The sequence below is a fragment of the Elaeis guineensis genome, chromosome 5 (assembly GCF_000442705.2).
Source record: "Elaeis guineensis isolate ETL-2024a chromosome 5, EG11, whole genome shotgun sequence".
NCBI classification, from domain to species: domain Eukaryota; kingdom Viridiplantae; phylum Streptophyta; class Magnoliopsida; order Arecales; family Arecaceae; genus Elaeis; species Elaeis guineensis.
In genome coordinates, this window is record NC_025997.2 from 13,315,330 (window position 1) to 13,387,418 (window position 72,089).

At 37.6% G+C, this 72,089-nt stretch overlaps 3 protein-coding genes and 1 pseudogene across 4 annotated transcripts; all 4 read left to right on the forward strand.

Moving 5' to 3' along the window:
- Nucleotides 1-11,905: 11,905 nt before the first annotated feature.
- Nucleotides 11,906-23,986, forward strand: LOC105044917 (phospholipid-transporting ATPase 1-like; annotated as a pseudogene).
- Nucleotides 23,987-25,727: 1,741 nt separating this feature from the next.
- Nucleotides 25,728-29,036, forward strand: LOC140857935 (phospholipid-transporting ATPase 1-like; the record flags this gene model as incomplete). Its single annotated transcript, XM_073257347.1, is given in 4 exon segments — nucleotides 25,728-26,937; nucleotides 26,940-27,143; nucleotides 28,177-28,483; nucleotides 28,716-29,036. Coding segments are annotated over 4 exon segments (1,839 nt in total), but the record flags the coding sequence as incomplete, so codon positions are not given.
- Nucleotides 29,037-35,306: 6,270 nt separating this feature from the next.
- On the forward strand, nucleotides 35,307-45,116 carry LOC105045104 (phospholipid-transporting ATPase 1). The gene is made up of 7 exons (XM_019850778.3): nucleotides 35,307-37,350; nucleotides 37,484-37,790; nucleotides 38,598-39,306; nucleotides 39,418-39,541; nucleotides 39,671-39,890; nucleotides 43,932-44,390; nucleotides 44,718-45,116. The coding sequence occupies exons 1-7, from the start codon at nucleotides 35,871-35,873 to the stop codon at nucleotides 44,941-44,943; spliced, it is 3,525 nt and encodes a 1,174-aa protein (XP_019706337.2). The 5' UTR covers nucleotides 35,307-35,870; the 3' UTR covers nucleotides 44,944-45,116.
- A 20,384-nt stretch (nucleotides 45,117-65,500) lies between these two features.
- Nucleotides 65,501-68,054, forward strand: LOC105044918 (WUSCHEL-related homeobox 6). Of its 2 annotated transcripts, XM_010923014.4 has the most exons (3): nucleotides 65,506-66,248; nucleotides 67,383-67,558; nucleotides 67,741-68,054. In XM_010923014.4, exons 1-3 carry the CDS (start codon nucleotides 65,663-65,665, stop codon nucleotides 67,756-67,758), a joined length of 780 nt encoding a protein of 259 aa, XP_010921316.1. In that variant the 5' UTR covers nucleotides 65,506-65,662; the 3' UTR covers nucleotides 67,759-68,054. The 2 variants fall into 2 exon arrangements, with proteins under 2 accessions (XP_073113676.1, XP_010921316.1); XM_073257575.1 differs by lacking the exons at nucleotides 67,383-67,558; nucleotides 67,741-68,054 and adding an exon at nucleotides 66,323-66,452 and having other exon boundaries at nucleotides 65,501-66,248.
- Nucleotides 68,055-72,089: the final 4,035 nt, after the last annotated feature.

The window sequence follows — 72,089 nt, forward strand, 5'->3', positions numbered from 1 at the left end:
AAAGGATAGTGGATTAAAATTCCCAAGTGGGATCTTGGGGAGTGGACGTAGGTGCAAGGTTAGCACCGAACCACTATAAATCCTTGTGTTTGTGGTGTGCTTTATCGCTTTATCTTATTTATATCCTTGCAATACTGCTTTAGTTAATATTGATTTAAAGCCATTATTTTGTTCTTCATAAGTTATCTGTTGGGCTTAAAATTTTTAGAAACCCAATTCACCCCCCCTCTTGGGTTGCATAGCTGGGCAACAAGTGGTATCAGAGCCAGTGCTCTAGCCCTTCTTTGATCTAACAATCAAAGAGCCAAAGATCTATGGCAACCCATGTTGGAACTTCTCTAGCCGAGGGGCAATCAACAAACCGACCTCCACTTTTCAATGGGTCTAATTACACCTATTGGAAAGCTCGGATAAAGATTTTCATACAAGCACTCGACTATGATATGTGGAGTATCATAGTGAATGGTCCTCACACACCCACCAAGATTATAGATGGTGAGGAGTCAACCAAACCCGAGAAAGAATGGGATGAGGTTGACAAGAAATTAGCACAATTAAATGCCAAAGCTATGAATGTTCTTTATTGTGCACTAGATGCTAGTGAATTTAATCGCATTTCTACTTGTGCATCTGCTAAAGAAATATGGAATAGGTTAGAAGTCACCCATGAGGGAACAAATCAAGTAAAAGAGTCTAAAATAAACATGCTTGTACATAAATATGAATTGTTCAAAATAGAGCATGATGAGTCCATAACTGCTATGTTTACTCGTTTTACTGATATAATCAATGGTTTAAAGAGTCTTGGCAAATCTTATACTAACAGTGAACTTGTAAGGAAGATTCTCAGGTCACTGCCAAGAACTTGGGAAGCCAAGGTGACTGCCATCCAAGAAGCAAAGGACTTGAACACTCTACCTCTAGAAGAGCTTCTTGGATCCTTGATGACTCATGAACTTAGCATGATGCAACATCAAGAGGATGAAATCAAAAAGAAAAGAACCATTGCCCTCAAATCCACAACTTCACCTGATTATGAAACAGATGACTCTGAAGATGAAGATCAGGATGAGGAGATGGCTCTCATCACCCGGAAATTCAAGAAGTTTCTAAGAAAAAGGAAACAGGGGATGAGAAAGAAATTTACAAAAGGGGATCAAAGCATAGAAAAGGAGAAAGATCAAACCCCTATATGCTACGAGTGCAAGAAGCCAGGACATTTCAGATCCGAATGTCCTCAATTGAAGAAAGGTCCAAAGAAATTCAAAAAGAAGGCAATGATGGCGACCTGGAGTGCGAGTGATGACTCAAGCTCCGACGAGGAAACCTCAACCGAACAAGCCAATCTGTGCCTGATGGCACATGAAAATGAGGTAACTTCTGAATCCACTAGTGAATTTACTTTTGAAGAATTGCATGAAGCTTTCTATGATTCAATTGATGAATTAAAGAAACTAGGGAAGAAAAACAAAGAGCTGAAATTGGAAAATCAGTCCTTAGTGAAACAAGCTGAAATTCTTTCAATTGAAAAATTCACATTGATTCAAGAAAATCAAAACTTTAAGGATGAAATTAACAAACTAAAATCTATAGTAGATAAGTTCACCTTAAGTTCAAACAAGCTAAATATGATCCTTGATAATCAGAAAGCTATATATGATAAGGCTGGACTTGGTTATAAACCCCTGAAGAAACAAAAATTTTTGAAGGATATTTATGCAAATTATTCAAGCAAAAAGCCTACAAATATTACTTGTTTTAAATGTGGAAGAATAGGACATAAATCATACACATGTCTTATTAACAAATATGCAAACACAAAGAAAATATGGGTTCCAAAAGGAACCATTCTGACTAACCTGAAAGGACCCAAGAAAGCTTGGGTACCTAAGACAGAAACTTGATCTGTGCTTGCAGGTGTGTCTAGCATCCCAAGAAGGAAACAGGAAATGGTATCTTGACAGCGGATGCTCGAGACACATGACTGGTGATGAATCACAATTCATCACGCTTGATGCTAAGGATGGAGGGATGGTCACCTTTGGAGATAATGGCAAAGGAAAGATCATCGGGATAGGTAACATTGGTATCACTCCCTCCAAATACATTGAGAATGTTTTACTTGTTAAAGGTTTAAAGCATAACTTACTTAGCATTAGTCAATTCTGTGATAAAGGGTATAAAGTAAGTTTTGAATCATCTGTATGCATTGTGACGAGTCCTATTAACGATGGCATTAAATTTATAGGACATAGGCATGGCAATGTTTATATGGTAGACTTGAATGATTTAACTAAATTAGACATGCAATGCCTAGTTTCCTTAAATGCTAAAATAAATGAGACTAGTTGGCTGTGGCATCGTAGACTTGCACATATTAGCATGCATTCTCTTTCAAAATTAATCAAAAAGAATTTAGTTCTCGGTTTGCCAAAATTAAATTTTGAAAAGGATAGAATTTGTGATGCATGCCAATTAGGTAAACAAACTAGAATATCATTTAAATCCAAAAACACTATTTCAACTTCTAGACCTTTAGAGCTCTTACATATGGATTTATTTGGACCAACTAAAACCACTAGTCTAGGAGGAAAACGATATGGATTTGTAATAATTGATGATTACTCTCGTTTTACTTGGGTTTTCTTTTTAGCTCTCAAAAATGAAACTTTTCAAATTTTCACGAAATTTCATCGAAAAGTCACTAATGAAAAAGGGTTTTCAATTCAAAATATTAGAAGTGATCATGGAACAGAATTTGAAAATCATGACTTTGAAAATTTTTGTGATGAAAATGGAATTGGCCACAACTTCTCTGCTCCTAGGACACCCCAACAAAATGGGGTAGTTGAAAGGAAAAATAGAACCTTAGAAGAAATGGCCCGTACCATGCTCTGTGAAAGCAACCTTCCAAAATATTTTTGGGCGGAAGCTATTAACACAGCATGTTACATTTTAAATCGTGCTTTAATAAGACAATTTTTAAAGAAAACCCCCTATGAACTTTGGAAAGGAAGAAAACCAAATATTGCCTATCTTCATGTTTTTGGTTGCCGATGTTTTGTATTAAATAATGGCAAAGAAAAACTTGGTAAATTTGATGCAAAATCAGATGAAGCAATCCTTCTAGGCTACTCCTCCACTAGTAAAGCATTTAGAGTGTTCAACAAAAGAACCTTAGTAGTTGAGGAGTCCATACATGTTGTCTTTGATGAATCTAACGATCTTCCTTCAAGGAAGAATAAGGGTGTTGATGATGCAGATCCACTAATAGAAGGTATGAAGGAGATCACTCTAAAAGATTCAGCAACTCCAGAAGACAAGGATCAAGAAGATGAACAAAATGAGAAAGGTGAAGAAATTCAAGAACAACCTCAAGGTACAAATGACTTACCCAAGGAATGGAGGTATGTTCACAACCACCCTAAGGAATTAATTATCGGAGATCCTATGCATGGGGTAAAAACACGTTCTTCACTTAGAGATGAACTTAATCATTGTGCTTTTGTATCTCAACTTGAACCTAAAACTTTTGAAGAAGCTGAAAATGATCATAACTGGATTAATGCTATGCAAGAAGAACTCAGTCAATTTGAAAGAAATAATGTTTGGACCTTAGTGAAAAGACCTAAAGATTATTCAATAATTGGCACAAAATGGGTCTTTAGAAACAAATTAGATGAGCATGGAAATGTAATTAGAAATAAAGCAAGACTGGTTGCTAAGGGATATAATCAAGAAATTGATTTTGATGAAACCTTTGCACCTGTTGCTAGATTAGAAGCCATTAGACTTCTACTTGCTTATGCTTGCTTTATGAAATTCAAACTATTTCAAATGGATGTTAAAAGTGCATTTTTAAATGGATATATTTCTGAAGAAGTATATGTAGAACAACCCCCTGGATTTGAAAATCATGCTTTTCCCAATCATGTCTTTAGATTAAATAAAGCTTTATATGGTCTAAAACAAGCACCTAGAGCATGGTATGAAAGGCTAAGCAAATTTCTACTAAATAATGGTTTCTCAAGAGGCAATGTGGATACAACTCTATTTATTAAAAGAAACCAAAATGATATGCTAATTATACAAATCTATGTTGATGACATAATTTTTGGGTCTACTAATGAATCCCTTTGTCAAGACTTTGCTAAGCTTATGCAGGGAGAGTTCGAGATGAGCATGATGGGAGAACTCACCTTCTTCCTCGGACTCCAAATCAAACAATCAAAAGAGGTAATCTCCATCACCCAAAGCAAGTACACCAAGGAACTACTCAAAAGATTTGGAATGGAGAACTGCAAACCAATTGGCACACCAATGAGTCCCTCATGTAAGCTTGACAAGGATGATGAAGGTAAAAGCGTAGACTTAAAATACTATAGAGGTATGATTGGCTCATTATTATATTTAACTGCAAGTAGGCCTGATATCATGTTTAGTGTTTGCTTATGTGCAAGATATCAATCTAATCCTAAGGAATCTCATTTGAATGCTGTTAAAAGAATCCTTAGATACTTAAATGGTACACAAACTATAGGGTTATGGTACTCTAAGGACTCACAAATTAATTTGTTAGGATATTCTGATGCTGATTTTGCTGGATGTAAATTAGATAGAAAAAGCACAAGTGGAACTTGCCAATTTCTTGGAGTTAACCTAATCTCATGGTTTAGCAAGAAACAAAATTCGGTAGCACTGTCTACGGCTGAGGCCGAATACATTGCAGCCGGAAGTTGTTGTGCTCAAATCTTGTGGATTAAGCAACAACTCGAAGATTTTGGAATCAAACTTAATGAAACACCAATAAAATGTGATAATACAAGTGCTATAAATCTATCTAAAAATCCAATACAACACTCAAGATCTAAACATATTGAGATAAGACATCATTTTATAAGAGAACATGTTCAAAACAAAAATATAATTCTTGAATATGTTTGCACTGAAAATCAATTAGCTGATATCTTTACAAAGGCCCTTAGTGAGGAAAGATTCTGTGAAATTAGGAGAAATCTAGGAATTCTAGATCCATTTGTCTGAAATTTCTCAATTTCCAAAGAATAGATGTCAAAATCTCTTAGAGCTCAATTTTCAACATCTATCCTGATTCCAAAAGCTCAGTTTTATCACTCTAAAAACTTATCATTGAGCAAAATTATTTCTCCCAAAATTTTGAATTTTTCTGGAATTTATTTGCATTTTTCCTGATTTTCTGAACTTCATGAGTCGACCCCCATGAGTCGACTCAATGGCAAACTTGTAAATCCCACCAACTTCCATCGGGTTCATTGTTTTTAAAACGGGAAACCTGTTTATGAGACGACTCATCTTCTCGTCGTCTTCCTTCCGAAAGCCGTCCTCTCCAAACTTCTGTTTTGCTCCAAATTCAAAGATTAATTTCGAGGCAATTCTCCCTCATTCTCTCCACCAAAAATCGCCTCCTTGAAAAGGATTTTTCTGTGCATTCTCGCAGTGTTTGGCGCGGGTGGAACGTGCCCTAGAACTTCACCGTTCATTCAAAATCCACTTCTTTTTTCCACCAAAATTCTTCTTTACTCTTTAGTGATCCCTCCTCCACTGAATTCAAGTCTTCTTGTCTGCTACCTTATTGGATATGGCTCCAAAGATGAAACTTCCCCAAAGAAGGAAATCAATCCGAGAGCCTGAGGAAATTGTCCGAAAGAAAAGGCATGCTCAGTCTTCCACTGTTCCCAATCCAGTTTCAGTACCTGCTCAAGGTCCCTCTCAACCCTCCATAAGCCCCAATGTAAATCTTCTTTCTGATAGAAAAGTAGAAACCGGGAAAAATATAGATTTTCGGTTCTTTGAGAAAGAAGGCTTTACTTTTGCTACCAAGATCAAAAATCAAGGATGGGAACTTTATTGCTCTCTTAAGGAAGTCACCTATGTTGATCTAGTCAGAGAGTTCTACCAGAACCTAAATTATGGAAACGGATCTGTGACTTCAACTGTAAAGGGGATTGACATCTGTTTGGATTCTAGGATATTGGGAGAGATACTTCAGTTGCCTAGTGAAGGATACTCATATATGGAACTCCCAATTAAAGAAGAAGGGATCAGAATTATCTTAGGAGAAGATTTTTCAGGAAGTTTAAACAGATTGGAAGCAAAGCTACTGTCCATTGAGATGAGGGTCCTGCATCAGATTGTGACAAAACTATTCTTTCCTAGGAGTGGTAGACATGACTTACTATCTGGCAGAGATGTATGTGTCATGTTTCATATCATCACTCAGACCCCCTAAACCTCCCTACACTTATGATAGAGGCCATGAGAGAAACTTTGAACAGATCCAAGGCACACTTGCCTTATGGTATGGCCCTTACTAGAGTTTTTAGGAGGTTTGGAGTTAGCTGTGAAGGGGAGACACCTACCAAGCTCTCACATGTGGACACTTTCAACCAACACAGCCTGCACCGAATGGGAATTACAAAGACTGTTGGTGGTTGGATCAAGGGCTCTGAAGAAAGAGCTGAGGAGAGAGCTGAGGAAAGAGCTGAAGACAGAACTGAAGGCAGAGTAGAAGAAGAAGGTCCAACTTCTCCTGTACATGATTTCAGGGCAGCTTCACCAGATACCCAGTTCATTCATGATACTGAGGCTGGCCCTTCTGAGTTTACTAGGATGCCCACACCAGTGTATCAGCCAGAGAGCAGAGCACCTCATTCAGAGTTCAGACTGGCTGACGATCAGATCGAGCATATATCTCAGCGTGTGGCTTCTTTGTTGTCTAGCCAGTGGAGTAGTACTTCTTTTGCACCTGGAGCTACTTCTTCTGATCAGACCATTACTCCCCACATCTCCACTATATTTCAGATGATTTCAGATCAGTCCGTCAGGATACAGCAGCTTGAGGATACTGTCTGGAGACTTACTGGCAGAGTTCTTGACTTGCAGGGGCAAGTCCTTGCATTGGCCCATCCCCAGCCACAGGAGTCTACTATTGAGGTCACAGACCTCACTGCAGAGGCTGGAAGGCTCAGAGGAGCATTAGAAAGTGGATATGAGCTACTGAGGAAAGAGATCAGAGGATCGAGTGAGCATGCTACCACCCAGTTCACTGCTCTACTTCAATCTGTTTCCAGAGCACTGAACGTCCTTGATTCTATTAGACTCACCATTTCTGTTCAGTCCCTAGCATCTCAGCGTTCTCAGCCACCCAGTTCATCTCGTTCTCCTGCTCGTGGCAGAGGCAGACGGGGTAGAGGACGCACTTCTGATCCATCATCTCCTCATCCTATATCTGATGACTCCGATCCATGATTTGTCTTGATCATTGACTTATCTTGATCTTTACTAGGTTCTAGGAGTTAGTATCTTGTTCTAGGATCTATACCTTGGGGCCATGTATTGACATTTAGCTGATTGAATTTTATGTATTGAAACAATTATGATATAAATGGAATCATCTTTTACCTATATTTCTACCTCTTTGTAATGATTATATTTTGGTTATATTTCAATCTCCGATACATCTGTTGAAATATTATCTTCTCCTTATTGTTGTTTGCTATTGATAATTGCTATATTAAGGGGGAGCAAACATCTGTAAAAAAACTCTAAAGAGGAAGAAATTAAAGAATATTTTTCAGAAAAGGAAAAGAAAGAGTTAACTATGTTTGATGATGTCAAAAAGGGGGAGAAATTAAAATTAAACAAAAATTGAAATTAGACAAAAAGCAAAACCCTAAATTATGAGAAAAAGGGGGAGAAATTAAATTAAAACAAATATTAAAAAATTAAATAAATATTGGAGAAATTAGACAAAAACAAGGATTGAAAGATTAAACAAAACTTTGAGAAATTTTGGTATCGAAATTTGGTATCAGACAGAGAAATTTGGTATCAGACAGAACTTTAATCCATCAAAAGCAAAATCATGAGTACAATGCAAATAAGTATTTTTTATATATATGCTCTGATATTCAAACTTGCTTTTGAAATTTTACTCACCTTGAGACATCAATAAGAAATTTGTTTTACTCTGATTCATCCTACAATTTCTTTCAACTTGATCTGATACATGATAACATTTGATCCGATACAGTGTGAAGGTTTCTCTAAAATATTATAACATTTGCTCTAATACTGTATGAAATTTTCTCTGATACATTAAAATTTTCTTGCTCTGATACATTATAAAATCTTTTCTGATATCATTGTAAAAATTATTTTTGCTCTGATACATAGAAAAAGTTATTTATCTTCTCTTGCTCTGAAATATCTTGAACTCAAAATGATCTAATACCCTTTTCAAATCTTTAAGAAAATGGACAAACTATTTTTGCATTTATATTACATGCCAAAAGAATCATACTCTTTTCAAGCATATACACCCATAATGGATTCTTTTGAAATTAATGCTTTAACATAAATATTTTTGTTCATATGTTTTGTCATCATCAAAAAGGGGGAGATTGTTGCTCCTAGATTGATTTTGATGATTACAAAGCAGATTAAAGGGATACAAACAATTGAAAAAGTCCTTATGCTCTTCAAGGGCAAAATCGTAATTTTGCTAAAATCCTGATTTGATAATATCATTTGGTAGAACAAATGATTTGAAATCTATTGGTGAAAATTTCATTGTGTTTGGACTAATATTTCTGAAGTTATGAAGGTTTGAAGTGCATGAGTCGACTCATGAGTCAACTCATGGCACTATGAGCTGAATGGCACGAAAAAAATTCCCATGGCACGCTGGATTTTTTGGCTTGGCACGACCTGTGAGTCGACTCATGAGTCGACCCACAAGGCATGAGTCGACTCATGAGTCGACCCCTGCTGATTTGAACCGAAAAATTCAGAAATCAGATCTTCTGGTCTGTTGCAACAGAAGTCGACTCATGAGTCGACTCCTGAAGCATGAGTCGACTCATGAGTCGACCCCTGCGACGGGAAATGTCAGCAACGGCTATTTTTTTGCCCGTTTTAATTGCCATTTATGCTTCCTAAAAATCCTCTAACGGCTCTTTATCTGCCTAAATTGTTTTCTCTTGCTTCTAATGCTACAAAATGCTTTAAATGATGAAAGAAATTGCAGATTAAATAGCGGATCAAACGTGAAATCAAATGTAGAGAAGAAAAGAGAGGAAAAAGAGAAGAACAGAAGAGAGGATCCGAAATTTGCAAGAAAAAGCCTGAGATCAAAGAAATATCCATAGAGAAAAAGAGAGAGGATCCACAATATACCAGAGAGATTGTGAAAGAGAAAAGGAAGATCTTTCAAGGAGAGAATTCTTCACGCCTATCGTTTCAACCTTGATCTAGAGATCGTTCAAAGCTTTCAAGAGATCTTCAATCAACAATCAACCTCTTCTCAAGCGTTCAACCGTTCATTCATCTTGAGAAAATCTGAAAAAGGGGTTCTTCATTTGAGTAAAGCTTTTATTGTTATATTTGCTCATTTAAGGAGCTGTTTTTGTATTCATCTGTGCTCTAAATATTCTTACTCTTTGTGAGTTTTTGCTCTTATTTTTGGAGGATTTCCAAAACAAGGAAAGGTTGATCCGAACCTGAAATCGGAGTGTTGTGGGTTGGCTTGTACCCGGGAAACAAGTGTTCTAGCTTGGGATAGCTAGGGTCGGAGTTTCCGACGTCCTGTATTCTAGCTTGGGATAGCTAGTGTCGGAGTTTCCGACGTTTTGTATTCGGGTTGAATACAAAGGATAGTGGATTAAAATTCCCAAGTGGGATCTTGGGGAGTGGACGTAGGTGCAAGGTTAGCACCGAACCACTATAAATCCTTGTGTTTGTGGTGTGCTTTATCGCTTTATCTTATTTATATCCTTGCAATACTGCTTTAGTTAATATTGATTTAAAGCCATTATTTTGTTCTTCATAAGTTATCTGTTGGGCTTAAAATTTTTAGAAACCCAATTCACCCCCCCTCTTGGGTTGCATAGCTGGGCAACACATAGAATCAGTCTATAAAATAAAAATAAAACAGTCAATATACTGTAAAATTTAAAATAAAAATATAATACAAACAACATAAACTAATTTTCGTAGTTTACCAAAAGACGCACAGCAAACTCTCACCCGTATCCAAGAATGCATACCAGGCTGTCCAATGACTCACACTATAATGCAAAAAATCAAGCCATGTAGTCATCGGTATATGAACGGCTCTTAAAATGGGATCACCATGAACAATGTGATTCGACATGCATCCAAATATCGATGTACTCTGCATATCTGATACGCCAGTCAATATGAGCTCTCCCTTTGCATTTTTTTTATTTTTTTATATTTTTTTTATAATTTTTTAGTTATTTTTATTATTTTTTAATAAATAAAATTATTTAAAATAAATAGTAATTTGAAATGATAATTTTTTATTTGAATTAAAGTTAAATTTTTTAAAATTTTTAATTATAATTTTTATTTTTTTACCATTTTTTATTTAATTATAATTAAATTTTTATTTTTTAAATTTAAAATTATAATTTTTATTTTTGAATTAAAATTAAAATTTCTATTTTTTTTCAATTCAATTCTTTTCTTCTTTTTTTATGATATTTTTTTTAATTTTTTTCTTTTTTTAGATATTTTTTTAAAAAATAATTTAAATGGAGAAAGTAATTTGAAATGATATTTTTTATTTGAATTAAAGTTAAAATTTTTATTTTTTTAAAATTTTAATTTACAATTTTTATTTTTTCACTTTTTTTTCCTTTTTTCACTTTTTATGGATTTTTTCTTTTATTTTTCTTAATTTAAATTTAAATTTTATTTTTTTTATAATTTAAAATTATAATTTTAATTTTTTCTCATTTTTACCTTTTTTTTTTTCTGTTTTTATGAATTTTTTTAGATATTTTTTCATTTGTTTGGAATATTTTTTAAATAAATTAATTTGAAATGAAAAAAATAATTTGAAATGATGTCTTTTATTTTAATTAAAATTAAAAATTTTATTATTTTTAAATTTAAAATTATAATTTTTATTTTTTTATTTTTTTAAATTTTTAACTTTTATGACACTTTTTATTTTTTTATTTTTTTGAATATTTTTTTTTAAAATTAATTTGAAATAGGAAAGTAATTTGAAATATATTTTTATTTAAATTAAAATTAAAATTTTTTTTTTAAATTTAAAATTATTTTTATTTTTTCTCATTTCTTTCTATTTTTTATTGTATTTTTTATTTTTAATTTTTTAAAGATTTTTTTAGATATTTTTTTAAATAAATTAATTTTAAATGTAGAAAATAATTTAAAATTATTTTTTTATTTGAATTAAAATTGAATTTTTATTTTTTAAAATTCATTCAAAATTATAATTTTTATTTTTTTTATTTTTTTTATAATTTTTTTAAAAAAATTAATTTGAAAAGAGATTGTAATTTGAATGATGATTTTTATTTGAATTAAAATTAAAATTTTTATTTTCTTAAAATTTAGAATTATATTTTTATTTCTTTTCAATTTTTTATGGTATTTTTAATTTTTTTATAATAATTTTTTTAATATTTTTTTAAAAAAATAATTTGAAATGGGATAGTAATTTGAAATGATAATTTTTATTTTTATCAAAATTATAATTTTTATTTTTTTATAAATTTAAATTATAATTTTTTTTTATTTTTTTTTTTTATTTAAAAAATTAAAATTATAAAATAATATTTTTTAAAAATTTATTTGAAATGATTTTTTAAAAACATTTTAAATGATATTTTTTAATTTTTTTAATTTTTTAACATCATTATGAGATGATGTGGTGATGAACATCGTTAAAATAATTTTTTTTTTTTATCATCCGATAAATAAATTAAATATTAAATTATTTTTATAAATAATTTTTTTTAAAAATTAATTAGATAAAACACTCCACTAACATCCCGCCGCCGTTACTCCATGGTCCAGTGCCTTCTTTCTTTCACACGACACACTCTCCTCCAGCCGACCTGCCCTCTTTCAATCTGTTTCACTTCTCCCGGTACGGCTCGTAAAACATAAAATAAAGCAGACAACATCTCCTTCACATCCACTTCCCATCCCGTCTACCATTATCTTTATTTCACGTCCTTCCCTGCTTCTCCTCCTACCATTCCTCTCACATGGTCACCGACTCCTCTTCCAAACCTCACCACGAACCCAACCCCATTCTCCCACTATCTCACCCTCTCCTTCCCGCCCCAATTCTTCCGCTCCCATGGACCCGCAACCCGACCTCGCCGGGTCTACCGCAGCCCAGCCCGAGTCCCCCGACGCCCGACTCGTCTTCGTCTCCCATCCGGACCGGACGGCCACCCAGCACCGCCGCCCAGCCTAAGTCCCCCTACCCTCGACTCGTCTTCGTCTTCCATCCGGCCCGGACGGCCACCCGGCACCGCCGCCCGCCGGCAACGCCATCCGCACCACCAAATATAATCTTCTAACATTCATTCCGCGAAATCTCTTCGAGCAGTTCCGCCGTGTCGCCTACATTTACTTCTTCGTCCTCGCTTGCATGAACCAGATCCCTAGCTCACCGTCTTCGGCCGCGAAACCGCCTTCGTCCCCCTCGGCGTCGTCCTCTTCCTCACCGCCGTCAAGGACGGCTACGAGGACTGGCAGCGCCACCAGTCCGACATCCGCGAGAACAAACCGCTCCGCCGCCGTCCTCCTCCCCTCTGGCGGACAATTCGCCGCCAAGAAGTGGAAGGACATGCGGGTCGGCGACGTGGTCTGGTGCGAGGCCAACGAGACCCTCCCCTGCTGCGACGTGGTCCTCCTCTCCACCAGCGACCCCACGGCCTGGCCTACGTCCAGACGATCAACCTCGACGGCGAGTCCAACCTCATGACCCGCTACGCCTGGCTCGAGACCGCCGTCCTCCCCCCGGAGTCCTGGTCCACCGCCGTGATCCGATGCGAGCCCCCCAACCTCAACATCTACGGCTTCCAGGCCACCATCGAGCTCGACGGCTGGCAGATCGCCCTCGGCCCGGCCAACATCATCCTCCGGGGTTGCGAGATCAAGAACACGGCGTGGGTAATCAGCGTGGCGGTGTACACCGGCATGGAGACCAAGGTGATGCTCAACAATTCCGGCGTGCCCTCGAAGCGGAGCCGCCTGGAGACCAGATGAACCGAGAGATCATTATTCTAGCTGTGAAAATGCTGCTTTGCTGCATCTTCATCGCCACGGCCACCGGCATTTGGCTCCATGCCAAGCGGGACAAGCTCGACACTCTGCCCTACTACCGGAAGGCGGACTTCTCCCATGGCGGGGAGAGGAATTATTTGTACAGTGACTTGGCGTTGGAGATCCTCTTCGCCTTCCTCAAGTCCATCTTTAGCTACCAGAATTTCATTCCTATCTCGCTCTATATATCCATGGAGCTCTCGAGGCTCACGCAGTCGTCGTTTATGATGACCCATGTACTAGGAAGCGACCGACACCAAGTTCCAGTGCCGGGCTCTCAACATCAATGAGGATCTTGGGCAGATCAAGTATGTGTTCTCGGACAAAACTGACACCTTCACAGAGAACAAGATGGTGTTTCGGTGTGCGAGTGTTTGTGGGGTCGATTACAGCAATAGGGAATCTCCGGTGCCGGGCGAGGTCGCCCCTCATCCCACAGTGGGTAGGACCAATTGCTATATTTATCTCTTAGTGTAACTTCTACTTTAGTGCTCTGTGATACAGCATTTTCTTTGAATTTTTCGGGGTATTGGTAGAGATATTGCATGGTCCACTAGGTGAATTCTGGATAAAAAAGCTCAGTTTTAACACCATGGATAGTTGTCCAATCTGGTTATCGATCGCAATCCTTTTTCTGCATGGGCTTAGATTGCAATTTAGTCATGATTTATTTGAAAGTACAAAATTACTCTGGATTTTAGGTTAAAACAGAATGTTTCTAAAAACTGCTGTCTAATAACCTTATCCTTAATTTGGGACAAAAGCTTGCAAATGATCCACAAAAAAAAAAAAAAAAAGTACTCATGCGGTACTCTGTCCACCAATTATCCTTATTTATATTCTTGTATTCACATGCAATTGGTTCAAAGTTCAACTGTACTTATACGGTTTTACCTTTTAAACTTCTTATAATGTTCTTTACGTAGTTAAGTTGATGGATAGTTTTGTTCTCTTCGGAACAGTTGATGGTCAGATTAGGAGGCCAAGGAGGATGTTCCATACTGATCCTGAGCTGTTGCGTCTGTTGGAAAATGGAAAAGTGACAGAGGAAGTAATTAATGCTCACAACTTCTTCCTTGCTATGGTGACATGCAATACTGTTGTGCCACAGATTTTGGAGACATCTGACCCAGCGGTGAAGTTGATAGATTATCAGGGTGAGTCCCCTGATGAGCAGGCACTGGTTTATGCAGCTGCTTCCTATGGATTTGTACTTATAGAGTGAACATCTGGGCACATTATTGTTGATGTCCTTGGAGAGAGGCAGAGGTACTCTTTTCTTTCTTCCCATTGATATTTTCCATGGTCTTATGCCAATATGCTCCCTTCATCATCTGGTGATTGCTGTAGTACCAGCAGCAAGATTTCTATAGAACTGATAATTCTGGGTATGATTTTCCTGTGATTGTAGCATGTTACCTTATTGCTTTGGATGATGCTATGTTTATTGACTTCAAGCAAAGTTACAAGCACACCAGTCATGGTTTGATTGAGTGAGGGTGGTATGACACATGGAATGGGATATCAGTAGTCTTATGAGTTCAAATTATGATTATGGAACGTTGAATGAAAATCAAATCCATTCTCAAAAAGAGTAATAGGTTAAAAAGATGAAACAAAATCAGGAACAATGGGTGATCCCGAAAAGGGGAACACATCAAAGAGGTGCCATGGAGAATAGGTTTGGTCATCAAGTTCTTCTAGCAATCCAAAGTCATCACCACTGCTGACATGCTTTAAAGTTCAGCTTTTACCTGGTAGAAAACTTGTCCTAATTTGGATCTTTATGTTACTTTGTCTACCTCAGAATAAACATCTTCACAGGCAGATTATTATCCATATTTTCTAGCAGCTTTTAGAGGCACTCACTTAAGCAATCTTGTTCTTTTCCCCCTCCTTCATCTATTTGGTTTCCATATAAATAACATTGGTTGGTTGAGTTGTCTAGGTTTTGCCTTTTCAACTAGGAAGATCAGATCCCTTGTACCTTTTGAAAATTTACTAGCAAATGGCCAAATGTCTGCTATTTTGAGAACCAGTGTCTATTGACAGAATTCAAGATTTTTTTTTTTTTTTTGGGAGTTAGAATTCTTTCACACATCATGATCCAAACAACACCCTATGGTAATCCTGCCATTCAGAGCTTTCCTGCATTGTAGTACATTTATCCTTGATTTAAAAATCTCTATTCAATTAAGATTTAATTCCAAACTAATTGGGGTTAGCTACATGAATCCTTTCCTTCATCTCACTTAGTTTTGGGCCATATTTTCAATAAATGTTAGGATATCAAGGTCTTCTTTACTATTGTAATCCATGTGATTCTTGATCCACCTTTACTCCTCTTTCCTTCTACGTGTATTAGGCCACTTCTTTGTATTAATGCATAACCATCTAAATTGTCATTCTCTCATTTTGTCCTTGATTCGTGCTACTTTATTCTGTTATGAATGACTGCATTTTTTATTCTCTCTTTTCTTATATTGCAATACATCCATCTTAACATTCTCATTTCGGTCATACTCATCTTGTATACATGTTTTTTTAATTGCCCAACATTATGTACCATGGAGTATAATTGGTTGTATGAGTTATCCTATAAAATTTTTCATTCAACTTGACAAATATTCTACAATCCTATAATACCCTAGTTGCACTTTTCACATAACAATTGACCCTAAATTTTTGAAAGTGATCACTTTTAGAAGCTTCATAATCCTTAATTTTTACATCACCTTCATCTTTATTTTTAAATTCACTAAAATTATATTCCATATATTTCATCTTGGTCCTACTTACCTAAAATTCTTGGATTCTAATGCACTTTATAATTCCAACTTACGATTATTCTCCTCAACTCTAATTTCATCCATTAAGACTATATCATCCGCAAATAGCATGCCGTGGAATAGATCTATATGTAGCATAAAAGGGCAAGGACCTAGAGCAAATCTTTGATGTAAACCTATTGTGATTGGATATTCATGAGCATTACCTCCATTAGTTCTCAAACTAGTAATCGCTCCATCATATATATCCTAAATCACATTGGTATATCTGAAAAAACTTCTATCTTTTCAAAAATCTATTATAAGACTTCTCTGGGGACTTTATCATATGCTTTCTCAAAATCTAAGAATCATATAAAATTTTATCTTTTTCTCTTTTCTTTTCGATTAATTTTGAAAGAAGAAAAATAATTCCTTATAAAAAATAAGAAGAAAAATAATTTCCATCATCTACCTTTCTAGCATAAAATCAAATTAGTGCTCCAATATTTTTGTGCCACTCCTTGGTTTGTGCTATTCACTCTCTTACAAAGTTTCATACTATGGCTTATTTATTCCTAGTGTCGCAATTAACAGGCAAAAAGAAACTTACTGCAGATGTGGTTTCAGTATTATGATCTCTACAATTTGTTATCATCTCTAAAAGAACTCCCATATTCTCATTTAAGTCTGCATTATTTGAAATAATTTTAGACAAGATTTTCTGAGCCAGTTTAGTACCGTACCGAATCGAGGCGAATCGATGCAGGCAAGCAGACCCGAATCGAAAGAAGAAAAAGAGAGAAAAAGAGAGAAATAGAGAGAGAGGAGGAAGAAAGAAAAAGAGGGAGGGGAAGGAGCCGGCGAGGCTGCCGGACGGCCTCCGGCTAGCTGTTGTGGCTGCTAGAGGGCACAGTCCACGGGTGCGGCGTCGTGGACGTGAAATAGGGACGACCGCCCTTAGGCCGTCGGCATCGGCTCGCCGACCGCCGGAGGCCTCGCGACGGAGGTGCCGTTCGTCCGATATGTCACCCCTCCCTCGAGCACTCTCTCTCTCTTTCTCGCTCTCTTGAAAGCCCTATCGGGCGATACAAGGCTCGAAAGCCCTCCTCCGGTGGCTCCTACCTCCCTCTCCTCCTCTCTCTCTCTTTCTCATTTTTCTTCTCTTTTCCTTCCATATCACCGGTGTACCGAATTTACTGGCTGAACCGTACTGGTTTCTCGTCGGTCCGATATGATACGGGGTGTATCGGTCAGTTCGGCACGGTACAGAAAACCCTGAGAGTTGTATGCTTGAAGTTTGTCATAAATCCTAGTCGCTAGCTATGCACTGTATTACTATTATGCAGATAATCCAATGCTCATGGCTGTTTGTATATGGCAAGACAGTATGTGCTCAAACAGACAAGGAAAGAAAATTTCTGTGTAATGTAAATATATTGAGAAACTAAATTCTATTTCCCCACCTTGCATATGTAGGCTCTCTATCTTTTGGCAATTTTTTTCACTTAATGCTGATAGATCACTCTGAATGTTTTGTCAACTGTTGCTAATTCAGCCGACCATATTTGAAGATACTTGTGTTCATCCTGTCGAGCATTATGAGCCTATGCATGCCCTATCTGATTTGCACATTCAACTCAAAAATGTCAGGTGCATTGCCTATGTAATCCATCTTTCACCCTGTACCTACCACAACAGCCATCAATATTCATCTTGATTCCTTTTTGCACAGGCCAAGGATTGAGAAATTTGAGTAGTAACAGAAATATTGGAAGATTTGATAAAACACAATTAATTATGAGTTTCTTGACCTTTCATGGTCAATTATTTTCCTATTAAGTTCTATTCCTTTTCTTAAAACTTTGATAATAGCATTCCCAATCTTGCAATGTAGGTCACCATATGGATAACAGTAGACCTAGACACATCAAGGTGAACTCCTCCTGCACGGATGCCCCTTTTTCAAACCAGTTTCCCTCCATCAGCCTCACCATTGTGGGTTGCCGCTAGCGCAGATTTTGCTTGCTGGAAGAAGCTGATAGCACGTTAGAATCATCTTAAATTTTAGGATTAGGTTATACCCTCAACATAGGGGGGTTTAGAGAATTTCTTAAATCCATTTTGAGTTAAGTATTTATTTGCTCTGGTTGGAGTCTTTTAATTGGCTGACAACACTCATTCTTGATTTTAATGTTCTCTATCTCCTTGAGCATCAAACAGGGGGGATAAGATGGTGTCCCTCTGCATGGGCCTCTTTGCTTTCCAAGAAAGCCACTTAACATTCATTTGAAGTAACTGAAAAATCTATTCACATAATAATTCTCTTAGTCCATAAAATGACAGCTGTGAAAAGCCTAAGCTATGTAATGCATTGGCGGGAAGGTCTGAGCTCAATTATATGCCATCTCAAGTCTGATTTGCATCAACATTTTGTTGAGAAATGCATGGCCACGCTAAAATCATCTAAAACCTGTGTATCTTTAAATAAGCACTTTGATAGTAGATAATGATCTTTTCCCATGGCATTTTATGGTATTGCAACCATTATCCTGGTACTAGCCATGCGTCAGTAGCACCATGTAAGAAAGTTTGGTGGTTGGCATGGCAGTAGCAATCTCAGTAGTCGCATTCTTCCGGTAGTGGTACTGGTGATACTTCAGCAGCAACATTTACATCTATAGCTTAGAATATCTTACTAGCTTTTCCTTTCACAAAACCATCTTTCACTTACAGAATGTGATTTATGTTACTGGCATTGCAGGTTCTAGGTATTGGGCCTTCATGAGTTTGACAGTGACCGCAAGAGGATGTCAGTTATAGTTGGCTGCCCTGATAAGACAATTAAGTTATTTGTGAAAGGTGCAGACAGTGCAATGTTCAGTGTTCTAGAAAAATCCCATGAGGTGGACATACTGCGTGAAACTGAGAAACATCTTCATAGCTACTCATCCTTGGGTCTGAGAACCTTGGTTATTGGTATGAGGGAATTAAGTAGCAAAGAGTTTGAGAACTGGCAGTTTACTTACGAGAAAGCAAGTACCGCATTATCTGGAAGGACAGATTTACTCCACAATGTTGCACTCAAGGTAGAATGCAATCTCCAGATATTGGGAGCCACAGGAATTGAAGATAAACTACAACAGGGCGTGCCTGAAGCCATAGAATCTCTCAGGCAAGCAGGAATTAATGTTTGGGTTTTGACGGAACAAACAGGAAACTGCCATTTCCATCGCTATTCATGTAAGCTCCTAACGGACACCATGACCCAGATCATTCTAAAAGGTCATTCTAAGGAATCATCTAGAAGAATCTTGAAGAGGCAATTTCCATGTGTAAGAGACTAACATCAGTATCTTCCAGAACACATAATACTCAGGGGGGCAAGAATCCAGATGGAATTCTTCTTGCATTGATTATTGATGGGCCAACATTGGTCCATATTCTTGAAACTGAACTGGAAGAAGAGGTAAACATACATCACAGCATGGTTAGCGTTGAAGCTGTCCTTTACTCTTTTCCTCACTTCTTTTTGATTGTTTTTTTGCTTCACTTAATTGGATGGTGCAGTTGTTCAAAGTAGCCACGACATGTGACGTGGTGTTGTGTTGCCGAGTGGCTCCATTGCAAAAGGCTGGAATTGTTGCACTTATGAAAAAGAGAACAAATGATATGACTTTCTATTGGAGATGGTAAGCATTCTCTGATTGCATGTGTTCTTTCTATATTTTTCAGAAAATTAAATTGTTTGTGAGTGAATCTTGCATTATGAACTAGTTGCATTATTTTTTTTTATTTTTTCCCCACTAAATCCAGGTGCAAATGATGTTTCAATGATTCAAATGGCTGATGTTGGGATTGGGATCAGTGGCCAGGAGGGACGACAAGCTGTTATGGCTTCAGATTTTGCAATGGTGCAGTTCAGATTTTTAGTCCCTCTTTTACTGGTCCATGGCCATTGGAATTACCACCGTATGAGCTATATGATCCTGTACAACTTTTACAGGAATGCAGTCTGTGTTCATGACTTTCTGGTAAGCCTTTTTTTATGATACTTAGTTTTCATACAAACTTATTCCTCATTATGTGTCTGTAAGATATCACTTATAAGGATAAGTGTTGTTGTTTTGGAGGGATTTTGAGTCCCCAAGATCTCGTGAAGGTCATGGTTCCTTGAAAAGGAGATCACAAACCAGAAATGGAAGAGAAAGATAACTTGTAATGCAGAGTTGCTAGAGTAAAACTATAACTCTCTATTTGGTACGAAAAATGGATTGAAGGAAGGATGGATAGAAAATGAATGAAGGATGGATGGATGAAATTCATCCATCTTCTCATATGTTTGGTAAAACATGGAAGGATGGATGGAAATGATTATCTTCTCTATTTGGTATAGGAGGAATGAAAGGAAGGATGGATAATATTTATATAATATTTTACTAAACTACCATTTGATAAAAATATTATATTATCAATTTAAAATCTATAATTATATAAAAATATAAAATATTTAATTTAATACATGATTTTATAAATTAGTTATTAATAAATTAACTATATGAATAACTAATTAATTTATAATTTAGTTTAAATAGTTAATTAAAAAAGTAAATATAAATAGAGAAATAGAAGATAATCTAATTATTTAATTATAATTATGAAAATTATATACTAAAATTAAAATAATAATTAATAAAATTTAATAGTATATATAAAAATATATGTAAATAATATGAATATAAAAGTGAAGAAGCATTATATTTTTATCAAAAAAAGCTTAATGAAGGATAATTTTGTCAATTTTAAAGTCCACTCTTAAATGCTCTATCCATCCTTCATCCTCCCAATTTGGGAGGATGCAAAATGTGGGCCAGAGTGCATAGGCAATCTCTTCTTTTTCATCTATCCTCCTCTAACTTTTTGAACCAACGGTGGATGGCCATTTATCCTTCCAATCCCATCTATCCATCCTCTCATAACCCCAACTGAACATAGGGTAAATCATTAAATTCTTTTACTACATCGACACATGTTAAAGAACACAATGACACTTTGAAGTTCGAAAGGGGGCAAAAAGGTTGATGATGGGATAGGGTTGTATCTTTTGCATGAAAGAAGGATTCACCTTCCTTCACATGAATCCACAGTTGGATCATGCAATGGTTGCTTTGAGAGCTATGCAAGTGGATAAATGAAAAGGTTTGGAGTGCTTTGAGATCTATGTGGAGCATGATCCGATGGATGACATTGCGAAAGAAGATCAATCATTCTTTCATGCGAAAGATACAACCTCAACTGGTTGATGATTGAGTAGCTTGTTCAACTTGTCTTTTTTCCTCTTTCTATTAAGTGAAGAGCTTGTTTCCTTGAGTTGTTACCATCTTGTTTAGTCCTTAATAGATTCTCCAAACCTCTTAAGCAAATGCTTGATGTGGCAAAGTGGGCACATGTGGACTGCAATTTTTTATAAAATTTCCTCTTCACGCAAAGGCTGCCCCTTCAATCATTGCTTATAGTTTTCCATCTAAATTGATTTTTCATAGGCTCATCATATGGGTCTCTTGTAGAATGTAGTTTGAGGAAAATTATCCCCCTTAGAAATTAATAATCTATGCAAATCTTGAGCCCACTAAATTTTGACGTTCAACATTTTATATGAAAACTATATTCTTCTGAACATGTGCCTGTATATATGTGTATATACTATTGTAGAAATGCAGCACCTCATCAAAAAAGGCTAGCTAGAAGGTGTTCTTTAGGTTCCTTGGCCCTGTATGTGTATCCAAGATCTATCCGGTGTATAATTGATGTAGGACCAAATGCACACCCGCATCGGTTCTTTATACTCCTCTTGTTTAAGTGTTGACATCCTAGTTAGACGAAGGCTCTAAATCCAGTAAAATCCAACTACACATCACAATTGGCCTGTAGTCAATTCCAATAGGACTTGTGCTATAGTGTCCCCTAGGCCATGTAGGCAATAGGTTGGGTCCGCTCTAATATCATTTGTAAGATCTCAGAACTTCACCTTAAAAGGCTAGGAAGGTGTTATTTGGATTTTTTGGCTTTGTATAAGTACCCAAGATCTACTCGGAGTGTGGGGCTAGCCAGAATATTGTTAACAATGGAAATAATTTATCTTATTTTGAAATAGCTATCATACATTATATATTTCCTAATATCGTGGAGACTTTGTAATATATTCAAAACCTTGCATATTCTCCAAGGCTATGCTTGCAGAATGTTCAGCTGTGTCATATGCCCAACTCGAGTGGGAAGGGTTAGGGGTGTGACAACTGTGAATATTTTATATCAAAAGATTTGCAGATAAGGTGCACAGGGCCTTAAATTGGGAAAGCATGTTTCCTAAGACTAAAAATACTTAAGGCTTCCTAAGACTAGTTTCTCCACGTCTTGGCCCAAAATAAGTTACAAATATCCTAGTCATGTAATTAGCCCTTGTGTAAAACATTGGTTTTTAGTGGTTTCAGTGTTCCTGGTTATTTTCCTCATTAATAGGTATTTTTAAATATTTATGAAATCATAGTTATGGTTAGAATTTCCTCTACACATGTCCATGATACATATCGGTGTGATAAAGACATTAGATAATATTTGCAGGATTAATTTACTTAACATGAGCTATATTTGTCAGTGATGTCACATAGGGGTGAAAGACCATATTACCCTCTTCAGTGACAGTTTAGTTCAGCCAATACATTGTGTTATATATAAGATGTTACAAAGTCATGCATACAGCATTATCATGTCAATTTATTCATCTATATGAGTAGCTTAGTGTGGTCCTATGTACACTTATATTGGTTTATAGCCATTCTCAGGATGGATGGCACATTTTACTCAAACTAGTAAAGACCAAAAGGAGGAATGTTTCTGCTATGCTGTTCCTAAATCATTGAGCTAGTTTTATATGCGATCCGATATGAAATAACTGACCCATAAGCTGTTTACTGCAGGTATAATTTTTATTCAGCATTCAGTTTGTCAAATACAATCACTGATGCGAGTGGGTTGTTGTATTCTGCAGTCTATACTGCTCTTCCTACAGTTATGGTCGGAACTTACGACTAGGACTTGAATAGGAGGACTCTTTTGAAGTACCCCCAGCTCTATGGACCTGGGCTTAGAGATGAACATTATAACCTGAAGTTGTTTGTGTTGATCATGTTGGACTCCCTCTGGCAAAGCTGTCTCGTTTTATGTTCCTTTCTTTGCCTATAGCAATAGTAGCTTAGATAATTCCAGCTTAGGAGACTTGTGGATTCTTTCAGTGGTCCTGTTAGTTAATGTTCACATAGCCATGGATGTGTTTCGGTGGAACTGGATTCTGCATGTAACCATATGGGGTCGCACAGCTGTATCTTTCGCTTGTGTCGTTGCAATAGATGCCTCGCCTCCAATGCCCGGTTACTGGTAATTCTCTATCTGACTGTTGGCTTATCTGCATAGAATTCTTTTTCTCATAGTATAAGATGTTTAGATTGGTATCTTATATGTATGTCTTCATGAAGTTTGCTGCTTGCATGATGATGTTTGCTTAGGCTAATGTTGCAACAGATGAAAACCATGCATCCTAGCCAGCATTTCTAGATGTATGTATGTGAAACAAATTTTGTTGTCCTTGATTAAAATTTTTATCTTGTTTTTGTGTCAGGGCTGTCAATCATCTAATGGCTACCAAGACATTTTGGCTCTGCTTGCTCTGCATCTTGGTATTAGCCATGCTTCCACGATTTGTGATTAGGGTATTTAGTGCATACTTGCAACCTAATGATATTCAGATAGCTAGAGAATTCGAGAAGTTTGAGAAGCAAAATGACGTCAGTGCTGTAGATATTTCCGCGAACCCATCTGCAAATTCTCAGCAGGAGATTACCCTATAATTTTTGTTCTTTTTGAAGGCATCCCCCCCTCTTTTTTGTACAGGGGATCCTTGCTGAGGTTATTTTAAATGGCATAGGCCCCCCAGGTCATGTATCAATCTAACAATTTATTTTTTGAATCAGATACTGATCAGCATCAACATGAATGACTTTTATTTAGTCTTAGTCTCACACTGTCAACACCATAGTGTGAGAGATGGATGCTATGAGTTGATGAGGTGGTAGATGGCTCGTGCTGCACGTTTGTCTGAATAAATGCTGTCTGGTAAGCAAAACTGACCAAGGAAATTAGAGTGCGAACAGCCGAACACTTTTTCACCAAGTGTCAAATTAAAAGTACCTATTTGCCTGGAAGTTTTAGGAATGTGTATTTTGTGCATATTTTCATGAATGCCACATCTTGCGTATGGTAGCAATCCACCGCAGCTGCTAAAGATTTATCTAATGTTTGATGATCAGCCATTATAAATTTGAAAAACATAGCTTGCCAGACTAAAATTACTTCTCTCATATGTTATAAACTTACAATATAAAATAAATATCATAAATTTACCATGGCTATCACATTACACATATATTATAATCTGCAGACATCATTAATATCATCACATATGGACCATTATTACTGTCACACGAAGTAGTTATAACATTCAGAATGGATAATGAATAATTGCTATCTCTCAGCACCCAAGAAGTAGTTTGACATGCTAGTTGGTAAAGCCTTAATGGCTCCATCCAACTGCTTCATTCTTGTGGCACAGCCTGGTTAGCCGTTCGGGGAAATCCTGGCCAAAATCTTGGTTAAGTACGGAACTAAAACCCAGACTCCTGCTCCTACCCGCTATACTAAATGACAGTTTACGTGCTCAACCCCCTGGGCCTATCAGTTCCGTTTGTATTGATGAAGCCTCACATCCATCTCACATTAAATCAACAGCTATGGATTTCAATGAACTGATATCTTTTCCAGGATGAAGTAATAAATACTAGTAGTCCAAGTGGATTGACAATAAATTTTGGGTGAAAATACCAGAGAGTGCCGTCTTCCGAATGGAAGGAGATAAGAATCCTCTCCCATCGTCCAGCACGTGCTTGCATGTGCAAGGTTTATAAAATTTTGCAAACTTCTCCATAGCCTGCATTTAAAGCACTGGAAACATCTGAGTGGAATTTTATCTAATTCTAGAACAAATAAAAGATGCGATCGATCATTTATTGAATTCTGAGAAAAGTCTGGTATTTGTAAGCTCTTCAACGGCAAATTTAGCTGACCCTCTAGAAGACCACCAGGAAAAACAGCGTATTATTTTGAAACTTGAGAATGGAGGATTCTTCATGACCGAAGACATTAGCTAAGATTAGCCAAGCTTCAGCCAATGACCAGGAACCAACCTCCCATTCCATCCGTTACTTCTACGATGCCCCTCTAGAAACCCATGTGAAGACTTTCCGGTCCATCTCTCCTATCCTCTCTCTCTCTCATATGACTTCTTGCTTCTCCTCTCAAACTTCCATCCTTTCACACAAACATTTTTTTTTTTTTTTGGCCGCCATTTCCTTAGCGAAGACTCGTCATCTTGGAAACCAAGCTTCCATATTTCCACCAACCCAACCTCTCCAAATCCTCCCTCCCAAAACCATCCAAATCTCTTCCATCCAATCGCATGGTGAACACCTCAATTATCCATGAATTCATAGATTCCCAGCTCCTGAATCCTCCCTTAGCTTTCCCATCATGGCCTCCGATCGGCCCCTGCTGATTCCCTCGCCGCCGCCGTCGGCAAATCCCGCAGCTCCCACCGAAACCACTCCCCCGGTCCGATTCCTCCCCCCTCGCAAAATCCTCCTCTCGCGGCTCCTCTCGATCCCAGAACGCGGACAGGACTCCATCCAGCAGTGAATTCTCCTTCGCGGCAGAGCTGAAGGCCAGTCGAAAGCAACGTTCTCCATCGAGAACTTCGTCCACTCGGGCTCGAAGCCGGCCCGCCGGGATCCCTCCAAGCGCTCCGACTCCGGGCGGCTCGGCTCGCAGAGGGAGATCAGCGACGAGGAGGCCCGGTTCGTGTACATCAACGACGCCGACCGGACGAACAATCCGATCAAATTCCCGAACAATTCGATAAGAACCACCAAGTACAACATTCTCACCTTCATCCCTCGCAACCTCTTCGAACAGTTCCACCGCGTCGCCTACGTATACTTCCTCATCCTCGCCGCCCTGAACCAAGTCCCTCAGCTCGGTGTGTTCAGCCCCGTCGCCTCCATCCTGCCTCTGGCTTTCGTCCTCGGTGTCACCGCCATCAAGGATGCCTACGAGGACTGGCGGCGCCACCGCTCCGACCGCAACGAGAACAACCGGACCGTCTCCGTGCTGGTCGAAGGCGAATTCCGGCCGACGCGGTGGAAGGACATTCGGGTTGGCGAATTGATCAGAGTCTCCTCCAATGAGACCATCCCTTGTGACATGGTCCTCCTCTCCACCAGCGATCCCACCGGCGTCGCCTACGTCCAGACCATCAATCTCGACGGCGAGTCCAACCTCAAGACCCGTTATGCGAAGCAGGAGACGCTCTCGACGCCGCCTCAAGCCATGTCAGGCCTAATTCGCTGCGAGAAGCCGAACCGCAACATATATGGATTCCATGCAACCATCGAGGTCGGCGGCAAGAGACACTCGCTCGGCCCGTCGAACATAATTCTCCGAGGCTGCGAGGTCAAGAACACCGGTTGGGCCACCGGTGTCGCGGTGTACACCGGCAAGGACACCAAGGTGATGCTCAACAGCTCCGGAGCGCCGTCGAAGCGAAGCCGGCTCGAGACTCATATGAACAGGGAGACAATATTGCTAGCTATAACCTTGCTGCATTGTGCTCTATTGTTACATTCTCGCCGGCCTATGGCTGCACCGCCACCGCGACGAGCTGGATTACTGCCTTACTACCGGAAGAAGAATTATTCGGATGGTGACAATTATGATTACTATGGTATTGGATGGGAGATAGTGTTTACTTTCATGATGGCAGTGATTCAGTTCCAAGTTATGATTCCAATAGCCTTGTATATATCCATGGAGTTGGTGAGATTGGGGCAGGCCTTCTTCATGGTTCAAGATAAGGAATGTTTGATGAGAACACCAATTCCAAGTTTCAGTGCAGGGCATTGAATATAAATGAGGATTTGGGGCAGATCAAGTATGTGTTCTCGGATAAAACCGGCACTTTGACACAGAACAAGATGGAGTTCCGGTGTGCCAGTGTCTATGGGATGGATTACAGTGGAGGCCAGGATGCTGAGGAGATTGGGCTTTCCATCTCAGGTAGGTGGCGACATTAATCTCATTTAGTTATGGACTCGTTTTTCTATGATCTATTTTTCTAAACCACGAGCATTAACTGAAAGGATGGGGTCTTCCTACATGCCATTCATAGCTCCAACACCTATGCATTTTATTGTCCTGATGTGATGTGTGCTTTGATTTTTTTTGTACCTGCACATGTCATGATGTGTCTTATCTAGACGCATGTTTAAGATTTGGCTGCTACTCGGATTGCCGCCTAACCAAACTTCTCTAATTAGAATCACTGGCACTCTTTGGCACATGAGTCTTCTCATGCTGTCTTGGTCCCACATGTCATCAAGAGGATGTGGATTAAGGTGTTGTTAGAAGTAGACATATTAGGCATATTTGAAGTACATTGGAAACTTGAGATAATCGATTGAGTCCCAGCTAGGTATGTTAGGTTATGATTAATATCGCACCCACACGTAGTTGTCGGAGTTTGTCGAAGGATGGATAGCACAATGAGATCCAAAATTGTCTTGAATCGTGCTCATATCCATCCATTCTCTGTCTGCAGTTAATTGAGACCTAAACCATTTCCTTCCATGTATGTTAATTCACATAATTGGTGAGACACTAAGACCTAAGATGCATGGAAGGTTGGCCTGCTGCCAAGAATGCAGCTCCAGCCGGCACATTGTCATTTTGCATCTAACCACATGATATGGAATTAATATATGGCATCATCGTTAGAAACGAGAAATACTCTCAGCAAAAGCCATCAAGGCATCTTCAGTATAGTTTGTCTTTATATGGATAATTGGGTACACCATCCTCCCAGAAGCACATAAAGTGTATGGTCCAGATTGGCGATGGTAGTTGGACCCCCACATGATGCATGAGTTTGATGGCACATTTTCATTCAACAGGTTGCACGAGAATTACATGTATTGCATGTAACAATAATTTGTAAAGAGTCATGACAAATAGATGATATAAACAACCATTTTTTACTTAACAATGTCATAAAGGCTGAGTAATTTATGTTTTTTCTTAATATTTTGAACAGTGAATGATCAGATTTGGAGACCAAAGATGAGTGTTAAGCCTGATCCAGAGCTGCTGGATGTTCTGAGTGGTGGCAAGGGAGCAGAGAAGGCAAATTGTGCTCGTGATTTCTTCCTCGCCTTAGCAACCTGTAACACCATTGTGCCGATAGTGATCGGGACACCGGACCCGGCAACCAAGCTCGTCGACTACCAGGGCGAATCCCCTGACGAGCAGGCATTGGTCTATGCTGCTGCGGCTTATGGATTCATGTTAATAGAACGGACTTCAGGGCATATAATCATCGATGTCCTTGGTGAAAGGCAAAGGTACACTCTTCTCTCTCTTGTTTTTAGTTACATCTATATTAATCTGCTTCTGCGCCGTAGAACTTTTATTTTGCATTAATTTGTTATCATCGGAGTAGTGATAGTTACTTCAGATTTTATATCTTGAACGCTTTTGTCTTCTACTATTGTCTTTGCTAGGAGAGGTTGGTTAGCGGTTATAGTTGCGCACTCTAATTCTTTATTGGTCTTTCTTATTGTTTGTTTGTATCAGTTATGATCCAATGATGGTGAAAAAAATAAGAAAGAGTATTACTATTATACTAATAATCGCCGCTCACTTTACGTGGAATCAAAGATTGGTGTCATGTGTGATAGGTGTTGCAGTGTAGGACGGAGGATACGTTGGTTCCATATTGATTATGAGTCAAGAAGAACTCTAGTTTATATAGAAAGGAACCATTCATTCACGTGATGTATTTTTTGGATTGGAATCCAGAGAGATAAAATCGTAAAGCTCATGGATCAGAATGGACAATATCTCATGTATCAAGCTATGAGTACTTTTTGACTGTAATAATGGCATCCTAAATAGAGGATCATCTCTGCGACTCTGAGACTCTTGAGCCTATGGGTTAGAGCAGATAATATCTCATGTGTCGAGTCGAATTCTTGATTACAAATTTAGGTTGATGATGTCTTTACTTGTGCTTAGCTAATCGCCAACTCCTGCATCTTTGGGGGAGACGCAAGTGATCTTTAGCTTATTCCAATAGGAAATAGTTGAGTACAAGTGGTAGGTTAGGATACAAGTGGTGGTTTGCAATTGAACTGGACCCTTCAATTATTGAAGGGGATCTAATGTCTAGTTTGTGTCCACAGATGGTGGCTTGCAATTGAACTGGACCATTCAATTATTGCAGGGGATCTAATGTCTAGTTTTTTCCAGTGTTCTCCTTAGAGGTCGGGTTGGACCATCTTTTATGATAACCACATACGTTTCTTTGCCACCATATTTTTTTCATGATAAATTTCCTAGTTGTTCAAGGTCAAACTTTTCTGGCCAAAGAAAAAAGAAAAAGTTAAACTTTGCTAAGAGAAGGTGGTGAGTGGCGTGGACCACGCACCTTCGCTTAATGTGGTACGCTTTACATACACGAGGTAGGGTTGTAGAGTAGCCTGAAAAACAGAAAAGGCGGGGCGGGGGTGCGTGTGGAGGGGGCAGTTTTTTTGGAAAAAAAGGATCCCATACGATTTTGAGTGGAGAGAAGGTTTGAACGGAAAAATTTTGGCTCGGTTTGGATTTAAGTTTTTGAAACACAGTTCGAACCAACCAAACCCAATCTCTTATATTTTAATATTTTATACTTTCTCTTTATACAATTTTTTTTTTTTGACTTGGCCCAATCTATCAAATATCAATCTAAAAATCAACATAATAGAGCTAAGTTTTTTATTCGAGTTCAAACGATTTTTATAAGTAGTCTATTTGATTTTTGGTTTCGATTGTAGAAAATTAAATTAAATTAGTTCAATTTTAGATATATCCATGGATGTCCTTAACTAAAGAAGCGCATAATTTTTTCAAACCTCACATACTAGTTCTACATATGTCAACGAGGTGGGTTCCATATGGTCAGTAAAAAATTAAAATTAAAACTAAATAATTTTGAAATAAAAAAATATAACTACTACCTACAAAAATCAAAAAATAAAAATATTTAATTTTTTTATTTATTTAAAAATTTTGACATATAAATAGCTGAACTAAATATATGATCGAGAAAGAGATAGGAGAAAGAGGTGGGACATATAGTTGGGGGGGTGGAGTTGCCAAAGGGAGGAGGAAGGCAATGAAGATGGACCCTCGATAGTCTTGTAATTTTTTTTATAGAGAGCAAGAGGTGGCAGTAGCGGTGATGATGATAACAATTCATTGAGAACAAGCGATAGCAACCATGAATCAACATGGAGATTGGAAGGAGAAGACGAGCAACAAGCTAATTACTAAAAAGAGGTTATAGTCATAGGGCAAAAAGAGGTCTCAATCATGGTGAAATGCGATGTTAGATTTTTTGAGAGGCAAAGTTGCAGATCAAAACTTGAAAAATTGAAGAAAGGTGGCGTATCAAAAATTTACCTCTCTTCATGCTGGGGTTTAAGGATTTAGGTCCTAATAGGATATCCCATGAATGCCGGGATGGGCTAAGGACTATCTCGCCATTGTCCCATCATCCCAATCAGAACATATTAGAATATCTTCTGTCTCAAGTGTTGAGACGAGATGGGATGACGACACGTCCCATTTCATAAAAAAAATCAGGATAGCTCCATCTTACAGGATTTAAAATCATGCTAAGGTTTGTGGCTATAGATAGTTCAAATGAGTAGGATAAGTGGCTAAGATTATCTGATGGCTACAATTAGTAATTTAGATTCACATAAAATATAAAGAATATAAAGATATTAAAATTAGATATATTTGGTTTTGGATTAAGTTTCAGGTTCGGCTTTATACTAAAACCAAAGCTAAAACCGGATGGTTTTTATTTTTTAAATCTATCACCAAAACAATCTCCATTTAATTTCGATTAAAACTATCCTATTCGATCTAGAAATGGACAAAATATTTAGGTACCTGTCCTGTTGACATCCCTAACTAGTTCTCTTATAACTCTAACCAGATCAACCATCATAGCACCAAGGTGGCCACAAATTGAACCTCCAATGTTGCCTAAAGATTACCTATAAAAATTGGATCATGATATCAAGCAGGGCTCTTCCCAACTGGTCCATGCTTGATCTATTTTAGGAAGTCTATATGTATGAGGACCAAACTATGAGAGTATAGCTATTAAGGAGAGAAAGATCATATCAAAATCATCAAGATGCACACTATAGATCGAGATTCAAGAAGCAAAATCAGATAGTCTTGGACCAAGGAGAGAATAGAAGATCTAACAAGTGACATTTAGCCTCTGTATGGGGTGAAAGTAGATCAGATATTATCTGTTCGGATTCATTTTCATATCTGAATCTATCCGAATATGGATAAAATTTGAGTATCCGATTAATATCTGTATCCATAGTTGATCCGTCAAAGAAAAATAGATATACATATGGATAGATAATCACCCAGTCCATATCCAAATAGCTAATTCAATTTACAATCATATTTAATTTTTTATGGCACTCATAAATTTTTAAGAAAGATATATAATCATATTAATATGCTATTAACTTGATTTATCATTCGCTTCGTAATATCTTTTATTTTTTAATCATAACATTTAATTATTTGACTTATATCATATTTTAATATTCGATTTGTATTCGTATCCATTTAAAATAAATATAGATATGAATTTATACATTCGACTAATATCTATATCTATATCTAACTATCATATTTGTCAAACAAAACAAATATGGATATGGTTACGTTGATATGTGATTCATATCGATCCGATTTCAATCCTACTTGTATAAAATATAAAAACTGATCATGCATTAACAAAAAATATATATTGCATAAAGAGCAAGGGGTGTTCTTAGCTTCAATCTACTAAAAACTCCGTGCACTTTAGGTGTCCGATGAGACTAAGATTGCTTAAAAATTTAGAGATTTTTTAGATTGATTCTAGATTTAATGATTCGTCAATTGTCAAAAATCTTAGAACCATCCTCCAAGCCATGTATTCAATAAAATAAATATTAAGGCTGCATTTGTTTTTGAGAATAAGAAAGGAATAGCTATTACTCACAGTAGTTATTCCTATTTTTGTTCGGTTAAATCTCTTATTCATGGTTAGAACAACTCTAGGAGTTTTTTATTTGTCCCATTTCTTTGGATGCACAAAGATATAGGACTAGCAGCATTTTTGTCCATTTATATTACTAAAAAAAAAATTGTCCATTTAAACAAGGGGGCTATGAACTACAGAGGGCCTTAATTGCGGAATAAAGTTATTTCAATCCCTTGAATAAATTTTCCAGGAGGAAGCAAGTCAAAAGCAATTGCTCCTCCCTTATTTCTATTTTGAATACTTTCTTCGATAAGTATAAATATCCATTCAGCCTTCTTCCTTATCAAGCACAACCTCAACAGGGTAAATGCTAGGCGACATCAAATTTCGTAAGCAAAACTTTAATTTTCACCCAAACATAAGCAAAACAGTCATCATAACGTAATGGCTGTCCTTGCCCATGAATTTGGTAGTAAACAATCTTAACTGCACTCAATAATTAATAGCAAAACAAACAGATAGGGAGAGAAAGGTACGTCAGGAGATCTTAGGATCACAATTGATGACTAGATCAAGTACTTCTACTGCACCTACTGTGATGCTCGCTGATAGGCCGCAAATGCACCAAATCCAACCATCCTGTGGAAGTGGATAGGCTTGGAGGAGGCCAGCCAGTGGCTTCTTGGAGCCAATGGGATTGGCTTGGAGCCTTGGACTGGTTCCCAAAAGTCCACGGATATGGCATATGAAGAAGAATAACCCGTTTCTGTGGACTTGAAGAAAACGTTCCAACAGCTTGTCGTTTAAGAAAGCGACAGTGAGTTTCCCCTGATGAAGAGGATATTGGAATCCAAGGAAGAAGAATAAAGCTATGGGTTTAAAAGAGAATTCCTTACTGCAGAAGGGTCAACTATTTGCCACATTAGTTTTGGAGGTCGATTTAATTTTGTTTTGTGGATAGGAGGAGTGTTTTAAAATAATCATTTGATTTAGCAAGACTAGATGACACAATTTCCTATTATTAATAGTTGATCAATCATTTTGATGGAAGGATGATTCATGTGCAAAATATAGGAGGTCCTTTTCCAATTATTGGATATCAGGTGACTTTTTCATTAATTTGAATTGGTCGATCCATCTTAGAGATCTAAGACCACTGTTCATGTGGAGCACATGTTGCATATAGCCTCGAATTCTCGCAACAAACAATAATCAGCCGTTTTTAAGATAAATAATATGATGGCTATCCAATATGGTACATTATTTTGCAATATAGAAGGTATATTACGAAGAATCCGAACTCAATATATAAAAGTGAAGATCAAAGATCTATCATTTCGGTAAAGTTGTAAGATTTCTCAGGATGAGGATTCTTGATTTGGAAAGTCAGAAAAGACTGTAATATAATTGAGATTAAAAAATTGAACCCTAAAAGACAAGTCAAGAGAAGGTGGCAATTCAACGGGATTAAAAAATTAAACTATAAAAAAAAAAAAAAAAAAAGGTCGTCTCTCATCTCATTTCATACAAAGATTTGTGTCCGGAATGGAGCAACATGTGCATAACATAGGATATTACCTTTTTAAAAAAAAAAAAATCAGAAGAAATGGAATGTTAATTCTGATTTAAATTATAAAATTTTTCCTTCACAGAGAACAGTGCGAATATTATAATCTATCTATCTATTATTTCCATAGGTATGGGTGAGAAGCTTGGAACTCATTCCTATAACAAAGCCAAAAAAAACAAAAAACACGTTTCAGAAGGAAAAATGTATAGAAGGACAAGGGAGAGGGAATATATATCCCTTCAGAACACCTAAGCAAAATTTGACTTGGCCACTCCTAATTTTGGTGGTTTAGAGTCACCCATTACCACATTTGATTCAACAATCCGAATCATTGGTCCAACTGGACCGCGTCAATTTGGACGGCAAATGTAAAGACCAAGATGGGTTCAATTCATCATACAAGTCGTGGTGGATCCGTCAATCCTCCCGTATCGTGTGGGGAAAGTCTATGAATCGTATATATGAATACATATGGAGCCAGGTGTCCATGACGCGTGGGAGGGAAATGGTTTGACGGAGACGAGTCAGGAGAGGGCCGGTTGGGTGGTTATATAAAAGGATGAGGCTGGGTCAATTTTGTCCGGACTCGGTTCCCTTCCATCGTCTTCTCCACCAGGACGTGGGAATTACGGGGAAGGAATAATGCTATTGCTGGGAAAAGGCACGAGATCACCAATTCTGTCTCTGGAAGTTCCAATTCCATTTTGATCAGCCTTGAAAGATTTTTATTTTTTCTTTAATTTATAATGTAATTAGTTACCTTTTCTCACAAAACACAAATAGTTAACTTTATCATTTCTATAACGTAGTATAGTGGAGATGAAGTTGATGCAACTCCAATTCCTTTTAAGTTGCAAACAACTACTGCTAGGCAAGCTAGTTGGGACTAGTTGTGAGCGTAACTATTTGGTTTAGATTGATCAAGTGAATTGGGGATCCTTGGGTCTCAATCCACATCCTTATGTTGCACATTAACAACTAACAATGCTTGCGTATGGTTGCAAACTTAAAATCTTAGTTTTGCATTTGACTCCCTTCGAGACGGTTCGTAGTGAGTTTGACCGATGCAACTCATGTAATTAGTCTTGATCTGGAGTAGGTTTGAAAGCAAATGGAGTAAAATCTATTATAGATGGTTGGGAACAAGTCAATTAAAGGTCCACATAGGTGGACCTTGTGTGTTCACCGATTCTGCTTCTTATCAAAAGTAATTTTGATGAGAAGTTTCTACCCGTGGGAGGAAAACTTTACGGTACTTTGTTTCGACATCCACCTCCTAAACCCAAAGTTGGAAACGGACATGTTTAAACCCTTCACGGACCCACCCTTCCTTCTTGTCCTCCAAATCGTCGACCCTTTGGAATATCTGAAGCTCCCAAAAGCCTGGCCGGCCGGCCGGCATCGAGGGACCATCCTCTCTCTCTCTCTCTCTCTTCCTCCGTGCGGGTCCAAACCAAGGCGCAGCCAAAGCCCGCCCGACGTCCTTCTCCCACTTCCAACGTGTCTCGCGGTGTCACATTTCCTAACCGAGTTCCCGTGTTTCTTAACACGGTCCCGGTGCATTTAATAGAATTCTTCTAGAAGCACCCTCCCCTTCCTCCCTCCTCTTTCTCCCTCCCTTCTCGCTTTCACCGTCCTCTTTCTGTATCATCTCCATCCCATCTTCGTTTTTAGCAATATTACATCTATCCATTTCTTCAGAATTTAAACCCTTCTCTATCCCCGTATCAAATTTCCATCACATAAAACCCCTCTCTTTTCTCTCATTCTCACAGGCTGTTAGCTCACCAACTTACCACGCCAGTCCTTTAACCACCCCACAACGCCCCCTCCTTTTAAAAAACCCTGCTTGTTTGTTTCCTCTGTTCCTTCCCTCCCTATTTTCTAATCTTTTATTTCTATTAACCAATTCAACCAAAAAAAAAAAAAAAATCATCTCTCTCTACGCCTCCGCCTTTGACCTTCTCCTGGTCTTTTTCCCTGCTGCTCCTTCTAAAATCCCTCTCATCTTCGTTCTTTCTTCACTTCCTCGCAATTCTTAAACTCGATACCAAAATTCTTCCATTCATGGCTTCCACCCTTCTCTAACCCTGACCGCAATAAACACAAAAAAATGGACCATGACCGCCCTTCACCTCCTCCCCTCCTCCCCGAGCCCCCCATTCGACTCGATCCCGCCGCCCGCTCCACCCGCGTCGACCTGATCTCCTTCGCCGTCGACAGCCCCGTTCCCCGCCGTGGCTCCCGCGCCGACTCCGAGCGCCTCGCCACATCCCAGAAGGAGCTCTCCGACGACGACGCCCGCCTCGTCTACATCAACGACCCGGCAAAGACCAACGAGCGCTTCGAGTTTGCCGGCAACTCCATCCGCACCGCCAAGTACTCCATCCTCACCTTCCTCCCCCGCAACCTCTTCGAACAATTCCACCGCGTCGCCTACGTCTACTTCCTCGTAATCGCCATTCTCAACCAGCTCCCTCAATTGGCCGTCTTCGGCCGTGGCGCCTCCGTGCTCCCGCTCGCCTTCGTTCTCCTCGTCACCGCCGTTAAGGACGCTTACGAGGACTGGCGCCGCCACCGCTCCGACCGCATAGAGAACGGCCGCGTCGCCAGCGTCCTTGCCGACGGCGGCCGCCAATTCCAGCCCATGCTCTGGAAGGATATCCGCGTCGGGGAGATCATCAAGATCGCCGCCAATGAGACCATCCCCTGCGACATGGTCCTCCTCTCCACCAGCGACTCTACCGGCGTCGCCTACGTCCAGACCATCAACCTTGACGGCGAGTCGAACCTCAAGACCCGCTATGCCAAGCAGGAGACGCTCTCCAAGTCCGTCGACAAAGAGGGATTCGCCGGCTTGATCCGGTGCGAGAGGCCGAATCGGAACATCTACGGCTTCCATGCTAACATGGAGATCGACGGAAAAAAGGTGTCTTTGGGGCCTTCAAATATAGTTCTCCGGGGTTGCGAGCTAAAGAACACGGCTTGGGCCGTCGGCGTGGCGGTGTATGCCGGGAGGGAGACTAAGGTTATGCTCAATAGCTCGGGGACGCCGTCGAAGAGGAGCCGGCTGGAGACCCATATGAACAGAGAGACTCTGCTCCTCTCCGGGCTTCTAATTGCTTTGTCCTCGGTAGTGTGTGTTCTTGCCGGAATTTGGCTGGGGAACCACAAGGATGAGCTGGATTACTCGCCCTATTTTAGGAAGAGGAACTTCTCATCCGATGACGAGAAGTATTACAACTACTACGGAATTGGGATGCAGATCTTCTTCACGTTTCTAATGTCAGTCATCGTGTTCCAGATCATGATTCCCATTTCTCTTTACATATCGATGGAGCTGGTTCGGCTCGGGCAGGCCTATTTCATGATCCGGGACGCAAGTTTGTATGATGAGGCCTCGAATTCGAGGTTCCAGTGCAGGGCATTGAACATAAACGAGGATTTGGGGCAGATTAAGTATGTGTTCTCGGACAAAACCGGGACTTTGACGGAAAACAAGATGGAATTCCAGTGTGCGAGCATTCAGGGGGTCGATTACAGTGGCGGGAAAGCTTCTTCGCCCAGAGATTGGGAAGTGTGTTCAGTTGTAGGTAGTATGGCCTTCACTTATGCTTTTATCAGTGTGATGTTGCGTGCGTGCGTGCGTGTGTGTAAATTAATGATTCGATTGCAAGCTGTACTTAAAAAGATTGCATCTTTTCTTCGATGTGTGTGTCATGACAGTAGGCAATCAGTTCTGGAGGCCAAAACTGTTGGTGAAGACTGACCCTGAACTAGTGAGGTTACTGAGAAGTGGACGGGAGACTAGGGAAGGAATGCGTGCCCGTGAGTTCTTCCTTGCACTTGCAGCTTGCAACACCATTGTGCCTCTGACGGTCGAGACTCCAGACCCTAAACAGAAGTTGATAGATTATCAGGGTGAGTCTCCTGATGAGGTGGCACTGGTTTATGCAGCTGCTGCATATGGCTTTGTGCTTGTCGAACGGACCTCTGGGCACATAGTCATTGATGTTCTTGGGGAAAGGCTGAGGTAAAAAATTTTATTTGCTTGCATGATTCGATTGATGCTCTAGGCTAAATAGTTGGTGCATGCAATTTCTGGCTTATCACTGATTATGTCAGTATTCATGGTGGCAGCAGTGGTCAAAATAGGACTATAGTCTTTTTTTCTTTTGTAAGGCTAATCTTTTATTCATTTAGCTTCAGTTCAGATTCTAATAGCAGTACTAGAATTTGGATCAGCAACGGTTATGATTGTAGTGATCATGGCTGACGGCATCCTTCTTTAATGCCATGCTTGTTAAGAAGTATGTGCATTTTTAAATAGTAGATATAACTTTTGTAGTTGTGGTGGTTGTTCTTTGGGTCATTCATTTTGTTGTATATGGCTGTAAGTGGAGAGTAGCTGCAGATGCAGTTGTTCTTCCTCTTGCTGATGGTGATTTGTTGCACTAGCTGTTAGTACTGACTAGGTATTATTGACAGTGCAGATGATTGCAATGTTAAGTATATTGCTAACAGTGATAATTGTACTGACTAGTTATATAGCAAGCTTATTGCGCCTGCACTTCTAGGTGAGCCTGTAGCTATAACAAAAGCGATATTAGTTGTTTGCAATTTATCTTATACTGGACGCAGGGTTCAGCTTTCATGGTAGTTCTAATGGATTTATTAGGTCTTCACGGGTTCTGATTATGGGAATGACATTATTGTTATTGTTTAAATAGCCTTTTATAGATTGGTAAACCTTACTTTGATTTCAGTAGCCTCTTACAGTGACCAGATTCACCTAGATAACCTGTGATTCATATCTATCTGAATGTCATTTGAAATGCAGATTTGATGTGCTGGGCCTCCATGAGTTTGATAGCGACCGGAAGAGGATGTCGGTTATCATTGGCTGTCCTGATAAGACAGTTAAACTATTTGTGAAAGGTGCAGACAATTCTATGTTTGGAGTCATAGAGAGATCTATAAATTTGGATATAATTCATGCAACTGAGACTCACCTTCATGCCTACTCATCCTTGGGTCTTCGAACACTGGTCATTGGTATGCGAGAGTTGGGTAGTGCTGAGTTTATCGACTGGCAGTCTGCCTATGAGAAAGCAAGCACTGCACTGATGGGGAGGGGAAGCTTACTACGGGCAGTTGCAGCTAATGTAGAATGTAATCTCCACATATTGGGGGCCTCCGGAATTGAAGATAAACTGCAACGGGGTGTACCTGAAGCCATAGAATCTCTTAGACAGGCAGGGATCAAGGTCTGGGTTTTGACAGGAGATAAGCAAGAAACTGCCATTTCCATTGGCTATTCTTGTAGGCTCCTAACAAGTGAAATGACTCAGATTGTTATAAATAGCCATTCCAAGGATTCTTGTCGAAAGAGTCTAGAAGATGCGATTGCCATGACCAACAAACTAGCAGCAATATTTCCTGGGGCACAGAATACTATAACAGGCACAGGATCTCCAAGGATCCCTCTTGCTTTGATCATTGATGGTACCAGCCTTGTGTATATTCTTGAAACTGAGCTGGAAGAAGAGGTACATTCATGATTCCATTTAATATGTAATCAGCATTTTTTTGATACTTCACTTATCCTTCAACTTTATAATCTAACAGTTGTCTTGTTCTTCTTTGCTTTAATGTTGCAGTTATTCAAGGCAGCTACAGCATGTGATGTTGTCTTATGTTGCCGTGTGGCTCCACTCCAAAAAGCTGGGATAGTTGCACTTATAAAGAACCGCACCGATGATATGACCCTTGCTATTGGAGATGGTACCAAAATTGCTTGATTATTTTTTTATCTTATTTTCTTTAAATATATTAATCAATACTTTGTATGAACTATAGCATGTACTGATTCTTTTGCTTTGGACTAAATTTTATGAATGCATTCTTTTCTAGGTGCAAATGATGTTTCAATGATCCAAATGGCCGATGTCGGGGTTGGCATCAGTGGCCAAGAGGGACGGCAAGCTGTCATGGCCTCGGATTTTGCCATGGGACAGTTCAGATTCTTAGTGCCTCTTTTATTGGTTCATGGTCATTGGAATTACCAAAGGATGGCCTACATGATCTTATACAACTTTTACAGGAATGCTGTATTTGTCTTCATGCTTTTCTGGTAAGCGATCAGTACTTTTACTCAATCTGAATGGATTGCATAAAAATTTTGATATTGTTTTTGTTGATTTATTAAATTCTCATTCCTGCTCTTTTCAAATGAATACTTTTTTGGTTTGAAAAGCTAATGAACACGTGTCAAAGAATGAACTTCACTATATTTTTTTCAAACCTCTTCTGTTCATCTACTTCCTTTCTTTTAATGTATCAATATTTACTTTATGAATTATATTTAATATAAGGGCATTAATGGGATACTATGAAGCACAAAGTAGAACTGTTTCTCCATTAAACTGTTGTATATTGCTGCTTATTTGGCAATACGTCCAAAACTATATTGAATAAAAACTTCACAAATTAGTCGTCATGTAGATGGACCTGTTAATCAACATCACAATCTTAAGAGAAAAAGTTAAAAAATAAAGATAGAAGAAGCAAAGCCTTCCGAAGTTACCTTGCTAGCTGAGAATTTTAACTTTGCCTCTAGAAAGGTTGTTATGGGTGATACGTTGTTGCTTCTCTTTAGATTGAAATAACCAACAGCATAATATACACCTAGAATAGGTAGTTATGTGTAGAATTTGAGGTCTTGAATTCAATGCTGAGACACAAGGGGGATTAGGAAGAAACAAGCCTCTATGGCACTCGTATGGGGCTTAAGGTTTTGGTAACCTGCATTGTGCTTAACTTAGAAATTATCTGCATTGTCTTTACCCAGGTTACCAAAACCTTGGCAGTTTTCAGAAACAAGCCTTTTTATGTCTTTAACCAGCTTAATCTACCAGAGACTCCAAGGATGTTGGCAAGACTGTAATGAATATTAAGTACAATCTATCTATGCTAATGAAGAAATGATGTGAAACTGAAGAAACCCTATAATTTCCAGTGAAACCTGTTTCACTTAAAGCAATTTGACTGGACACAAGGATGAAGCATTCATAAATATTGTTTCAATTAGGTAATTGTTTTCCAGTTCAAAAATCCAAGCATCTTCTGCAGTTAGAAACCTTAATTTTAGGAATCTGAGGGCCAAGATGGTGGTGTTTGAGTTTCCTTCTTCATAGTAGATCGACACCAATGATATGCAATTGAGGCAAGATGGATGTTTGTCGGAGATGAATATGATATTTGATTATGGATTTTGAGAGTTCATTAGTCTGGTATCTAGAATCACTCAAGTACTAACAAAAGAACTTGATGGTCTGAGCTTTTGTGATGGTGTGATGAGATGATTCATAACTGAGGTTCATTATCCTTTTGAGTATGGCACAATTGGAGCAGGTTATGAGAGATGCAGGATTGCCAGAAAATTGGAACGGATCTTCATTACTATTCTCAGACATGAATCTTACAGCTTATGCTCTACCATGATGTCATTTTATGTGGATTATATATTGATTGACCATTTGACATGCATTTAGTTATGGAAAGATGAGGGTGCATACATGAAAATACTTTGTACCAAGATGAGGGTGCATACATGAAAATACTTTGTACCAAGATGAGGGTGTGACAATTCTTCTTCATTGATGTCAGAGAGGAGGAAAATCTGTCAAGGTTTGAGTGATCATGGCGAGAATATAATAAACATCAAGTCATGTTTCAATGCATTTGGGTATTTGGGAGGTTGCATTTTGTGCATGTTGATGGGAAAGGCTCTGTAAGTAGTAGATAACATTTAAAAGGCCTTCTACAAAGTCAAGCTAACATCAACCCTCCATCATTTTTATTTGGATTTGATATAAAGTCTAAAGAGCAAGTATTTGGAGAAGAAATCTGAATTGTGGTTTGGCAAAGTTGGTTAGCAGGCAAGGTGTGCCGTCTCGGTATCAGATCCCATACTGGTACCATCCCATTACAATATCAGTACGTGGTTCGGTACAGTACGAGATGCTGTACTAGTATGGCAAATCTTGATGGCAGATGATAATTTCTACAATAAAATAGCATGTTATTGGATCAATAATACATCTATGTCATAAATGAAGAAAAGAAGTAGGATCTGAATATGTTACATATAAGGTTTTAAATCCTGTTGGATGGGGGTATCTCAATTTTTTCATAGATGGGACACCCCACTATCCGACCCTATCTTAGCAGCCGTTCCAGTTGAATACTCATCTTTCTCTCTCTCTCTCTTTTTTTTTTTTTCCTTTACCTTCATTTTTTTTCTTTTCCTTTTCCTTTTATTTTTATCATTTCCTTTCTTTTTTTCCTTTTTCTTCTTGTTTCACTTTCCTTTCTTATTTTTTACCTTTCATTCTTTTTCTTCTCTCTTCATTTCTCTTTCCTTTTCTTCTTTCTTTCCGTTCTGCATTTTTTTCTTCCTTTCTTTCTTTTTCTTCTCCCTTCCTTTCTCTCTTTCCTTTTCTTCTTTCTTTCCTTTCTTCCTATTTATCTTCCTTTCTTTCTTTCTTTCTACCTTCCTTGCTTTCCTTTTTCTACTGCTTTCTTTTCGTATCCCTTTCTTTTTTCTTTCCTTTTCCTTCTTCATTCTCTTTCCGTTCTTCCATTTTCCTTTCTTTTTCTTTTACCTTCCTTTCCTTTCTCTTCTCTTTTTTCACTTTTTCATTCTCTTCATCTTTCCATCCTTCCTTTCTTCCTTTCTTTCCCCTTTCTTCTTTCGCTACATGGATAGGTTTCGGAGTCTGAACTCCAGTTCTGGTTCTGTTTTCTCACAAGTGCAAGACTGCACAAGTAGGGCGCCCCTGTCCGACTGGGACTTAAAAACTTGGTTACATATCCAAATTATGCAATCTCAATGTATGTTCAATGGATGCTTTCATGAGTAATGGTATAGAGATTTGGTCCTTGAAACTGCTGGCATAAACTTCATTTCCTAGAACTTATGATTGGCTGAAATCTCTAGAATCCTTGAGATTGTCTTTATACCAAAGAAATAAAGGTTTAAATGGAAGAATTCAGAATAATTTTTAAGCTTAATATATCTACTTAACATCTCCTGTTTTCTTGATACCTGCTAAATTTCTCATCACAGAAAGAGGAAGCATAGGTTATCTTTGGAAGATTGAAAGGTGTTCTCAAATGTTAGTCGCAAATGGTGCTCTTCTATTCTCTTGGGATCTTATTAGATATATAATGAAACTTCTAGAAATAAAAGAATTGAAGAATCTCCAAGGATTAATGGTCATCTAATCATGTTTGAAAACGAAAATGATTTGCTGATGACTGTGTGAACTGAGATGAACAAAGAGCTCTTTCATGATGATTTTAAGCACGTGTATAGTTTATTGGTGCAACCTCCGCAACACCCCCCCCCCCCCCCCCCCCCCCCCCCCCCCATTCTCCAACCAGCATTTCCTCTTCTTGGTAGCGGATAAGGTTATTGTTGTCCATACTTATGCTGATCTGGACACATGGGTCACATCCATGTTTCCATTTATTTGGATGGAGGTGAGCCGCCTCCATGCATAATAGACATGAGGTGATCATATGCATAGGTTGGTGCACTGATCTGGAAACTCTAAAGCCAATTGTAGGCATATAGACCGAGATCAAGACCATTGATCAAGCTGTAGTCATCTTAAAATACATCTTCTTTCAGTGCGTTTGGATGCTTCAAACTTTATGAGAAATCAAATCATTTATCTATCTTATTGGATATTGTTTATGCTGTGACCTTTTGATGAACTTGTCAGAAACCTCCGAAGCGTTTGATTTGACTTTTATTAATGTAGATGTTGATCAGGACTAGTGGTTTAGGTTTCCATTTTCGATATCCTGTTATCTATTTGTTTGTACGATGTAGGTTAAATCCTCATAGAGTAGTCTCACTCTCTAAGTTAATAAAATCACATTGTTAAAGTGACCACCATTGCGGTAGTTAATTAGAAATGAAGAGCAGAAGCACAAAAGTAATCTGACATATTCTTTTTGTAGTTGAGCTTTGGTGATGATGTTTATAACCTGAAATCCATATGTTAAACTATGATCTGCACTCTTAACAGCTAGTATTTCATGTTCTGTTTTATTTCTCATCCACCATAAATGCTTGACAGAACATTTGGACGGTTATCTGCAGGTATGTACTCTATACGGCTTTCAGCTTGACGACTGCAATAACTGAATGGAGTAGTGTGTTGTATTCTGTGATCTATACAGCTCTTCCTACCATTGTTGTTGGAATTCTGGACAAGGATCTGAGTAGGAAGACACTGCTGAAATACCCCCAGCTCTATGGTTCGGGTCAAAGGGAAGAAAGATACAACCTAAAGTTGTTCATCCTAACTATGATGGACACTGTTTGGCAAAGTCTAGCTATTTTCTTCATCCCTTTTCTTGCATACAGACACAGCACTATCGATGGATCCAGCTTAGGAGACTTATGGACACTTGCGGTAGTCATTTTGGTAAACATCCACTTGGCCATGGATGTGCTTCGGTGGAATTGGATTACACATGCATCTATATGGGGCTGTATAGTTGCCACGGCCATTTGTGTCATCATCATAGACTCCATGCCAGTACTAGCTGGTTACTGGTATTTCCTCATTCCCTAACCTATTGATGCATGTCCCTGTTGTAATTATGTATTTCTGTAGGACTCTTTTGGTGATCTACCACTTATGGCACTAATAACTTGCACTTTCCAAGCATGTGAATTGCTATCATAGGCAGTTGGAACCTTGTATAACCATGATGGCCATGCATATGCTTGTATAAAGTTTTTCTTGTGTGTGTTCCCTGTGCATTCACACAAGCACGTATGTATGCCTTCAATGTAGCATATATAGCTTTAAGTCTGTGACATAGGAAACTGCTTTTATGAGTACCAAACACAGTTGCTGATGCCTTGTTTTTGTGTCAGGGCTATCTATCATGTGATGGGGACTGGACTATTTTGGTTATTGTTACTTGGCATTACAGTAGCAGGGATGGTTCCTCGTTTTGCCATGAAGGCTTTTACCGAGTATTTCTTTCCCAGTGATATACAAATTGCTAGAGAACTAGAGAAGTTTGGAAATTTAGATGCGGTAGCTGCTTCAGAAATTCCCATGAGTACATTCTCACCACGCCACCGGCGGTTTATATGATGATTTTTGTTTTTCTTTTCTTTTTTCGACTTGTTTGTATATTATTCTTTCAGCTGTAAGTCGGATATCTTGCCAATTGCAAGCTTCTTACCAATCCAAAGAGATAGATTTGTAAGCCCACAGTGTGTATTAATCTTTCATTTTTTCGTTAAATCAAATGCAAATTAGCAATATATGACGTACCTGTGTTGTCAAACTACCATTGCTTGATTATTTGTGAACTTGGATGCAGTTTTCGTTTCAAATGATATGGATGTAATGAGGTGTTATTGGAGTCAAACTTGTTACTTCCAATTTCTTTTTCTTAATATATTTTGTGATTTCTGTTATTGGCCGTTGCTAAAGCACTTTGAAGTATGTAGGCTGTAACATTTGAACTTGAAGTTCATTATATAAGATTGATGTGAATAGAGCTGCGGTTGGCTTAACCATTAGTTTCCTAGAGCTGTTAATGCAACTAGATGGGTACATGTACATTTTATAGCTAGTATGGGCTCCTAAATGAAGCAGGGAACATGAGGTCCCGTTCATGGAAACCAAGGAGGAAGCTCAAACGGTCTCCGGTGGTGTTGCATCTGAAATCCGTCCAGGGTCAAAGGTGTTGGAGAGAGGCGACGTTCAGTGCGTTAGCGGTGGTCAAATCTATAAAAAAAAACCTCCATCGGATTTGGCTTCGATGGAGATCTTCCGACGCTCAAGTTAGATTTTTCGCAACAGATAAAAAATAGTGAATGTTTATGATAAGGAGAGAAAGCATACCTGAAAGATCTCTGTTTACTTCTTTATATAAATGAGGTCGGAGAGAAAAGTCTTAAAAGATTTTTTTGCCCTTAATTATATCTCTAAGTGGCATCGTATCTGGCCTTTTGATTTTTTTTAGAATTGTCACTTCATAGCACGTGGGAGGCTGTCGTAGTTAGGGACAAAAGTCATTTGACAGGGCTCTGAAAGCGGTGTGGGCTTCTTAGGGATAATATGACTAGGCCATAGGGAGATCTTATGATGAGGTCGGCTTTCTGAAGAGATCGGCCTCCTGATAAGGTCGATCTTCTAATGAGATTGGCCTTATAATTAGGTCGGCTTTCTGATGATCTTGATCCTCTGATGACATTGGCCTTCTAATGAAGTCGGCTTTTTGATAAAATCGGCCTCCTGATAAGGTCGGTCTTCTGATGAGATAAGCTTAACGATGAGGATCTAATCCAACACTTGCCCTCCAACTTCCGAGTTCGATTTTACAATTTTGATCGAACAAGGGAGTTAATCGCCGCATCGATCCAAGTTACTTCTTCGACGATCAGCCACTTTATCGTTTCGTAGAACGAGTTGTCGTTTTTGAGGTATAGTCATCGAATCGGAGCATAGTTGTAGATCATTTGGCGTAGATCATTCTATTGAATTGGAACTTAGTCGATCAGAGAAAGCTTTATTTTGAATCAATTGATTCTTGGTCAGTCGGGAACAGGCCGACTAACCATAATTTTTTTTGCCTAAGCCTGTGTGCAAATCGTAGCTTATACGCTTGTGGCCTTTGGGTCATAGCTGGTATGCTTGTGATTGTCGGACCTTACGGCTCCGTTAATCGAATATCAGTCGAATAATATTTCGTCGAGTACTAGCCGACGATGCAATTGTTTGGTCGGATATCAAGCGACCAATTTGCTCAATAAATTATCGAGTATAAAGGTGTTGTCATTTGGAGGAGCTTTCCGAATTGTCTGCCCTCTAGAGTTTCGGTCATGTCGAGATCACGATCGATTCATCGTTTGAAGGAGCTTTCTGAATCATCTACCTCCTGTAGTCTTGATCCTACCAAGATCATGTTGATCACACCCACCATAAGTTGAGCATGAGTTTCTTCCTCGAGATGCGGCTGTGGTTGAGGATCAGCGGTAGCTGCACAGGTCGGTCCTGTAGGTATTTTCTAAGATATCCTTGCCTTATTTAAGCCTCAGATCTGGTCGAGGTGACCTTGGATCTGGTCGAGATTTTTTACTATTGCACCTCAGGCTTGTCGAGATGACCTGATCAAGGATTTTTGCCATTGCACCTTGGATCTTGTCGAGGTGATCTCGAATTTGATCGAAAATTTTTTCTATTGCACCTTGGATCTTATCGAGGTGACCTCGAATCTAATCAAGGATTTTTGCCGTGCACCTCTATTCGAGGGTTTTTGCCATTGCACCTCTTGTCGAGGATTTTTATTGTTGCACCTTGAATCTTGTCGATGTGACTTCGGATCTAGTTGAGGGTTTTTGTTGTTGCATCTCGGATCTTGTCGAAGTGACCTCAAATCTGATCGAGAATTTTTATCGTTGTACCTTGGATCTTGTCGAGATGACCTCGGATATGATCGAGGGTTTTTGCTTTGGATTGGCCTTATTTCGACTTTGGATTGGCCTTAATCTGGGTACTCAAGAGCCTGTAGTCCTGCCAAAAGGAAAGAAAGTGAGATGACGAATGAGGGCTTAGGAGCCTCTTATCTCAAAAGTTTTATATGGATCTTTTAAAGTTCGTTTTCTCTTCCAATCCGGATTATATGCCCCCCGTTGGCACTAGTTTCTATCTAGCATCGGAACAGCTGGAGTCGGTGGTGCATTGTGCCGCTGGAGCTGGGACTATTGTGCGCCAGTTGTCGCTAAGCAGGCTATTGATTTTAGATCGTGGCACTCAAGGAGCAATAGTTGGTCAATCACGAGTTGGCTGTGAAGTTGGAAGAATGTCTGATGAAGGATCAGCCGACTAATGGTCAGTTGCTGGATGCTGTCATTAAAGGAGGGAGCCATAAATGGAGTGTCAGGGAGAGGCCATCCCTATCGCCTCTAGCCATACTATCTCGTCTTGTCTCATCAGAAACTTTATGCCCCCTATTGAACATCCTGGAGAGCCACATTTGGCCTTCTAACTTTATTTCTTTTGGAAACCGGCAAAGAAGGTTGTGGGAATGCCTCTGATAGCTAACACAGAGTATAATCTCCGACCTAAGCTACTGCCGGCGAGCATGCCTTAGGTTAAAATACTTCAAGGACACTCTTCGCGATAGCACGATAAAGGGTTGTGCGCACTTTCCCAAAAGTGGACAAGGCCCCTACCTGGCACGTCAATCTGTTGCATCTGGAATCCATGCTGGGTCGGAGGTGCTAGAGCAATGCGACGTCCGGTGCGTCGATGGCGGTCGGACCTACCAAAAATTTTTTGCCATAGTTGGCTCCGACGGGATCCTCCGATGTTCAAATCAAATTTTCCATAATAGATGAGAAAGAGCGAGTATTTATGAGATAGAGAGGAGACATACCTGGAGGGTCCCTGTTTACGTCTTTATATAAGTGAGATTGGAGCCTTGAGGAGAAGAGGGAGGCCTTAGAAGATTTTTTGTCCTTAAATATGTCTCTGAGTGGCATCGTGTCCGACCTTTTGACTTTTTTGAGTATTGTCACTTCATAGCATGTGGAGAGACACCGGAGTTAGGGGCAAGAGCCATCTGACAGAGTCCTGAGAGCGGCGTGGACTTTTCAGAGATGATATGACTAAGCCATAAGGGAGCCTTATGATGAGGTCAGCTTTCTGATGACCTCGATCATGGATGAGATCGGCCTCCTCATAAAGTCAGTCTTCCGATGAGATCGACTTAGCAACGAGGATCTATCCCAATACTTGCCATGTCCTTTGCATTACTTTTTTTTTGTGCTTTGACTGAAGAGATGATGGTTCATACTGTGGTACAAGTATTCATTATTCCTGTTATCCTCGTGGCATCCTGATTCTCAAAGCTGGTTCCGAGCCCACCCCTGCACTAAACAGCAGAATCCATGGTTTAGGCTAAAGGAAATTGTCTGGTTTATGGATTACATGAGACCAGCCAAATGTTGGCTTGCAGAAGTGATAAGCCATTGGCATATGGAAGAGAAGTCTCTGTAAACCAATCTTCTTAACATTAAGAGGAAGAGAACTGGGACTCCCTTTATCTATCTCTTTAGTAATTGAGATCAATTGTGCTTTGCTTTTCTTGTCACTCTCTCAATTTGAGATGGAGCTTCATTTCTAGGTCATCTTCGATTGGTTGTCATTCTCTTCTTCAAGACTAAGCTAACTATGCGACATGAGGATGATAAACTCTCTCGCTTGGGAAGGTGAAAACCTCTGCTTCTTGATGCTTCATGCTAATATCTTCCCCCATCCAACTTGACATATAATAAACACTGATCTCCTGGTGGAAAGGACCTTTTCCAAATCAATTCTTTTTACTCTCCAGGTTGGCTGGTTTCTAATGACAGGATTTGCAACTAAATTACGCCAACTCGTGAGCTATCCTTGAAGATTCCACCTCCTAATATTTCAATGCATACGGTTATTGTGGATGGTGAAAGGCATATTGAGGGCAGTAAACAAATGAATTGAGTGTGACATATTGTTTGAATAACTATATATCCTATGGAGGACCACAAACCAAGGGCTAGACCCGAAAAACCCTACATCCAATCACCGAAATTATTAAATAGAACACGAACAGATTATGCCATCCAGAAAAAAATTAATCGAGTTCACAAGCAAAGTTCTAGATCCCACACCGAACCGTCAAAGTAATTAAGAGAACACGAGCAGATTATGCGATCCAAAAAATGATAATTTAAGTTCACAAGCAAAGTCCTGGCTGTCAGAGTTGTGTGCTTTTCTAGTGTTCACTGCAGGCTTCTTGGGATCTAGGCATTTCATTATATTGGCAAGCTCAAGAACTGCACTGAGGCTATGGTTGGGTGCTCCTGTTCATCTTTCCATGGACATGAAATCAGGCAAAGTGATTCCCCCCCTACTTGTCTCCTAGTAATCTCATGGAAGTTCGGAAAGAGAGATTCGATCAGATGCTAATAATCTGAAGGAATTATGCTAACTTTTTATTGATGGCTGAGCTACTCAGATATCAAAACTGCAAGATACTATTTGACCCAGAATCTAGCCGCAGAACACTGACAACAGTTTTACTTCAGAGAATTGTGGAATACTCTACTTGGGCTTCAGCCTTGAAACACACTCCTTATGCCAATGGCTTAGCATGGTCTTGTTAGCGTGTGGGCTGGTCTCAGACCTGACAAAACTTCTGAAAGAAAGAAGGCTTGCGACCGTTTGCACTTTGCCCATCTTGTGTGAGATAACCACGACCAATGGTCTAGGATGCGTAGGATCTTTGTTGCAGTTAAAAAATGGGAATCTAATTGAAGCTTTGGGATGGTGATGTCACACTATATCGGCTAGAGTGTGGCACATGTAATGACATTTATTCAAGAGAGAAAAGAGGAGGTGATGGATGGTAATAATGCTATCTACGTTTGAGACATATTTTGTAGGTCCTCGTCTACTCATGCACCTTCCCTTTCTCTTCCTCAATAATTTTAGAGTGAAAAGAAAGAGTTACATCTATTATTCGGTGGACTCCTATCTTGTTTTTTAATAAATTACAAAAACCTCTCAAAGATTAGAGGTAAATTACACATACTCTCAATTATTTGAAAAATATGCATTTATTCTCGCGAGGTTTATTTTATTTAACACTTTAACCCATAACTTAACGTAACACTAATCAGAATGTCAATCTTAAACAGAACCCAAGTACCACATCAGAAAAATTTTTGAAATGACTAAAATAATCTTAAATAATAAACAAATATGTGCATTTTTCTCTCAACCTAAAGACAACTTCGATTTTTTATACGAGGTAAATGGTTTCACTAACATTGTTCATTTAACTGAATGCAAGTGTAGATTTTATAAACTATTAGGTGTAGGTATAATCATATTAACATCAAGAGATTTTATAATTTATTTTTTTTGGTATCTTAAAAAACTTAAGTAACAAAGACTATGAAATTATAGATATTGTTGGATGACATGGATAATATGCATGAAGATCATTCTATAGTGCAGAAATTGTTAACTGTCATCTCTAGTGGGAAAAAAAAAAAAAAAAAGGTTGATCAGGATCCCATCTTGGATAAGAATGATAAGAAATGAGGGGAAATTGTGTTGACATAAAAATTAGAGATAAGGATATACAGGTGGATGCTCCTTTTATCAAAATATTTGTAGCAATTCTTTGTGAAATCGTTGCTTTTCCATCAATCTTGTTACAAATGACATACCATTTAAATTGCATATAACCTAGTTGTAGTGCTAAGAAAGGAGTTGCACCACGACTTCAAAAAAAAAAAGAGCAGCTAATAAATTGGATTTTAGGCCCTTTAGATAACACCTTAATTTGCTAGCTTGACAAAGTTGTGCATGCTCAACATGGCATTGTACGCCTTGATAGCATTACTCTCGTATCAAATATAGGAGAAACATTATATTGGCTTGATATCTTTACCTGCAAAAAAGCCACTATCTCTAAAGCCCCACAACAATTTTGAATTTTGTGTAATTCTTGCAAGGAATATAACTTCATTTCTGTTTTTCCAATACTTTTGCATAATGAAGTTTGCAATGCAACATAGGTACATGGCATGAAAAATTTCTAGCATCTTCATAAAATCTACCAAGATAATGTAATTTTAAAATATTAGAGTGACAATGAAGATTCAATTTATATCAAAGTATTGAAGAGCATCCAAACATAGATGGCAAGATTTCAAATAAATTTTGAGGTAATCATATTTTTCTTGTTTTTTCATAAGCATGATAGCAAAAATTGTTTGGGGGGGGAGGTATTTATTTTAGACGTGCATTTTAGGGAAGCCTTTAAGATTTTAAAATTTATGATTAAAAAAAATAAAATAAAGAGATCATTAATATTATTAAAACAATTCAAAATATGAGAAAGTATAGTAAAATAGTTAAAGTACAAAAGCTTGAATGTTTGATAGCGACGAAGGCCATTAGCATTAAATAGTGAGTATGGTGCCACTAAAAGAGATAATCGCTTAAAATAAGATGGATAGAAATTAAAATATTAAAGAAAGAAGTATTTTTGTCTACTGTTTATGACATCCAAATCATGGCATCATGTGTCAAATAATATTTTCATCCACTTCATCTATTTAAAAAATTATTTACCGCGAATCGTGCAAAGTTACAATGATGAAAAAGAATTGCGCCGCATCCCATTTCAAATATTTTTTGCAAAAATTATCTTCCCTTATATCGAATAAAGAGAGAATATACTAATTAAAACTTTTTAGGCACCCAAGATATGTTTTATTTTAAAAACTTCCATCTTCGACATAAGTAAATGTAAAGTAAAATCTACATAGATATTTTTCAAAAAATACCGTAAGATAGCCACCACAAAGATTCAAATCCTAGACTTCTCTCAAGTGGGGAGAACAGTGCTAATCAGCCAAACTAAAGCCCATAACTTAATTAATAACGTAGATTTTGTTGCTCGCACCATGCATCAATTCCATCTCAATGAAAAAAATAGTCATGGATGTAATTTTGATATTTTCACATTTGAAAAGCCTTAATATCTCTTCTCATAGATTTCACTATTGACTTCCATGTAATTGAGACGAATATGTTTAATTACCAAGTTTCAAATTTAACCACATCATACGAGATCCATGTTTCATACACTACACGGAGTTGGTCTTCGATGAACAAGAAAAGGTAACAAGGCTTAATTGGTCTTTAAAAAAAAAATGAAGCTCGTATGCGAATCACCACAAATTATCGCCAAAAAACTAATGAAATATTTTGCTCATTTTTCAGAATTCGGCACAAGATCGATATAAGTTGATGGAAATCATAACATTCTACGCCCACTTAGTCTTCGATCACGGCTAGAAAAGATTCCCACAATGGAAAGAAAGAAAGCTACTACTAGCCATCCACTTCCTCTTGATTAGACAATTGAAACGGAGGGTTCAATGCATCCCCAGCAATTCTCCAAAGAAGGTTCGACATGTCATGTGCCAACGTGGTGGTCGCAAATGAAGTTGGGAATGTTCCCCATCAAGGGGTCATCACCAAAGTTGAGCCACGCTTGGAGTCTAATGCTGTCGGCTCTTTGTTGCCTCCACCCATTCAATCACTAGACTTTGGACATAAAAGCTACCTACGTGAGCTTGTGGAGCTCATGTGCCCAACTCAAAAACCTAGTTAGATTTTTAGGCTACCCAATTGCCATGCCCCTTGTGGCTACTTTGAAAAAGAGCACAAAAGTATTTTGAGTAGCTTTGATTGGATCCCTTACTCCAAACCAGTACCCACTCCGAGTCCCGGCATACAGCAATCATCTCTGATCTCAATATGCACCACATCTAAATTATAATTTATAGATCAGTAAATCTCTTCTATTATTATTATTATTATTTTTTTAATGAGAGAAGTGGTTTGCAGTCTCATGATTGTACCAAATTTTTTTAGTAATGCTTTTTTTTTAGCGTACGGTTTCAGAGACATGAAAAGTTCCTTGTGCCATATATCACGGAGGAATTATATCTCTGGTTGCAATAATAATAAAAATAATAATACAATGTGGGTGATGAGTGTCAAGCCACCAGTAATGAACCTGGTAAAATGATGATGTGCACTACCGAGCGCAATGTATATTTTCCAAGTTTCTCGCATCACTTCTAATAGGAAAAAATTTAAGTTGGCTACACTAGGTCATAGATATGATTGCAGATTGACATCAAGACAAATGTGCATCATGCCTATGATCCATGATGCTATATATGCACCCATGTTTGCTTTTATTGTGCATCATGTATGCAATTAAAAAGCATAACATGTGGTCGATATTGTGAGGATTGACTTATTCTCGTGTCGCATCACGCATGGACCACGTTGCATGCGAGTATCGCAGAGCATGTGGCGAGTACTACGCACACGCATTGGAGAGGAGATTTTATTCTTGATGACCAGAAGAAGGAAAGCTCTTTGAAGCACACAAATCATTCCCATGATCGTGGGTCCATTGGGTGTTGCGACGCAAATTAAGGTAGCTAACACGTTATCAAGACATGTGAGGTAACATGTGCATGGAACACGAGCTGTTGGTTGGCTTGAGCTGTCTGTCTATATATACAATCTTGTACTCCTAGTGTTCTCGTAGGCCATTGGAGTCACATCATGCATGCAGGAGGTAGGGATGTACGGACGGTCAGAATTGGTCGAGTGCTCACCCAACCTTGCATGAGGGTAGGGGCCGGGTCTGGGCATGGCCCCAATAAAAGGAGGTGAGCACATTTACTTCGTTGATGGTCATGGATTCATCCACTTTGGAAAGGGCGAGTCCATGTCCATCACCAACCACCATGTTCTCGGTGGGAGACAACTGCAAGAATCCAAGCTAGAGAGTGTGTGGCGATCAGCTGATTGGTTGCAACCAAAAGATTTTAGGACACGGGATTTCCTTTTGGCAGATTTTAGGATTTGAAATTGGATGGTAGCCGTTGCTATCTAGTTTAGCTTTTTGACTTCTCTTTCCCCGAACACAATATTAGTTGTATAATAATAGGAAGAAATAAATAATAATGAAAACAAAATAGCAGGTGGCATCCATCATTTGGAGAATTGGAGGTGGAGGTGGCATCGATTTTTTCAGTTCAAATGGGTCAAACTTCCGAAAAATCAAACTTTCAAATTTGCATTTTATAGAATCAAAAATCAATCGAAGTAATCTAAAACTGAATAAACCAAATTGAAATAATTTCAGTTCGGATCCATTCAATAATTTATTTTTAGATTTTTTGTGCTGAACTTTTGATTTTGGTTTAGACTTATTAAGTTCTTTAATCTCGATATTTAGTTTGTTTTAGGATCCCAAGGAGAAAGTCGTGGTATTGGAAGTAGGTATAATTGATGATGAGGAGCGTCGAGGATCAAAAGAGGAGAGCAAAGTGAGGCAGCAATGAAAGGGAGGAGGCAATGGGCGAGGCAGTGGGCACCAAGGAGAACAATGAGGTTTACGACGGCAATGGAGAGGTACTGAAAAGGAGGGCGTAGGAGATGGCATAGTTTGAGGGTCCAAGGACTGAAGGTGTCCGATAGTTCAAGTACTAGCAGCGAGAGGAAGGAAGGACATGAGGGCAAGTTAGTGATGGTGCATCTCAAATCGGTGCTATAGTACGTGGAGATGAGGAGTTTGATGTACATCACCATGGCCCAGAATCAAGATCCAAGCAACCTCCCCTGTCATCTTAAGTTATCAAATTAAATACCAAACCAATAATAGATAATTTTATTTCTTGATTAACTGAAGTTATCAAATTAAATATTAAAGATCAAATCGATTAAAAAACTTCAATTCGATTTTAAACCGAAACGAAAATTTTCAAAAGAGAAACCAACCAAATATTAAAATAATTAACGATTTGATTCTATTTTTGATTAATCAAACTATTTGTACATCCTAATTGGAGGATGCTGAGATCCGTGATTATTTTAACGTCTCATATATTTTTTTGTGAGGTCAATAATATTGTTGACTGGATGGCTTCTTTTGTGGCGGAACATTTCGATATCAATATTATGAGATTCTATGGCCATGTTCCGGTTCAATTTTTAAATATTTTATTTTTGATTCTCGAAAATATATTTATTCATGATTAATTTAATATAATATGTCCGTTGAGAAAAAGTAAAAAAAGTAAAATTTTTTAGATATAATAAAAATAAAATAATAGCATTATTTCTATATTTTACTTTAAAGAAAGAGCAGGATCTTAATTTAAAATATTTTTCATTTCAGTTAGATCAAAATTAGTTAAAATATAATAACATATACAAATATATTTGCTTTCGGAATCCATAAATAGAATGCATGCCATCTGTCATGGCCAAGGAGCAAAGATCTATATGATAAAGCATAAGCTAAGTAGCTGTACTTGGACTCACGAGCATTGGTTAAATACATTGTGCAATCCAAGCCATAGCTATGCTATAGCGAAGAGTGTGGTGTATTATTAAAATTTTATACATTTATGGTGGAGAAAAACAAAGAAATCTTTTTCCAACAAAATTTAATTGAAGATTTGGCCTTCTATGTAGCAAATTGTCTCTTTCAATCTTGAAGCATTCCACCCCTAGCTAAATTATTTTTTTTGTTTTGACTCTCTTGCTCAACTAACCGTTCATGTGTCCTTGTAATTTTTCTATTTTTGGCTGTTCTCCTTGTTTATTGTGCACCATGGAGGACAATGAGGTGGGTGAAACTTTTCTCCTCCCTTCTCTTAATTAGAAAAAGAAAAAAGTTTGGTCTTATGATGTCACTTATAGTTGTAGCTACAAACATCTTCGTTCAGGCTAATGTACGATATTCTTTCCTTGGCATTTTTCACAGGGAGATATTCCATATTTCTCCAAATTTGTGGCATTTCCATTCCATCCCTTTTGAGAAAAAAATAAACAAATAGTGTCATTAGTGCAAAAGTAGAACTTAGGAGCCATTTGGATGCATGGTTAAGGTGTTTGGAAAATAATTCTCTTCATGAGTAGCGGCCACGGCAAGCAAAGAAGCATCGCATCCAGAAAACCATCCATCAATATATCACAAAAATACAAGGATTAGAGATTCCTTTGAAAAAAAAATGAGTCATGGTGTCTCTATTTTCAAGGATTATGTATCCCTTCATCATCCAAAAATTTTATAAAAAGAAAAAAAAAAAAAAAACACAGAAAATCTCGTTTTCTTCACTCATTACATCTCTCCTAGGTAGCCAATATTTGGTTAATCCTATGCACAACGTAAACTTGCAGCCAAATAGACCCTCAAAGTTTTCACATGAAATTATGTGGTCAACCAGGTAAACGAAGACCCCAAACTAACCCTTGTGGAACGGGTCTAAGTTTTGGACTTGGAATTAATGCGTCCGACAGAAACGAGTTAAGGTTGCCCATTCTATAATGGCTAGCTCACTTGGGCAACTTTTCCATTGAATTATTTACCTAGTTTTGAGGTAAGGTCCAATTTAATGCAAACAATTGCATCCAATCCAAATCGACATGGAGGTCTATTGTTTGAAGCCTAAGCCTAAAGCAGGGGACCACTTACAGCCTTGATTCTGTCAATTTGGAGATTTTATAGTTGTAGAATGTATCAATTCAATCATTTGTCACTTTGTTTACTTGTTGCATGTCATCTTGGTCTACTATATACCTGGTCACCAAAATCCAGGCCTCAGGACCACAATGGCTTTTTATCCCTCGCGGGTTGGGACCAAATATAAATGGGTTCGAGTTGTACTTTTGCGTGAGAGAATAATTCTTCTTCTTTCGCAATGTTAGCCATTGGATCATGCAATATTTACTTCAAGATTTGTGTAGATAGATAGAAGATAGAGGTTGAAGTGGTTTGAAATGCATCCAAATTGCGATCCAATAGTGATGCGATGAAAAAAAATTCAATCATCTTTTCGCGCAAAAGATACAACTTGACCCAATATAAATATGGTTCAGTAACCATTAGCGGGTTGCACCAAATAACAAATAATAACCATAATCATTAGTGGGCACCTCTGTTGGAGAAAGTAGGTAAAATTGGTTTGGGATGTCACCATCGAAAGCCAAATTGAACGCATCAACTAATCATGGCAGATTGGTATTATCTTATTATTCTTTTGGGAGAATGTCTACTTATCATTTAATATAAAGTATTAGTTGCATGTTATAAGTCCCATACCATGCTTATAACTATGTTAAGATGTTAAAGGGAAGAATCATAATTTGGTCCCCTATATTTGCACATTACGACATCACATCCTATATACTATAGTCCTTGGTTGAGCAATATTCAGGTTATCATATACACCATGCCACGGCTTATAAGAATAATTTTTTCAGAAATTTGTTGTTCTAGGCGTGTGCTCGGTGACGCTGAGAAACTTCCAAAACTATAATTTTCTGAACTAATTAATTATATTTTAAATTCAAACCAGATGTTTATTCATTCGTTACAAGTTCCGAAGAGGACTATGTTAGTTGATGTGTCTTTTCAGTATCCAGTAGTTATGTGTTTCTCCAATTGGTGTTTGTGCATTTTGTACACTAATTAACTTGTCCAACAATTTAAGATTCCACACAAAAAATAATAATAATAAATAAAAAAATAAAGAAGAGAAGATTCAAGAAGCCTATAACAAATATAAAAAAAAGCAGACGAACCAACTTGATATTTTTGGCATATTATCAAAAAAAAGATTCTAATTTTTTGTTATTTTGTATCTTTTTGGAGCAAATCGAATATAGTAATTAAGAAGTTGTGAACTTTCTTAGTATTATATATCTATTGAAATTAATATTTATATATTTTTGTTTGAGTCATATGAGATCTCATATACGGTTGTCAGAGAAGAAATTTGTTTGAATTACCTATCTTTGTAAGATAAGCAATTGGTTTAAGAAACATTTTGAGATTCAGATGATTGGGGATGATTTGTTTACAAGGGATTATACTTATTTTTCAGTAGAAGTAGCTATGCATGTAAGTTATTGATTTTTTAAAAATAAAATGGCACCTTATTTTGTTCACACATCAATAAAATCCATTACACAAGAATATTATATCCTTGACTCCCTTTAATTACATTTTATCAAAAATACTAGACAAAGCAATAATTTGGTATCTTACTAGTAATTAAAAATATCGAAAGAAGCATATATTATAAAGGCACTCTCCCAACCTACAATATTACCTTAGCAGCTTTTAATTTTGTGATTATATTTTTAGATTATTTTACTATTCCACTAATTTCTTTTGTATGAAATAGTCTATAAGTAATGAGCTGTGCAATGGAGGGCATCCTTTCCAAAAATATTTTTACAATTATTTTCTTCTCTAAAGTTTTGTTTGCATATTCCGATTCTTTTTTTCTCTTAATTTACTAGTTGTTTTTTTATTGCAGAACTAGCTTTGCACATCAGAAAAATTAAATATTTTCATGCACCATGTGTCTTGGCATATCGATCATGGGACACTTCATAGAATGTTATGTGGAATTTGCACAAGATATGAAATGATAATAACTAGGCCACATAAAGTGCCTAAACAATAATAATCACACATTCTTACCAATAATTAAAGGAGTTGAAGTACGTATGTGGGTCGATACATCCCCTATTGCAACTCCTAAGCTGGCTATTAATTTTTTAAAATATTTCAAAAAAGTAGTTTATCATAAATATTTCGAACATTTTCAATTATCTGCTTCTTTAATGTCGCAAAAGCTAGTTTATGTACTTTGCATCTTTCTTTTCTTTATTGTCACCTTCATATTGGATTGCTAGATAGTTTTACATATATATGAGCATGGTATAGATGCTTAAAGTGCACTACACCATATGCCTTGCATGATTCCACTTCTACAAGGAGCTTTCATAGCTTCGTAAATAATAATTATTTCATTTAGCAGCTTGCCATGAACATCTCCAACCTCTCTAATTATACTTCTTTATCACAAAGTGAGCTGTGGCATACGTGTTATGTTTAATCGATCTTTTATTTTTATTAACCATGTTTATATACCAAGATAGTTCTCACCATGAGCATTCATGCATGTAAAACCCTATCTATCATCCTTGCATGTCAAAACCGGATGTCGGCATAGCAAGAGTAACCATGTGGCATGACACACGATGCATGTAATTGTCGGGTATTCAATTCATATAATAAATTAGTACAAAATTGCTGACGTACGAATCACATGCATGCATGGAACATTAAAACTTTTTTTTTAAGTCGAAAGAAAATAAGATTAAATCTCTGGTGGTTTGGCTTTGATTCTATACTAACCGACCTAGCCGACCTCTGCCACGCCGACTAAGAAGCGAGGAGAATAAAGCAAGTTACACTGAATGGAATATATGAGTCCCCAGTCCTCACATGGATCAAGGTTCAGGGGTTGGCCTTTGTCCATATTTGTTTTCCATACGTTCGAGATCCCCCAAAAACCGAGACAGATTAAAGCCAAAGGGAAGAGAGGGTGGGTGGCAGAAGTGGCGACCGACCCTCCAAACAGCAGCAGCAGCAGCACACAGAGAGTGGGGAGCAAGCATTTTTTTTTTTTTTTTTTTTTTTTCTAGCTTTAGAGAACGGTGCACCTCGGCTCCTTTAAAGGGGGACTGCACCAAACTTCCCCTTGGTTGGCCCCAGTCTTCACTTAGACGCTGCTCCATTTGCGGAGAAAAGATAGGGAACAAGAATATTTGTATTCATGATTTGTACTTGTACACTAGTTTAAGAACAACACCAAAGAAGTTAGAAATAAGAAAAAAGAAAATTCCTCCCTTTGTTTAATAATAATCTATCTCCTAACTTCAAAATTTTTTTGAAGTACTTTGTTTTAAGGAATCCTAAGTACATATCTTTTGGCGTGTTATATTTTTTATAAAGACAAAAAGGTGGAAGGAGGAAGCATCATTGTCGATTCGTCGTCTAATTCACTTAGAGGCGATGACGTAGATCACAGTAGGAAGTACTCTAATAAATGGAGCCGAAGCCTCGTGGACGAGGGGGAAAAAAAAGCAAGAAAATTTATTATTAAGCTATTTTGTACCATCCACGAGCAAGCAATAGGATCATTAGCTTTGATAATCCACCTCTTAGTTTTAAATTTTTATGTTCCCTGAGTAAGTTTATTTTTTAATGTATTACATTTCTCAAGAAACAAAAGGTGGAAACGGGGAGCATCTTCATCAATTTATCATCCATGTCTTTTTGAGAGAAATTTATCATCTATGTCATTAAGGGGAGGTGGTCTAGACCATGAATATTAGCAGGAATCCAATGGCCAGAGTCAAAACTTCATTCATGAAAATGAGGACATGCAGAAGAATATATAGTTTTCAGATAATTTTGAGAAATGCAAGAATTGTAACAAAGGTTTTGCAATTACGTACGTACTAAACAATACGATAGACACCGAATTCAAGAGAGTAGCTTGGTTGCAACTTTATTAAGAATGTTATTGTAACGATTGTTGCGAACCAGCACTTAAAATAGAATATAGCTAGCTCATGTTCGACTCTTATGGCTACTTGACTTGATTGGCCTCCGACATGTAGCCAAAAGTTACAAAGCTTCTCGGGCAGACTTTATAAGCAAATATTATAAGCAGGGTATCATAAGTTAATTAACTTCTTTCAAAAACAATGGAAAAGTTAATTAAAAAAATGATTCTTTCTTGAACAATTAATATACACATCAATCAACTTTGTATTGTTGGCGTGAGGCAATAGTACTTATGTCCATCAAACACTTCAGAAGATGCATGAAGTAGGTAGGACCCAAAATAAGCAGTGTCGCAAGATTTAAGTCAAGTGGAAAAATGCATATATGCAATCTTAGATACTCTCCAACTATGAAAGGAAACAGGAAAAAAAACAAGATAGGGTTTAGAAGCTTATGATGCCCAGACTAAAATCAACGTACATCACTATCAAGTGAGGTTACACTCAAAAGAATGGCACATGGAGGGCCCATATTATACTATAGGAATTAGGAATCTTTTTCCATATAACAGTCTAATAAAGTGTGGACTGTTGGCCATGCCTGTGATAAGATCTGCTGGGTTTGTTGTTGATCACATTCCTATCATAAATGGACCAAACAAAAAACTAGAACCATAAAAGTATGACCGAACAGATAAATGTCACCCATCTGACTTTGTTGACTAAGCTTCTTCTACAGGCATAATAAATTATTAGCTCTCCCTCATGCCCTAGTTTCTAGGGTGCTGTTTGCGACTTAATTATTAAAGGAAGAGCCATGCAAGCCCAAATATTGATGGTGCTTTTCTTGTGGACTAAAGCAAGAGTTAGGCAGGTTCCCATTATTTTGTTGGGAGAGTGGGTGCATATTATGAAGGATCGGATTCCATTGGGCGGTTTGTCCTTTCCTTGCCAAATATTTGGATGAGAACATAAACTGAGGTGGAAATATATATTATTGCAGAAATAACCCTCCTTCATGGTGAAGGAATTGGAGGTCTCGATTCATCACTGTCAATTAATACATTATTCTATATATCGGGTCATCTTATTCCAAGGTAAGAGAGATCAACATCTCATGGTAACACTCAAAAGACTGGCCGAAACCCCGTGGTTCCGTTTGGATACTTTAGTTGGTTGATTCTATTTGTGTAGGGCCAACAATAGCTCTTTGCATAGTTTGGAAGATATGCAACTTATTATTTTTTTTTCCAGCTATTGAGTTTTCTTTTTTTTGGGTGAAGAGCTATTGAGTATTCAAATAGCTTAAGTTACACGATTATGGTAACAATATAGCTAAGATCTCATTCAAAAAAATTAGTCGTAAAATATTATTTAGATTCTTTAATCCTGTATAAATATCCAATTCTACTCCATGCATAGCCCATGTAAAATTAATTAACATATGCCTGCATAGATTCTCACATACCCGACCATTTAATTCTTATCATCTTTGTCAGACTGAAGATGCAAGTACATCCAAATTCAATCATAGGTACTGTAAATTGAATCATAAATACCATGATTAGTTTATGGTTAACCCAAATGGACTTATGCTATAATGTCTCCTAATCTACATAGATCATGAGTTGAGTTCATTCTCCTATCATCTGTGATAATTTAAGATTTTATATTTAAAAAAAAATAATCAAAAAATATTATTTGAATTCTTTTGTACTATACAAATACTTAAGATCTATCTAGTATATAGCCACTATAAAATTAAATATACATTCGCATGTGTCCTCACAATTATGCTATATAGAAACATTAGCATTTCATGCTAATGCCATAGTTTCATTTGGATTTGAGCCATGATTCCACAACGTGACAATGTTTTTTTAAAAGTTAAGCTAGGAGGGGTTTCCTCACCGCATATATATCCTATGGTAGAAACCCTATTTACCATGGGAGAAATGCGGCAGACATACAAACATGGATGTCTATAAAGTGTGAAACAGCACCGGTACGTAGTTTTTGATTTTGTTTATTCTATGAGTTTGCTTCCTTCTGGAATCACCCTCTAGGACAAATATTCAAACCTTGCCAGATTATTCAATTCAAAAGATATTCATACAAAATGATTGTAAAAAAAAAAAATAATTTGCAAAATTTTAATATTACAATTTTGAAAAAGAAAAGTGCCAATTACCTTAGCCAGTGAAATCAATAGACTTTGGCTCAGATCCTCCCCTCCCACTATCTTGACACTGCTTCCTTCCATCGCAATTCTCAAAAAGAAAAGAAAGGTTGCAGCATACCATCTACTATACCATTCATTAATAACAACTGTAGAAGCACATGAAAGAAGAAAAATTGAATTAAAGATGTGTTCTCCATGCATGCTAGGGGGGGGGCCTGGATCTGATGAATGTCTATAATGGAGTACATCCTACAATGATCCATGACCATCATGGAGTACATCTCACTGTCACTACTTCCATCACAATAAGTGCAGAGTAAGTTACCTGTTAAAATAACAGTGGCAAAACCAAAAAAAGAGACCACTCAAAACACAAGCCACTCTGTGTTAGATGCATATTGTTTATATGTTTAAAATCGAGCTGAAAACAAGACTATCAAAAGATCAGTAATTTTGAAGAAGCGTATGTCCATCTTGCATGCATGTACATATACCTGTATATTTTCAAACTTGTAGGACATCTTCAGATAATGTAACAATTATCAGTAACAAGATATTCCAGATCGTTCATGCTTGATATATAGCAGGATATTAGTGGAAAACTAGGCCTTCTCAAATAATTCATCACTTTGTTCGAAAATGTTATAATAAATTAAAAATAAAATATATTTGTGTGTATGTGCGCATGTACGTATATTATATGCAATATATGAATATATAATTGCATGTATGTCATGCATATATGTAATTACATTGTTTGGAAAACCTCGACATATTTCGAAGCTGCTAATTAATTTCAATAATTCTTGAAACAAAGTAAAGATGTTAGTTCTAATATAAGTATACATTTTTAAAAGTTTTAACCAATGAGGGACAGGAACAAAGCTGTGTCATGTTAAAGAGAAACTACCGTGGCCGTGGGGTGGCCAAGGGAGGGGACAGAGGTCAGTCCCGGTAAAAAACCAAGTCTCCGTAGTCTCCGCGTCGTCGGCTTGTGCTGTGAAAAAAGGGCGAAGGTAACCGATCTTTGGGCCAACCCCTGGCCACCACCCTTTCCCTCTTTCCCCTCACCTTCTTCCAAGTTCCAACCCACACCCTTTCTTATATATGTATATATATATATATATATTATACTATAGCCCTCCTTTTATGTTGTCCTTTTGGCCCTGCGTCCATACAACGTCAGCCCTAATAAATTAAGGGTGCGGTTCTTTGACCGCTTCTTGGATCGTTCCTACCCTACCTTTGAAATCTGCCCTCCCTTTGCTCTGCAGAGGGGACCCACCTCCCCATGCACCTCCCCAAACATCACATGCCTCTGTGGTGTGCCAAGCCAAACCCTACCTCCCCCTCCCTGGTGGCCCTTCTCTTTTCACATGTTGATGTGATCAAAAAACCCCAACAAGATACCTGAGAAACCCACCAACCTTCCTAAGGTCAGGTTTGCCAAAGGTGGCCCCACTTGTTCCCTTGCTCTTTCCTACTTCTTGGACCCCCTTTTGGGGATAAGGTGGAGGCAGCTAGGTCTACCCTCGAAGGAACTATTGAGGCATGCTGGCATTGTATTGGGTTTCTAGAACTTGACAGTAGTGCCTTTTTAGGGCAGTACACTTGAGGGCTTCCTAAATGATCAATGGATGTAGGTTCAATGTATATTAACTCTAGTTGCTATGTGACTAGGGTACATCGCAATTAATGTATGCAGATATTCTATGAACTGCTCGAATTGGGAAACACCAACACATGATCAAAACCAATTTTTAAAATACAAAAACTTTGATATATTATTTCAATTAAACATCAGTGCTACAATGCATCAAAAAATTTATTTATGAAATATACACGTTCAAAATATTTTTTTAATTTGAAAGATCTAAACAAAACTATCTAATTAATAAAGCAAACGACCGTAAAATATACAGTTACAAATAACATCTGTCATAATATCAAAAGATCATTAGCAATTTATTAATCCTAATCAATTTAACATCTATTTTTCTTTTCGATCATAACTTCATTTTTCTAATTCATCACTAAAAATCAATCTTCCCAGTTATCTAATCCGAATTACATGTATCTACTATATTTATTATATAAATTTAATTGCAATGAATGATGCAATTGACCTCCGATTTAAATCAATATCATTGGCTGATAATCTTGCTTTTAAATTTGCTAACACTATCATCATAAGCTTAAAGCCAATGAAGGATGATAATGGCAATCCACGTGTACATGACATTAAAAGCGATTATCAAAAATGACGACATGATTCCTAGTATGACACAAACCTCACCTCACAGTTACATGTATCAAAATTCTTGTTAATCAAGGGCATGTTGGTAATCTACTTGTCTAAGGTTAATCAAAAAAAAAAAAAAAAAAAAAGTCTACTTGTCTAAGCCAAGGATGTTTAAAATTCCCTTAATTTCATAACCCCACAAAGGGACATTCTTTCACACAGGTCCTATAAATACCTCTACACCCGCGTGTGTGCAAACACTGTCTTGGTGTCACTCTCTCCTCTCCCTTTTAATTCATGTATATATGTAATCTCCCCTGCCCCAACCCCTCCCTTCACCTACACTCCTCTCACTTGACTTTGTTCTCCTCCCTCTTTTTCACCTCCTCTCCCCCTCCAATCCCCCCACTTTACCCATGGATGACCAAACCCCGGACAACACCAACAACAACGGCAGCGGCGGCAGCAGCAGCAGCAGCAGCCCCGGCCGGGGGTCCACCCCGGCCGCCGAGCCCGTGCGTTCCCGGTGGACCCCGAAGCCCGAGCAGATCCTCATACTCGAATCCATCTTCAACAGCGGCATGGTGAACCCCCCAAAGGACGAGACCGTGAGGATCCGCAAGCTGCTCGAGAAATTCGGCGCCGTCGGCGACGCCAACGTGTTCTACTGGTTCCAGAACCGCCGGTCGAGGTCCCGCCGCCGCCAGCGCCAGCTGCAGGCCGGCCTCGCCGCCGGCGCCGGCGCCCACCAAGTCGGCGGTGCAATTATGTGCGAACCTTCTTCTTCATCCGGCTCCTCCAGCACGTCCACCTCCAATTCTTCCGGTGGAGGAGGCTTCTTTCCTTGCTCTTCTTCGGCCTCGTCTTCTTCCTCCAGCTTCATGGGGGATGACAGCGCCGACGATCTCTTCTCCATCTCTCGCCAAATGGGCTTCGCCGACAGTACTCAAACTCCATTCATCTACTCTTCGGATGCCTCGCAGTTACACTACCAGCAACCTGGTGAGTGCATGGCTGCGTGTTGGCCCTTCTTCTCTATAAGCTTTGTGTCGTGAGACCTGGTTTTCATAATTTAGGATGGAGGGCTTACTCGAGGAGGACTTCAATTTTTCTCCAAAGGATCGGTTTGTTGCTTGAGGATAGATGTGCTCCCTTGGCTGCCCACATCCTTTTCCTCCATCCAAAATAAAACACCTTATGATTTCAGATTCTCTTCGCTCGCAAACAAGGTTGATTGATTGATTGGAACTTCGTTTTCTATATATTAAAGATTGTTCCTTTTTGTTCATTTCTATTGGATCTGAAGTTAAAAATTCGCCAAAAGTTTGGTCCGTTCGTCCAGTTTTCTAATCCAATTGGTCCGGTTTAAAAGCATGATAATAAATTATTGATCATCCACACCAAAATATGTCCATGTGACTCCATACACTGTGCTGGCACATATATGAAGTTTTCAAGATCCTTGTCGCTTGAAACCCTTTAGCTATCAAGGTCATTTTTGATGTTCTCTAACCCCAAAAGTTTTGTTTTTTTTCTTTTATTTCCCCCTTTTGCAACTTAATAAAAGCATCCAAACAGGAGTTCTAGAAAAACTGGAAATAATTGTCCAGATTTAGGTCATGCATGTAATTAATGATAAAATTTTATGATATCTCCAATACTGAGTAACTTCACTTCTTTTCCATCCATCCTTTAATAAATTAAAATTTAGTCCCTCTTTTCTCTCTTCAATCACTTGTGTTATTAAGTCGTTTCTCTACACAATCGTTACCAACCTGATTTTTCTGCTTTTTTTTTTTAAAAATTTTTTTGTCAACCTAAATACAAGCAGGAGTTTGATTGATTGGACATGGAGGTTGGTTTTGTCATTGGGAAACAGTTGATATCCTTTTTCTTATTCTTTTTAAGCTAAAACTGAGACAATTTCTTCAATGCATAGCCATGTCATTTCCTCTATATGCTTGCCCACAGAACTTTCTTCCACATCCATTAATGAAGTACTGAAATTTGGAATTTTGAGTAAGTTCATGCATGGAGAACATAAAAACTAAAAATAAATTCTAGTAGATGTCAGAGAAATACTTTCGTCAGCTAAGTGCCATCCAGGATCAATTAAGATCAAATTAATGGATGCAGGGACTATCACTGTATTCATCAATGGAGTCCCTTCAGAAGTTCCAAGGGGCCCAATTGACCTGAGAGCTATGTTTGGCCAAGATGTGATGCTCATCAATTCTTCTGGAGACCTTCTTCCTGTCAATGAGTATGGAATTCTAATGCAGAGCTTGCAGATGGGCGAAAGTTACTTCCTGGTGAGTTGGCACACTAATCCATTGAGTAACGATTTCTTACAAAAATTGAAAATATAATCAGTGACTTGATGTGCTTAAAATTGCTATGATAAATTGGGTACTATGACAGCCAAAAAGTTATTCTGTGACCATCTTGGAATTCTAAAAATCATCTGAGCTTAGGTTGTTTTGCTTGTTAACAGGTTTCCAGGCCTACCTAGTCTGAGTTCAATTGGATGAATAAAAGGATATATGGTGGTCATCGGCAATTCAATTAACAATATAAGATGGTGCAATTTTAATATCACAAGAAAGCGAGCTTGCGTGCTTGCTGTCTGCTATTGCATTGCTCTTGTAACAAGCTGTTCCCTAAACCATCGTGTTATCACATGTCAATCCTGCTTTGGCTTGAGATGCTGTAATTTTACTTGTTAAACCATGATATTCAGGTGCCTGAACTTATTCAGACTGGATTGTATCAGTATTGTAAGCAAATTAATTTTTTAATGCTGTTGAATTTGCTTTTTTTTTTTTTTTCTTTTTGTGTTTACATTTTCTTCTTCTTTTTCTCCCCTTTGTGGAGTGATGCTGCTCCCTAAAAAATATGGCCCTCAGAGTACTTAAGTTGCTTACGTATCAAAAGTTGAAGATAACTTGAAAAAAAAAAAATAGTAAAATGATAATAATTGGTGAGTTTGATATTCTTAAAGAATGTGTTCTCTTACCTTGTTTTTTGATGTAAGTGTTCTTCTACCTTGTTGCTTGATTCTTTTGGACTGCCAAAGTTAAAACGCGAAATTAGCACTTTCTATACTGATATATTAGAAGATTTAGAAGATTATAATTTGTTGTTGTTGTTGTTGTTAATTAGGATTTGGTACCAAGGTAAGTTCTATCCACAACTTCCTGAAATTGGATTAACCTTTGATGCCTAATCAATTGATTCCAAAAGCTTGAACTGATAGAAAGAAATCAATAATATCTCAGATTTAACAAATTTTACCAACCATTAATGAAAGCTTCATGGTTACATGCTAGGGGAAAGTATTTTCCATTTTGAAGCATGATTATTTGCAGTTTAAGGGCAAGCACTTGGGTCCATTGATTGCAAAAGCAATATACGATACACAAGAACATGAGCTATATATCTAAATACAGAAAAATTATTAAGTAGACTTAGTCTATAATAACTATTGTATACAAAGCCAATGAAAAAATACTATAGTAGTGTTTTAAAGTGATTAAATAAATGTGTTGAGATGGCTGCAACTACTGTGGTATTTTTTTTTTTTCATTGATTTAGTCTACAGTATCTATTGCAGACTCAATCTACCTAATAATTTCTCATAAATATATAATACTTGCTTCTTATGAGCAGAGCATTCAAAGGGGGTGCTACAGACTAACTGATCATCTATTCCAACAATTCTACATAATATTTTATTTTCTAACTTTATTGGATATATTCATACCAGACGAGTATAAACTATCTGACTTATCAAAAAATATATAATACTCAATGAAGCACAAGTAGCGAATTATTTGCAAGATTTAAAAACCTACGGTAAGCATGAGAGAGAGAGAGAGAGAGAGAGAGAGAGAATCAAATAAAAGAATAGTGAAAAATGTTGGGGGTGGGGGCGGAGAACTGGAAGAATGGTGAAAAATAAGGCAATCATGGCATGGAACAAGCGGTACTTTTTGCCGACTAAAATTGGTTAAGTTTTGAACCAGCAATTTTTTTATTGTTTTAACATACAAAAAGGATTAATAATTTCACTCTATCCAAGAAGTGTTACAGATCATGCTTTTATTTTTATAAAACCCACATGCATTCAATCTCCATTCTTGTTCAAGAAGAAGATTGTGGAAGTAATTTTTTAGATGCGTAATATATTAACATCAATTCTTAAAGAAAATTGATTATCCATTTCACACATTCTCCACTATGAGGCATATTTTGTAGCCCTTGATTCTTGTTCAATCTCCTTCATGACATGCATTCATTCTTCTCAAGCCCTATTATAAGTTGCAATATACATTTTTATGCAAAATTCCACTAATATCTAGAGTAGAACTGCCTTTTCATCCTTCTCTTCATATAGAATTTAGTGTTTGTCTCCCAGATTTTTTTTTATTATCAGTTTCATATGCATTTGCTTATTTGATTTCACTAGAAACATTCTCCTACATGCTTGCTGGAAAATAGAATTCTCTTGTTCCCATTTATATGGTATTCTCTATCACAACAAGTTTTATATGTAACATTTACAGAAGTACTCATTTACAAATTGATCTTACATTTACCACTTAATTTTTGGTGTTTTTATTGACCTTAATAAAATTGTTCTTAGCTCCTCATTCATATCCATTTTCCTTCATACATAAGAACCTTTTCTTAATGTAATTATTACATAATAGAATTTATTACCTTCAAGTTTGATGATTATTGTTCTACCAAAAAGATGATGGTCATTGATTATGTCGCTGTTACAAACACGTACATCTTAATATCCATGTTAAGCTAGAAATCCTCATCCTATTATTAGAAGCTCAACAGTACATATTAATGTTTTATCATTGATATATGAACAAGATGATTTAACCGATTGACTACAACTTAGTCTAGTTAGTCAAGATATTACCTAGGTCTAGTGTATACAACTCATCTATAGTTAAAAAGAAAAACAAAATCACTTAATTATAGTCCTAGCATTTTGGGGTCTGGGAAGGCAGGGAATTCGGGACTAACCTAATCTTTAAATTTTTTCTATAGATTGTCATAGTCCCATATTGATGAATAAAAAGAGATACCATATTGGTTTATTAGCTTGGGCCAATTCTCCTTCCAACTGCTTAAGCATTTGGGTTATTAGTCCATGATAAGTGGTATAAAAGCTAGGCCTACTATGTATCATCATCTTTCTCGTGGATCTCTCACTAATCCGATATTTGGTTGGGGTGATGAAAGGATGGATAGATGGGATTGGAAGGATGGATAATCTCTATCCATCATTTGGTTCAAAAAGTTATAAAAATGATATGAAAAAAGAGAGATTATCCATTCACCCTGGCCCATTAATTTTCATCCTAGCTTCCAAATTAGGAGGATACAAGGAAGAATGGATGAAGCATTAATGGATAGATTTTTACATTGACAAAATTATCCCTCATTAATTTTTTTGACAAAACTATGATATTACTTCACTTTTTCATTCATATTATTTATATAGATTTATATATATATATACCTTTAATCATATACTATTAAATTTTATTATTAATTATTTTAATTTTAATACATAATCTGGATAATTATAATTAAATAATTAGAATCATCTTCTATTTCTTTATTTTTATTTATTATTTTAATTAACTATTTATATAATATTAATTAACTATTTAAATTAAATTTTAAAATTAATTAGTTATTTATATAATTAATACATATGATTATTTTATTAATAATTAATTTTTAAAAACTATTTATTAAATTAAATTGAATATTTATATATTTTTTATATAATTATAGGTTATAATGATTATAAGTTTATATGTTGTTTACTTCTTTAATATAGATAAATGTTATAAATTGATAATAATAATATTTTTATCAAAGAATAATTTAGTAAAAATATTATACCAAATATCATCCATCCTCTCTTTTATTCCTCCTCAACATTGGTATTCCTTATCCTCTCGCTCATTCATCCTTTCTCCTCCATCCATCCTTTCTTTAATCCATCTTTTATACCAAATAGAAGATAAGGGATATCAAGGTTGAGAAGGGTCCAATAGGGTTGAGCAGAATCTAGGCTATGGATAGTCTTCTCTCTCTTGAGTAGGAACCAACCATGAGGAGGGCACCAGGAGATTAAGTGGGGTAGATTGTCATAGCCCCACATTAACTAATAAAAGAGGTGCCACAGGATTTTCTATAGCATGTGACAATCCTCTTTCTAACAGCTTAAAGTTTTAGGCCGTAAGTATAAGACAAATGGTATGGTTACCCGAGGAAGCATTTATTGTTGCACCAAATATGGTCCCTAAACTCAATCTATAATACCATGCTAGCTAATTCTTTTGAGAAAAGGATGAGTTAGCATTTGTCTTGGACTAATAATAGTAAAGTAATTATGCAATAAGTAATTATGTTAATATGATGTTCTTTTTATGAAATCAACATGATTTTGTTCATACTGTAGGCTAGAGGTTTAAATATGTGAAAACTAACTTCTTGTCATCTAAGAGATCACCATATTCCTTTTTATAAGCGAACTCTCTCTTCATACTATAAAAAATAGTAAGAACATGAATATAATTAAACATTGTTGAGTGTTCTTACCAAATTCATATATATGGAGTTCCTTGTATTTTTGTTAAATTGAAAGTGTTTGTTCAGTTGCAAATTCAAAAGATCAGAAAACCTCGAATGCAGCTAAAAAGTAATTAGCTTGTCCAGGGGCTATGCCTTTGGCCATTTATTCTATTCAAATATTTGTGGTAGCTTATGCTCATTTGAAAATGTAGGCTTCATTTAAGCGCTACTATA

Coding starts and splice junctions, on each gene's coding strand:
- LOC105045104 (XM_019850778.3), top strand. CDS start 35,871: ATGGACCATGACCGCCCTTCACCTCCTCCCCTCCTCCCCGAGCCCCCC. Junction 39,307..39,417: donor AAACTGAGCTGGAAGAAGAG/GTACATTCATGA, acceptor TTAATGTTGCAG/TTATTCAAGGCAGCTACAGC. Junction 44,391..44,717: donor CCAGTACTAGCTGGTTACTG/GTATTTCCTCAT, acceptor TTTTTGTGTCAG/GGCTATCTATCATGTGATGG.
- LOC105044918 (XM_010923014.4), top strand. CDS start 65,663: ATGGATGACCAAACCCCGGACAACACCAACAACAACGGCAGCGGCGGC. Junction 66,249..67,382: donor GTTACACTACCAGCAACCTG/GTGAGTGCATGG, acceptor TAATGGATGCAG/GGACTATCACTGTATTCATC.